Genomic DNA, 71,933 nt, shown 5'->3' on the forward strand with positions numbered 1-71,933 from the left:
CTGACTTTAGGAGGTGTATCGTCCAGCGCTGCCGGAGCAAGCTGAATGTCTATTTCGTCCTCTCGCTCTTGATCAGAGAGCTCTTCATTGATGACCTCCAAGGTCGCGATTCGATCATAAGCCTCTTTTTCCACCAAGTATGATGACAGCTGTTCGTATAGCGAGTGGAAGGATTCTACCCCCTCCTCTGAGAGGTCGTAATCCATTAATCATTTAAGGATCTGGGCATAGCGTGGCCAGGCCTCTCTAGGCCTTCTTTTGCGAGCGTAAGCCCCCACTGTGCCAATTCAGAGGCCGTCACCCCTGTGGGGCGGCCTTTATCATCGATGCCACTAACCTGCAATGGAGTAATAAGTTCCAAATAGTACCTGGCATCTACGTAGTTCGCGGAGATCGGGAATGGTCGAGGGTCCGCTTTGATCACCTCAGCTGTGTCTGTCTCTCTGTTCCACATAACCAACTCCTGATGAAGTGTTGATGGTACGCAGTAACTCCTGTGGATCCAGTCTCTGCCCAAAATAGCACTGTAGGCCGTATAGTAGTCTGTTACAAAGAAAGCATACACCCCCTCTGTGAGCCCCGGAAAAATTTATCGAACTTAAGTGAAATAGTTCGATAATTTACTCATCGATTTCGATAAAAGTTAAAGTGCTCGAGGAAATTTTCAGAAAATTTCATAAAGTGAAATCCTCAATGTGAGAGTTGGAAAATAAAGTACACGACACGACGAGTTCGTGTGATTTTTCAGGGAATTTTTCGGACATGGAAACTATTTGTTATGAATTTCTAAAGTTGGAAAGTTATAGAAATTCATTTTAAGTAAAAAGGAAAATCAACGGTGCAATCGTGGCCATCCGTTAGCCACCGCTTGATCACAGCCATCGAAGTTTAACTGAGGGAGTTTATAAATGGGTCTGGGCTCAGAGGAATGAACTAGAAGTCTCGAGAGAGGACCACAGTCCTCCGACCCGGAAACGACCGCAAGGGAACCTGATTGGAACTCTCACGTCCGGCCACCCCACGACGGCGCGCGAGCTCCATTCCCTTCATCTCTGCGTCGCCTACCTCACCGTAGCCTCTGATCGTCCATGCACTGAACGGAGAAGAAGAATCGACGATGGGAAGCTTTGTGTCTCCTCCGGCGAGTTCTGCAATTTTCGGCTACTCCGGCCACCGTCTCAGCTGCTGGTGATCCGGCGTTGTTCTTCGACGCCGGCGGCTTCTCTGGTTTCTCTTGGTTCGCTCTCCACCTCAGTTCATCGTCAGTCGGGTTTCGGTTTCGAGATCAAAACAAGAAGCTGTGAATTGGTGGGCATCAATTTGACAGTGTATTCATAGCCGGGTTTCGGGAAGGAGTTGAAGTAGAAGCTTGGGTTTTCCACCTGCAATTCGTGCTACCCATGGTAAATCGAGGTTCTGCACTTTTGGCACGTTTGGCATATTGGATGAACTGTAGTGTTTTGCCTAGTCTAATCGAGTTGTATAGTTCTGGGTGTTTGGAGTTTATGTTTGAATGTGCTGTTGAATATGCTATTGATATTATAATTGTGGATTGAGTTTTGTTGTGAATCAGGAAATGGTTGTGAAGGGTGAAAATGGTCAAGTGTGAGTATGGGTGTCCTTAGTAATTTGGGCACACCTTGTGTGAAATGGTAGCGTAAAGAAAGAAAAATAACAGATTGGGTGTCCATAGTAGTTTGGGTACCCTTAGATGGAAATTGGAAAGTATTGGGTGGTCCATAGTAAATTCTGTGTAATTACTATGCGACAAGATACGAAATGGAAGTAAAAGACCAAGTGTAGCGTGATTGAGATAAAATGTTGATGAAATTGGAAACATGTTCTATGCTTGTACTTATGTTAAATGGATAGAAAGTGAAAGAAATTAATATATATAAGTATATATATATTGGGTGGCCTTAGTAATCGGGTGCACTCAATATATGTTTGATCGATAACGTAACTTCAAGTCAATGTTCGATAATTTAGGTAATTATCGAACCATTAACGATTGGTCAAACAATGGTCAAAGTTTGTCAATCCTGGTCAAACCAGGAAAGGTCGGTCAAACCATGAAAAGTTGGTTTGGACGATATATTAATCGTCGAGATTTCGTTTAATTGTTCAGAAGTTATTAACTATCGAAATGTCGGAATCTAGGACTCCAGTTACCCGAGGAACAGAAGGTTCGCAACTCTCGGAGTACGTGAGAGAAAGCATCGGAATCCAGGTAGGGATTCAGGACTCTCCTCGGTTAGTTGTTTTCTTATATATTGTTATTTAAGCGATGCATGTTAAGTGGTACGATTTGGTTAAGTTCAAATGCAATGCATACTAACCAATCCGTGAGAAAATGTGTGATGGCTTGAGAGCGAAAGGTGGCTCTGACTTCCTTGGGTTCGATCCCCAAAACCTCCGGAGGATTAGTTACGCCGGTCGTCCGGGTATTCCGATAGTAATAACGGGCCCGGTACGTGTGCGTAGCTAGGTAGCGGACGCTCTCGCTACGCTTACCTGGTGATGAAGTAAATTGAGGTAAGGTCGTGTAGTGGGTCTATGGGACCGGCCATCTGGTAAGATTCAGCGCGCGTATTCAATTTTGTATCATGCATCGATTTTCGAGTTAAAAAGCATTCTTACAAAGTTTGTCGTTCTTTTAAAATATTTGGTTTAAGTATGTTTCGAATACTGGAGCGCTCCCAATACTGGTCTATTGATTTTCAAACCTAGTCGAGTTAGAGTTCCTGTTGAGCAGCGAGGACGAAAGCTCACCCCTACAATAGTATGGATGCAGGTACTGTGCACTGGTGACGGGACAGTAGCGGATGGAGCTGGGTGTGCGGAACAAGTTCGGTAAATCTTTGTTTGGTTTCCAATCTGAATTATACTTCGAAATCTTCGTGTTCAGGACTTGTTGAAATCTAGTCTCGTGTCAAAATGAGTTGAATTCTTTTCATAGGGATTCGTACCTCACGTTAGCTTTTATCCAAGTTCTGGACGGATGAGATAGGTTTTAACAAATTCAAGTTTTTCACCTCAAAAGTATTTGTAGCTTCCGCTGTGTTTCTACAAAAAGTTTTTCAAATAAAATGCCTAGCGGTCTTTAGAATGTAAATCGAGCGTTCGGTTTATGTTTTAGAGATTCGCGGCACTGTGACGTGCTTAAGCTGGTGAGGTGCAGTTTGGGGCGTTATAGAAAGTGGTATCAGAGCAATGCTTCTGAGTTTTCGATTTCAATGATCTAAAAACCTTTGATACCCGAAAAAGTTTTGTTGGCTTGTGAAAAATTTTCAAATCCTGTTAAAAGATTGACTTGAGAAACACTTGTCGAGAACGTGTTTCCGAACCTTTGACTTGAAAAGTTGTTAGAATTTCTACCTAACGTTTGAAAAGGTTTGACTTCGGTCTTTAAGATCTAGTTTCGAAAAAACGTTCGAGAAAGTTTTCGGAAAGAGGATTTCGAAAATCAGTTCACGAGCGGTTTCAAAGGTGTATCGGGAAAGAGATTTCAGAAAAAGGGAAGTCTTGGCGGAAAACATTGTTTAACTTTATTGTGGTTTTTACATTTGAGGTTTTGAACAAAACCTTACACTGATTTAAACCGTGTTTCGAGGTTCGTCTAGAGTCGTGTTTTTCCGTTACGTGGGAGATTTTAGAAGTTCCTTTACCATGGAATTCCGGTTCTCTCCCTAGTTGTGAAAGGGTTGTTGCTCGTGTGTGTTCATATAATTACAACTATTCACACGGTTTAGGGCCCGACTGGCCACCGGATCCCCCTAGTGTATACCGAGGTTGAAAGTTGTTAATTATTGAATACAACTTGCGACAAGTAAATTACTCTAGAGTTATTCCCCAAAACTTCAACTTGTGGTTAGTCGGAACTATTGTTTGTTTTCCCTTTGGATCCCTTAATCCGAAAGTCGTTATCCTTTCTTCGAAAGGTTGACTTATGTTCCGACTTGTCCTTGAAATTGAACTTGTGTTTGCTCGGTTTTCTATTCCTTTTGCATGTGGGTATATTGTGGAATTCATTTACCGACTCGGTTGTTTGCCATCGCTTTGTTCAGTGAATGCGGTTCGTTAAAACTGTGCTCATTGCTATTACTGTTGGGCTTGGTAATTATTTCTTCTTTGGGTATTTTGTCGAGTCTCGTTTATTTGGTTACTTCCACAGACTCGATTGTGGTGAATTGTCCTAAATTCTTTCAAGTCCAACTGTTATGTGTTTATACATTGTGCTGAATTGATTGATGGATTCACTCTCAAACCATGTGTACCCATTTATTGTGTTATTAAGTGAATCCTGTTCATTGAAATGTTGCCAGTGTTTGCTTCTGTTTTCTAAATTTGATCAAGCCCAATTATTGTGTATGCTATTATTTGTTCTTTGAATTTGAACAAGTATTGCCACCCAAAGCTCCTCCACAGTGCACAAACTGCGGCAAAGTTGAGAGCCCAGTATGAGGTAAAAATAAAAGGAGCAAGGTATGTGAACGACAAACTTGAGTATATAGGAAGGTGATTGATGTTGGAAATTGTTGAAATGTGAAATATGGTTGGTTGTTTAATTGAGTCGTGGAAATGTTGGTTTCAGATTGAAATGATTGCAGCATGGGACTATAAGTCCGATTTTGTTGAATGAAATTGTGGTATTGAGAGTTGTTTTTCATTTCAGCTTGACAATGTCGTCTGATGAAGAAGAGCCATGGGAAGTAGAGGAAGTGAATGATGATGAAGATCCAGAAGAAGTGAGTTCATTGACGGGTCCAGAAACTGGATCCACAGCTAGTGGTCACAAGGAGTTACATTCTTGGTTTCAACTCCAAGATTCGGGAACATATGCTTCACTAGTATAATGATGATTGTCAGTATACTTCACTATTAGATATAGCTGAAGCGGTCGAAAGGGTGATAGGTATCGTTGACACAATTGAACATTACAAAGCTCATCGCCTACTGATTCCCGACGCGTTTAAGGAGAAATTGCTCACATGTGATTTAATGAAGGGTATATATTTCGAGGAGTGTAGACTTCGAAATATAGTTCCGGTTTGGACACAACTCGATTATCGCCCTTTGACTCGCTGGAGAGAAAGGAAGTCTACTCACTTTAATTGTGAGAGCTCGTATTGAACGATTTTCATTCTGTCTTTGTGTTACCCTGTAGGATTATGGGATTGTAACCTAAATAATTCGCACTCTTTTATCTTTGCGATGGAATGTTTGTGTGTTGTGTCTATTTGAGGCTTCGTCACTCGTCAGGAAGTCGATAAGGAACCAAAGAGCAAAGCATCCTACAAGGGAGAGCTAGCACGTCTTCGGATTCTAACCGCTTCCAATGATGCGCGTTACCGGTAAGGATCTTTTGAGGACTGCAAGTATCTCTTCCTTACTAATAGATACGTTGATTTTCTTTTCTTTCGTTTGGTTGGTGTTGTCCTACCATTTCCCTACATTATTAAAATTCTGGTTGTGGTTGCAAAGCATGCTCCTTAAACCTTGAAATTCCTTCATTTGAATTGTTACCAAGATTTAAAAGATCTTGAGTTCTGAGAAAGTTTTTCAGGTTGCCAAAGTACTCTGGTTAAAATGACCAGGCAATTGTTCCAACAAGTTTCACCCAAGGGTGAGAACTTTTAACCCTCCAAAACAGTTTCAAAACGAAAATTTTAAACCCCCAGTTCTGCTGATTCTCCGTGGCTGTGACTTTGGGATCAGTTTTGAAGGGCTTCCAAAACTTCGAAATTTTTGAAATTTTAACCTAACAATGTTCAGCCTTTTGGTTAGTGATCTGGAAAATTTTACCTCCTTTCGACTGAAATTGAAGTCGTGGTGATTTTTCCAAATCTGCCTTGCAAGGAAGGAAATTTGAAAACTTTTGCTGCAACTGTTTGGGCAAAATTTTCAGTTCTTGTCTCTTCTTTTTCCGAGAGTTTACATTTGGTGTTGAAAGGCTATTTGACGTTCCCTAGAGTTTAATTTCCTTCCATCAGGAAGTTTCCAAAACAAAGTTTTGGTATTACTTTGGTTGCTTATTTTTAAAAGTCAAGTTCAACGTAAATTGTAGTAAGGGAGGATACTCTCTACACTACGGGACTTCTAGCAATCAAAATTCAAGGAAGAGATGTGTGCAGAACGAAAGGTGGGAAGTTTGCCTTGTCATCGCTAGAAACGCGACTTGCGACTTCGGCGTCATGGCTTGTCATGGTCTGAACGACATGTGACCTGGGGAAGTGTTTTGACACCAGGTACGTTATGAGTGTTGTTCGTGGTTGCTTAACCATCAGTTTCTCTGATTTTGGCGAAACTTTCAAGGTCGACATTGTGCTATACGTGAAAGCGTGTGGATCTTCAGTCTTCAAGAGGTAAACCTTTAACGGTGATCCTCGAATTTCGTCGGATCGTGACAGAAGCGCTGGTTGAAGCTCATTGGTAAGACTGATGGACGGTTCAACAAACTGGTGTCCAAAAACTCGTTGGCACGTAGTTGTTGCGAGAAGAGCAACATGATTCTATGTTGTTAACACGGCACATATCGGCCGCGTGGTTGGAAAGGAATATTTCGTTTTCGAGTTCGTGAAGTGGATGCACTAGCTAAGACGGTGTCATAAACAAATACGTAACAAACTCGAGTGCACTATGAGAAATTTATAAAGTGTCGTCGCGTGGCAATTCATGGAATAACTTTTAGAAATTAGCTGTCAGGTTCCGCCGTGCTTTTCTTTTATAGCTTGATTAGAAAGGCGGATGCGCAGCCCACTTCGCATGCGTTTGTCCTTCTAAGGACAGTGACCTCTTCCACGGTGAATTGCGAATTTCATGTTAGTGACGACGACGTCTACTTGTTGTTCATAGTTGATGGAAGTTCCTTGAGGGGAACATACTTATACCTACGGGTAATTGCATAGGTCTCCGGTTAAGTTCAAATTCCCGAATAACGGTGTGGTTGTAGTAAGCAGGAATTTGATGGAGACGTAAATCGTCTACGAGTTGCCAGCTGTGGCAGTATTGAATAATGGTAATAAGGGTTGGTAGTTACCCAGTTTTATTTGGTACGGACATAAATTGTCTGTGGAAATGCCAGGTATGGCAATGTTTGGAGGAGAGTGATAAAACGGTAAATTACTCATTCTGGTTGTTATAAAAAAATCTTGTGGGTACAGAAGAATAAAGTGAAATGGAGCGAAGTGTATCCTGTTGGTGATAAATAAGGAACACTTGGTAAAGAGAAATGCTAGCTCCTATGTTAATATGTATGACTAGTAATAGTCCAGTTGTACCACAAGAACTAAGAATGAGAAATTGTTATGGGTACTGGAGTCCGACATGAAAAATGAAGTATGGTTGACCGTTTGACCAATCCTGAAATTTCGAGGATGAAATTTATTTAAGGGGGGTGGAACTGTGAGCCCCGGAAAAATTTATCGAACTTAAGTGAAATAGTTCGATAATTTACTCATCGATTTCGATAAAAGTTAAAGTGCTCGAGGAAATTTTCAGAAAATTTCATAAAGTGAAATCCTCAATGTGAGAGTTGGAAAATAAAGTACACGACACGACGAGTTCGTGTGATTTTTCAGGGAATTTTTCGGACATGGAAACTATTTGTTATGAATTTCTAAAGTTGGAAAGTTATAGAAATTCATTTTAAGTAAAAAGGAAAATCAACGGTGCAATCGTGGCCATCCGTTAGCCACCGCTTGATCACAGCCATCGAAGTTTAACTGAGGGAGTTTATAAATGGGTCTGGGCTCAGAGGAATGAACTAGAAGTCTCGAGAGAGGACCACAGTCCTCCGACCCGGAAACGACCGCAAGGGAACCTGATTGGAACTCTCACGTCCGGCCACCCCACGACGGCGCGCGAGCTCCATTCCCTTCATCTCTGCGTCGCCTACCTCACCGTAGCCTCTGATCGTCCATGCACTGAACGGAGAAGAAGAATCGACGATGGGAAGCTTTGTGTCTCCTCCGGCGAGTTCTGCAATTTTCGGCTACTCCGGCCACCGTCTCAGCTGCTGGTGATCCGGCGTTGTTCTTCGACGCCGGCGGCTTCTCTGGTTTCTCTTGGTTCGCTCTCCACCTCAGTTCATCGTCAGTCGGGTTTCGGTTTCGAGATCAAAACAAGAAGCTGTGAATTGGTGGGCATCAATTTGACAGTGTATTCATAGCCGGGTTTCGGGAAGGAGTTGAAGTAGAAGCTTGGGTTTTCCACCTGCAATTCGTGCTACCCAAGGTAAATCGAGGTTCTGCACTTTTGGCACGTTTGGCATATTGGATGAACTGTAGTGTTTTGCCTAGTCTAATCGAGTTGTATAGTTCTGGGTGTTTGGAGTTTATGTTTGAATGTGCTGTTGAATATGCTATTGATATTATAATTGTGGATTGAGTTTTGTTGTGAATCAGGAAATGGTTGTGAAGGGTGAAAATGGTCAAGTGTGAGTATGGGTGTCCTTAGTAATTTGGGCACACCTTGTGTGAAATGGTAGCGTAAAGAAAGAAAAATAACAGATTGGGTGTCCATAGTAGTTTGGGTACCCTTAGATGGAAATTGGAAAGTATTGGGTGGTCCATAGTAAATTCTGTGTAATTACTATGCGACAAGATACGAAATGGAAGTAAAAGACCAAGTGTAGCGTGATTGAGATAAAATGTTGATGAAATTGGAAACATGTTCTATGCTTGTACTTATGTTAAATGGATAGAAAGTGAAAGAAATTAATATATATAAGTATATATATATTGGGTGGCCTTAGTAATCGGGTGCACTCAATATATGTTTGATCGATAACGTAACTTCAAGTCAATGTTCGATAATTTAGGTAATTATCGAACCATTAACGATTGGTCAAACAATGGTCAAAGTTTGTCAATCCTGGTCAAACCAGGAAAGGTCGGTCAAACCTTGGTCAACTCCTGGTCAAACCATGAAAAGTTGGTTTGGACGATATATTAATCGTCGAGATTTCGTTTAATTGTTCAGAAGTTATTAACTATCGAAATGTCGGAATCTAGGACTCCAGTTACCCGAGGAACAGAAGGTTCGCAACTCTCGGAGTACGTGAGAGAAAGCATCGGAATCCAGGTAGGGATTCAGGACTCTCCTCGGTTAGTTGTTTTCTTATATATTGTTATTTAAGCGATGCATGTTAAGTGGTACGATTTGGTTAAGTTCAAATGCAATGCATACTAACCAATCCGTGAGAAAATGTGTGATGGCTTGAGAGCGAAAGGTGGCTCTGACTTCCTTGGGTTCGATCCCCAAAACCTCCGGAGGATTAGTTACGCCGGTCGTCCGGGTATTCCGATAGTAATAACGGGCCCGGTACGTGTGCGTAGCTAGGTAGCGGACGCTCTCGCTACGCTTACCTGGTGATGAAGTAAATTGAGGTAAGGTCGTGTAGTGGGTCTATGGGACCGGCCATCTGGTAAGATTCAGCGCGCGTATTCAATTTTGTATCATGCATCGATTTTCGAGTTAAAAAGCATTCTTACAAAGTTTGTCGTTCTTTTAAAATATTTGGTTTAAGTATGTTTCGAATACTGGAGCGCTCCCAATACTGGTCTATTGATTTTCAAACCTAGTCGAGTTAGAGTTCCTGTTGAGCAGCGAGGACGAAAGCTCACCCCTACAATAGTATGGATGCAGGTACTGTGCACTGGTGACGGGACAGTAGCGGATGGAGCTGGGTGTGCGGAACAAGTTCGGTAAATCTTTGTTTGGTTTCCAATCTGAATTATACTTCGAAATCTTCGTGTTCAGGACTTGTTGAAATCTAGTCTCGTGTCAAAATGAGTTGAATTCTTTTCATAGGGATTCGTACCTCACGTTAGCTTTTATCCAAGTTCTGGACGGATGAGATAGGTTTTAACAAATTCAAGTTTTTCACCTCAAAAGTATTTGTAGCTTCCGCTGTGTTTCTACAAAAAGTTTTTCAAATAAAATGCCTAGCGGTCTTTAGAATGTAAATCGAGCGTTCGGTTTATGTTTTAGAGATTCGCGGCACTGTGACGTGCTTAAGCTGGTGAGGTGCAGTTTGGGGCGTTACACCCTCTGCGGGGCCAACCTTAATGCGTAAGAACAGCAATCCTAAGGTCTTCGTTACAGTTCCCGCGAAATTCTTGAGCGTAAGGGATGTAGACTGGATCTTCTCCCTCTTGATTCCGAGCAAGTGCATGGTCCTGGGGTGACGACATTAACAGCGGCTCCAGTATCAATCATGATTTTACTAACTTTGGTACCGCCAACCTCTGCTGTGATATATAGTGGTCTCATGTGTTGGACCATAGATGGCGTTGGCTTGGAGAAGTTCATGAATGGCCCTTTGTTTGGAGTCTCCTCTGTTTCATGAGGGACAGCCTCTTCCACAGGTGTCGCGGCCGCTGATGTGACCTGCAATGGCTGCGCATTCTCTTCTTCGGCCTCCACACAGTCCTGAGCAGCGACTGGTAATGCATATCTCGCGGGGAGCACATAAACCATATTGCAAGAGACGTCGGTCATATCTGTCTCCTCCATGTCATCTTCCAAGTTAAGCTTAGGTTCCTCGACAGGGGTATCGGCCTGGAACTGCTTAGCCAAACAATCTACCAGCGATCCTTCTGTGAGGCCCCTTACCTCGCATTGCACAAGCTCTTGTACCATGGAAGCTTGTTTAGGAGTTTCCGGTTCCATGCGCGCATCTGAGGCAGCGACGACTATACTTTGGACTTTCTTGGGTCTCCACTGTAAGGCGTCAGTAGTCCTGTCCTTGCCCCCCCAGTCTCTTAAAGACTGAAGTTTGGCTTCTGGTTCTTCGCGAAATAGCCTGCGCCTGACATGCGGTTGCCGAGTCGGCGAGCTTTCCTTTCGCACAATCAGAGATGTCCGCTCCTCAGTAATCCTGCAAAACACACTGGGCTTAGATGCCCTTGTCAGCGAATCCGCCTGCTTGTTAAAGCTGCGGGGAGGTCTTAATGGTTTAGCAGCTAACGCCTCCATTTCTCTTTGATACTGTTCAGGTGACTTGACTAGTTGTGAAGGCTTAATCAGACCCTGGTCCAGAGCCTCTAACGCTCGCTTAGCTTCCCCAAACCAGTGTTGCAGTTTCCTCTTTTTGGAAGTGCTTATTTCCACAGCCTTTCCCTTTTCTCTGGTGTACCACCTCCCTTCTTAGATGGTGGCGGTCGGCGCCGGTGGGATATAAGGCTTGGTCAGCACGTCCTTGCCCCTATTCGCGATCTTCTCTTCATGCTTCTGCTCAACTGCGGCCGCTCTCAGTTTCCTGAACAAATTGGAGTCCTTTGGGGATGGTGGTGACTCTATTTTCTCTCTTTCTCTCGGGCTAGAAGGCTGATAGTTCCGCGATGACGAAGCCCACTTGACTGGAGGTAGGGAGCCAAAGAGAAATGTCTGCTCGACCTCTTTATGCGATACTTGAATGCCGCATTCTTCTTTGCATCACGAGCATAGGACCACGGGCGAGGCTTGACTGATTGATTTAGCTTTATCCTTTGCGGGTGTTTCGTCCGCGGTGGACTTCTCACCTTGCTCCTTTGAACTCAAATCCAGAGTCGGTCTCCTTTGCTTCTGCTTGGTCCAGTTCACATCGACCATGTTGATCCCAGTGTCAGGGAAGGGATCTAGATCTACTAGCGCTGCTGCCGTGACTGGAGCTTCCACCTGCAAACTGCCATTATTAATCCATACCTGAATCTGGTCTTTGAGTTTCACACAATCCGCGGTGTTATGATTCCACAAATTATGGAACTTGCAATATTTCTTCCCCTTCAGCTGTTCTGGTCGAGGAAAAGGTCCAAAATCAGTCTTCACCATCTTCGCGGCGATCATTTCTTCGAGAATCTCGTGCGCCTTGTTGGCATCATATGTGTACGTCGCGAACTCAGGTTTGGTGAAAGCCACCGATTTGAGCTTAACAGGCTCCTTGGAAATTTTCAGCTGCTTCAAGGAGAGATTCTTTTTTCCTGTTAACTCGTAGGCAGCGACATCATTCTCCTCTTCCTCATCGTCATCCTGGACCACCTTTTCATTGTTGTGATGGTAGTAAGGGTCATAAGTAGCCGGCTGGTAGCTCAGGGCCGCTACGGTACGATGTTTTCCCTGCACGTACGTCCCCCTGGATGCATTCTTCCTTGCATCTGTTTCTCTAAGGAGATGCTCGAAGCTACCCACCTCTGTGATGAGTTCCCCCATCGACTGAATCATGCTGCCATGTTGCTTCTTTCGTTGACGTGGTTCCAAACCCTTGACCGCCAACTTGACTAACTCTTTCTCCGACAGAATAACGTTTAGCTTGGTTTTCTGGATTTGAAAGCGCTGAAGGTAGGCAACCGCTGATTCTGTAGGTTGCTGGGCCATTTGGGTGAGAGAAGCCAAGTCTACCTCAGGCTCGATAATTCCGAAAGTTTCTCGGAAGAGCAGTTCCATTTCAGGCCAATCCGCCACTGTTCCCGGTCGAAGCTTGGAAAACCATCTGAAAGCAGCTCCTGAAAGAGAAGTACCAAAGATCCTGCACTTGAGGATATCGTCATTCTGGTACTGGCCACACTGTACCCTAAACCTAGCCAGATGGGTCGCCGCATCCTCGGTGTCTTCCCCTGAAAAAGTAGAAAATATGATATTCTTATAGCCCCTGGGAAAAGGTGCGAGCATGATATGTGGTGGGAAAGGTCCCTCATAGACCCCATCTGGCTGGGCCCTAGGGTTAGCCAACCGGATCATCTCCTCTACCTCATCGCGTCTTACATATTCTGGGCCCGGAGGAGGAGGAGGTGTCACCACAGTCTGCCGAGTAGCCTGCACAGGTATTGTTTGGTTTACAGTTGTCGGCCCCTCTCCGACGTGTACAACGCGGGTAGTAGCCTACTGCAGGAGAGTCACTGTAGGCGTTTCCTTCGACAAGGCTGTTATCTTGATAGGGGTGCCGGTATGGTCGATCCCGTAATAACTCCCTAGCAGCTCTTGATACACATTTTCTGCCCCATCACTGTCGTATTGAACGAACGCAGCGGAGTTGGATGAAGTTCCTGCAGCTTTCGAGGCCTGATGTTTTTGTCTGGTAGCCTGTCCGCTCGACGAGGTAGATTTTTCCTTGCTGCCGCCAATAACCAGCGCTTGCTCTTTACTCTTCAGCGGTGTAATAGTAACAGTAGCTGAGGGAGAAGCAGCATTGCTGCTAGTCTTCTCACGCTGATTTGGCGGCACGTACTTGCCTGAACCGGATGGTTGGCCAATAGAGCTGAGGATAGAATTAGGATCCCCTAAGGCTTTGTTCAACACTTCTCTCGCTTGATTCAATTCTGCTCTCTGCATGGCCACCTCGGTCGCCAGGTTAGTACCATCCTTGCGAAGACCTGCCATGTCTGATGCAGTCTGCTTGGCTTGGTTCACGATAGCCTCCAAGATCTCTTTTTGACACTGATTCTGCTCGCTAGCGATACTCGCGGCATGTGCCCTCACTGCACTCTCTGATTGTGCGATCTGTTGTCTAGTATCTTCTGCATGTCGGGTAATTCGCTGATCTAGACCGCGTATGAGCTTATCTGTCTTTGCGATCTCTCTTTCGAAATCGGCGGCTATCTTCTTGCGATGGTTTTCGATATTCTCCATGATGATTGTGAACCTTACCTCAGAGGTTGCTCCCTCTGGAATAGGCTTCGGAATAAAAGCCTCTCTTTCTCCACTCCCCACTGTAGTGGTGACAGTGGTGGGGATAACAGGCTCGCTGCCCTGATCAGTATTGACGCTCTGACCCTCAGTAATGTTCGGGCGGCTCTCTTCTAGTCCAGTTGACATGTTGGGGAGATTGGGACTGACGAGAGAACCTTTGAGTCACTTGTTCTTCAGAAAGACCACGACAGTCCGCACGAGAATGCGGCCTGTAACTGGAGGTCTTATGCTTGGAGCAGCTAGCGTAAACCTTTTGGTAAGGGTTTTCGCTAGACTTCCCAATGGCTACGTTCACGAAGAGACACTACTGCAGGTCCCATTGGGCGTGCCAAAATGTTTGGCTCCAAAACCAGTTGGTATGCAAACTGTCTCTTTTGAGCGTGTGATTGCGCAGGTGTGCCAGCACCGTGGGGTGCAGTCGTCGCGGTAGTCCCTTGACCTGACTTCTTCTTCAAGCGTTGTGAACGAGGAGAGCACCAACCTCGTCACAGGGTTCTTCTCTAGCCTTTCGGGAAAGGACTTTTGCCTTACTGATAAGGACTTTGGGTGTGATCTCTTCGGTCACCAAATCGATACTCAACGTTGTACGTTGAGCAGAGCAATCACTGGGAAGTTCTGAGAAAGCACGGGGTTTGCTAAACCGTATCTTTAGCTTCGCTGGGTTGCGAGGGCGTTACCCTTGCTTCGCTGGTAATATCTGTGGCAGTAGCACTGACAGACGGCTCGGAGAGACTAGGACTGAAAGTACGGTCGCCAGGTTTGAAGGTTTGCTCCGGGGAGGCTTTGTAATCGCTGGGATTGATTGATTCGAGAAAGAGCCCTTTAACTTTGCCGCTTAACCCTGTATTTATACACCTAGGGTTTCGACTGCTCCTTGCCTTAGAAGGATTATTAATTGAAGTTTCCTATTCAATCTCTGCTACTCGATCCCAATAAGGTTTCATTTTTCTTACGGACCACAGAATGGGCGAAGCCATATCCCAAACCCAAGTAAGCTTATTTTTGGGCCACAGGTATTGGCCCGCTGGCTCGAACCCACCAAAGAATCTTGCCAAAAATACTTTTGGGCTCAAACACCACCTCTACATGGCGTTAACTCGTGCCGGAGCCAGGACCTTTAGGAATTCCGAGGAACTAAGAAAAGGGGAGGATATATCACCCGCATTGATCGGGGCAATCCAAGGGTCTAGGATCTCTCTCGTCGTCTTCTCAGAGAACTATGCGGGTTCGATTTGGTGTCTTGACGAGCTGCTGCACATCATGGAGTGTAAAAGAACACACGTGGGCAAATGGTACACCCAATATTCTATCATGTTACACCTTCAGATGTCAGGCATCAGAAGGGTAGTTTTGGCAACGCATTTGAGAAACATGAAGCTCTAAATAGACGAACACAAGATGAGATATCTGGCTGGAGATCTGCTCTTCGACAAGCTGCAAATTTGTCTGGCTGGGAGGTCAAGACCGATCAGTATGTAATGTAGAATTACTTCTTTTCATCTTTTGGTTCATCTCTTTAGTCAATTTAGTTCGTGTATTTTCGATGTTAGGTAATCAGTTTCCAGCAAGTTGAATTTTAGTCAAGGCTCATGCTAATTTTGAGACTCAAAAATTTACTCAACATTTCTTATAAACGACACATAAACATGTAGAATTGGAAATGCCTTCCATGGCGCCAGGAAGTTAAAATGCTTTCGTTCGTTTGTTTAACACGTTTTAAGTCTTATATCAAATAAATCAGATAGTTTCTTAACATGTAAATTCAGAATGGAAAGGTTGTAAGCAAACTGGTGTGCTAACTGTCTACAATTCTACATTAGGGGATGTACACTGCTTTACCTTTATTCTAATCTTGTTTTCATTGGCAATCTATATGTTTGAGCCCAAAAGTATTTTTGGCAAGATCCTTTAATGGATTTAGCATAGCAGGCCGATACCTGCGGCCTAAAAATAAGCCTGCTTGGGTTTGGGTTACAGCTTCGCCCATTCCGTAATCCATAAGGAAAACGAAACCTTATTGGAGTCAAGTAGCAGAGGTTGAATAGGAAACTTCAATCAATAATCCTTCTATAGCAAGGAACAGTCAAAGCCCTAGGTATAAATACTAGGGTTCAAGGACAGAACAAAGACCTTTTCTCAAATCAACTAATCCCAGCGATTACAAAGCCTCCCCGGAGCAAACCTTCAACCTAGTTGAACCCCAGTGACCGCCCGCCAGTCCTAGTCTCCTCGCGAGCCGACTGTCAGCATCACCAGATCATCGGCGACCGTGCTTCTAGTCCTAGTCTCCTAGCGAGCCGACTGCTAGTACTACTGCCACCGATACAACCAGTGAAGCAAGGGTAACGCCCTCGCAACCCAGCGAAGCTAAAGTCACGCTTTAGCAAAACCCGTGCTTTCTCCAAACTTCCCAGTGATTGCTCTGCTTAGTCTACAATACTAAGTATCGATTCGGTGATGCGAAGAGATCACACCCAAAGTCCTTATCCGTAGGGCAAGAAGTCCTTTCTCGGAAGGCTAGAGAAGAACCCTGTGACGAGGTTGGTGCTCTCCTCGTCCACAGCGCTTGAAGAAGAAGTCAGGTCAAGGGACTACCCCGACGACTGCACCCCACGGTGCTGGCACGCCTGCGCACACACGCTCAAAAGAGACAGTTTGCAAGCCAACTGGTTTCCGCGTCAAACACTATAATCACTATGACTAATCTATTAGTTCAATTTGATTTTTCATGTTAGCTTATCTTTTGCATCTCATCAACAGGCCTGAAGCAGATTTTATCAAACGTATTGCTCATGAGATCAGTACACTGCTGAACAACACCTACTTACATGTGGCTGTATACCCCGTTGGAATAGATTCTCGCATTGAAGATATCAGTAATTCTTTATGTGAAGGAGTAGATGATGATGTTCGAATGATTGGAATTTGGGGTATGGGTGGAAGTGGGAAAACTTCAGTTGCGAAAGCTATCTATAACAAATTTTATAGTAGCTTTGAAAGTAGAAGTTTCATTGGAAGTGTTAGGGAAACTGCAAAGGAGTCAAACGGTAAGATTACTTTACAAGAAAGACTTCTTTATGATATCTTAAAACCAACCAAGGTGGAGGTAGGTGATGCTCTTAGAGGGATCATTGTGATACAAGAAAGACTTGGAAGCAAAAAGATCTGGACCAATTAACTGCATTAGCTATAAGGCGTGATTCATTTGGTCCAGGAAGCATAATTATTATAACAACAAGAGATCGACATTTGCTAGAGCTACTTGAAGTGGATACAATACATCCGACAAGAGAAATGAATGAAGCAGAAGCTCTTGAGCTCTTGAGTTGGCATGCCTTTCACAATCCATGTCATGATTCAGGATTTTTGAAACTCACAAGGAGAGTGGTTACTTACTGTGGAGGTTTACCACTGGCTCTTGAAGTTTTAGGGTCTTTTCTCTTTAAAGGGAGCATAAGCCATTGGGAAAGCACATTGAAGAAGTTGGAAAAGTTTCCTGATGACAAAATTCATAAAATCCTCAAAATAAGCTTTGATGCACTTGATGAGAACCAGAAGGACATATTCCTCCACATATCTTGTTTCTTCATTAGAATGGACAAGTGCCATGTCATACAAATACTTGATGGCTGCGATCTTTTTGCAGATAACGGAATCACTGTCCTCATTCAACGTTGCCTAGTAACTGTTAGTGAAAAAAACAAGCTCATGATGCTTGACTTGCTTCGAGACAAGGGCAGAGAAGTTGTCCGGGCAGAATCCCTTAAAGACCCTGAAGAACGTAGTAGACTGTGGTGTCAGGAAGATGTAATAAATGTATTGACAGAAAAATCTGTAAGTACTTTCCAACCAATACTTGTCTTAATTTGCATCCTACATCATTATGATGGTCGTATGAGTATAAATGCATTCATGTCTTCCTATGCGCATTAGCGCATATATCAGTTTTCACATCCAAAGAAGCTTTGTCTTACTCAGTGCCTTCTCTTAGCAGGGAACTAAAAAGATTGAAGGACTCGCCCTAAATTTGCAAAGATCTGACAAAAAGAGGTTCAAAACAATAGCATTTAGAAAGATGAAGACACTGAAATTGCTCCAACTTAACTATGTACAGCTTGATGGAGACTACAAATATATTTCCAAACAGTTAACATGGCTCTGCTGGCGTGGATTCCCTGAAGTCATCATACAGAAAGAATTTCTTAATAATCGAAACCTGGTGTCTATCGACCTGCGATACAGCAATCTTGTAAAACTTTGGGATCATCCCAGGGTATGCTATAGCTCAACCAAACTCTTCAACATTCTCATTCTGGTATAATTAACATAACGTTCTACTTTTATTCTTTTTGAATTTTGATTTTTGTTTTCTTTTGTTCTTGTCTAATAGTTGCTTGAGAAGTTGAAGATTCTTAATCTGAGTGATTCGCATTATCTGACGCAATCACCAGACTTTTCAAATCTCCCAAATCTTGAGTATTTGATCGTCAAAGACTGTGTTAGTTTGCCAGAGATCGACAAATCTATTGGAAGTCTTCAAAAACTTGTCTTGGTAAATCTTAAAGACTGCATAATGCTTCAGGATCTTCCAGAGAGTTTCTATGAGTTGAAATCTATCGAAACTCTTGTTCTTTCTGGCTGTTCAGGATTTAAGAATTTGGGTGAGCACATTGGGGAGATGATATCACTGACAACTCTTGTTGTAAGTGGCACAGCCCTAAGTGCAATACCTGAAAGTATCTCTCAGCTCCCAAAGCTTGAGAAACTCAACGTCAGCAATTGTAGACAGCTTCAATTGTTGCCTAAAAGGCTGCCATCAAGTCTTCGATCCCTGTTTGCACTAGGTTGGAGTCTATCAATTGAGTTGACATTTAATTGTGTCAAGAGAACAGATGAGCGTACAGAGTGGGAACAAGTTGATCGAATAGTACGTATCTTGCCCCATGTGGTATGGGGATAGACTGCACTGGAGACGATGACATTTGTATGCCTGGATATGAACTTTTGCGTCTGTCAGAGAGAGTGATCAAGTCTTTTTTCAAGTCCCTCAACTTATTTGTAGCAATTTAAAAGCTTTGACCGTGTGGGTCTTTTTGGTTAAACCAAGATGTCCCCCCTAAATAGGGGTCGGACCCTATTTAGGGGGGAAGCTCTCCCAATACTGGCTGCTCCATTCACAAGGCTCGAACTCGAGATCTTGCTTAAGGGGAACAAGCTCCTTACCACTTGAACCACCAAGCATTGGTGACCGTGTGGGTCTTTTGTTATCCTTGTTTCGCCGAGAACATGTCGGCAAGTCGTAAGTCCATTTTTGTTACAACTTGCAACTCATAGCAAGTTCATTCGTTTTGTTGTCCGGACAGCTTATCCCCATGAATTAACTTCACACGAAGTTATTTGGCAGGGAAATTTATCAAATAATGAGCTCAGTTTGGAAGTTAGCGACTTTGTTGAGGTTCAATAATTGTAACTGGATCTGGTTTCAGGGTGAAGAAAACAGGGGTCAATCATTCAATCTAGTGTGGGATCCTAAATTTGGCAATGAAAATACTATCCACTGTGAGCCTATTCCATATGATCATTTACTCAGTAATGCTAAATTGCTAAAGATGCAGGATCAAACCGTGACTCATCTCTACTACTATAAAGCCAGGCGTTGTCTTTGGTGTCAAAGGCTTCACCAATTTTTTGAAGTCCCCAAATTGTCCACCACAGATACAAAGTTCAGTAAAACAAAAGATATCAAAGAGGGTTATTACTGTAAAATACCACGAAAATGTAGGAAAATATAAATACGGAAAGCACTAGACTCTTGCGGCAGAGAGAAGAAATGAAAAAAAAAGAAAAAAAGAAAAAAACAAACTGCACGCACAACCTCGAAGAACTGCTGTACGCACGATCTTGGAATGAACGAAGCATTTGGAGATCGTGGGGCGTGATCGGAGCAAAGATGGCTTCAACTGCCTGATACAGTTTATACAAAAGGGAAACGTAGCCCGAATAGAAGAAAAGAGGAAAATAAAAAATCAAAATCCTTATTCGAAAATTCGGGTATAAGATTTTCGAAAAGATGATTATGTATTGGTCTTTTCATTTCCAGTTTGGTTTTCTCTGAATTTTGCAGGTATCTTGAAGAGAGATTAATTCTTTTGTTCCAGGTAACTTTTGCTCTTCATTTTCTTCTCCTTTTCCATCGAATTGTGTTTACCAATTGCACAATTAAATTTTCCTCTTCGTGTCATCACCATTATGATTCTGATCATGATTGAACAAAGCAGACTCATGCCCTTAGGAAACATACAAAGTCCTTTCTCTCCTTCATGATTGATATAACTTTTATTTATCTTTTGAACTTATTGGTTTGTTTCATCAAAATCGGTTGGGTTTGTTTTGTCTTATGTTCTGGGCTTCTGGCTATAGAATACTCATATCAAAATTAGTTGGTCTGTGTTGCAGATTGTGTCTTGCAACTTGCAAGGTATGCTAATGAATTTTCAGGTAACGCAATAGTTGCTAGGGGGAGAGGGAGGGGAGAGATTGGCTGGCTATATGCTAATTGCAACAATTTTTAGAATATTTAGTTTTGATGTGAATGTAAAGTGATAGGGGCTTATTTAATATTCAAATTCTGGAAGCTGTACCCTGTAGAAATTTTTGTTTTTGTATTTCCACCTTTTGATTGTTAATTATGTTACCACAACTGATAATTCATTCTGGGATGAGTTTAACCAAACCATGAGTTGTATCCAAATTCATTTTAGTTACAATGAGTCATGCTTATACTCTAAATATCTTTTCAGAGATTTTGGATAGTGAGATTGCAAGGATACTTAGTAAGCTTTTTTCTTTTTTCTTTTTACTTATATGCTTGCTCATGTTGTTTCTTTTTTTTGATGAAATTAAGTCAACCATAATGAGTAATAGTTATCTTTTCAGAGATTTTGGATAGTGAGATTGCAAGGATACTTAGTAAGCTTTTTTCTTTTTACTTATATGCTTGCTCATGTTGTTTCTTTTTTTTTTGATGAAATTAAGTCAACCATAATGAGTAATAGTTATCTTTGTAAATAGTAAATTAAAGGCCTATCAGATTGTTTTTTTTTCTTATTCAGCATTACGTATGTTATGCTTTCTGACCGGTTTACTTGCTTTGGGTTTTTGGTTTTGTTCTAATTCTGTTCAATCCCTAATCAAGTAATCATGTCTTGCTTCTATTTTCAACGAAAGTTGTGTATTGATGGCCTCTGTAAGACCACAAAGCTTCAATGTTAGCCCATACTAAACAATAGGCTGTTTGATACATCTTTGGTCCTGCATAATCATTTGGCTTTCAAAGTCCACGAGCTCTATGGAGTATTGAAAGCTATAACTTGGTTTAATTACAAAGGCTGTATAATATATTGGAGATTTTGTAATGCATACTGCAACTTTGATGTTTTAATTTGTTCTCTTTGATGTAGTTGACAATGGTTGATGATTACTTTTCTTAAGTTTATGGGAAATTTTTTTTCATGTGCCCATGTAAATTTCGGTACCTATAATAATGCCTTTTCGACTTCGGAATTTTGGTTCGGTCTTGAATGTTTCATTTGGTTTTGGGTTTAGCTTTCATAGTTTTTTGTTCATCATATAAGGACCTCATATATATAATTAATATTTTGTAATACATAAAAGAGGAAGGCTGGCCGATAAATTTGGTTCCAGGCATGTTAATTCAGTTTTGTTTTGTTTCCTTTGTTCTTCTCATTTCAACTAATCGGTTTCCCAATTGTTTTTTGGCTTCTTTCAAGTAGCCGGTTGGTAACCAATCAATTCTTTTATCAATCTATGCAGTTTGCTCTATTGTTCATCTTTTTGAACTTTTGTGCCTGTTTGATGTTTATTTCTCATAATTTACTTCTTTGACAGTAGAGGTATAAGTTTTTATGCCTGATTCATGTATCAAATTATTTCATCCCTATTTTGTAGATTTTCTAGCTATGTTTTCTTAATGTGATTGTTGCTACGGGAAGTATTTATATTCTTCTTATGTGCTGCAATGCAGGCCAACTTTAATGACAAGTATGAAGTGAGAGAGGGTTGCGGCATTATGGGTTCCCAACTCCAGGACACTACTAAGGCCAAGAAGAAACTGCTCAAGGAATAAGTGAATTTTGGTTCTTCATGTACTTTTGTTATGTTTATATATGGTTTAGGTTATCCTCTTAACTGTTCAAGCTTATTCAAATGAACAGCAGAGTTGTTGCTACCCTTTTGTAAATGCAGCTTCTGGTACAAATCTTATCAACATGTAGCTGACCTTGAATCTTATGCAACTGTCTTTATGTTTTATGATTTATTATTTTAATTTTGTTTTCATCTATTATTAGTTTTATTTTTTATTTTTCAAGGACGTGCCCTAACACTATACTTAATTACTTATCCGTGGAATGTCAAACATGAGCCCCATTTCATACATTGACAAATAAAAGCCATACATTGACAAATAAAAGCATGATCATTAATTGGCTCACCCCGAGCCAAGGTTTTCAATCATATAATTTATGGATTAAGGCCGTTCACCTACTCAGTAACTGAGTAAGAAAATTATGCGTAATAATCTTTAAATCTACAAATTATGAAAGCATGAAAATTATGCGTAATAATCTTTAAATCTACAAATTATGAAAGCATAATAATAAGCAAAGATGACACTAACCACACGCGCGAGCGCGGCCCTTTCGCACGCGCATGGCGCGTGCAGAAAGGCTAGTCTGATGAATACCAACCTTTTAAATTCGTAGTGAAGTGAACAATTGATACGTCTAAAGTGGGCAATTGCTGAGAGCCTGAGAATGGAGAAGCCCAAGGCTCTAGTCATATATTCTTTTACTTTCAAGGCCCCGGCCCGGACCGTTGTATATTATTTTCGGGCCGGGCTTTGTAAAACAGCCAATTTTTTTTAAAGCCCAGACGGTCAGGGTCGGGTTTCGGGTTTTCGGACTAAATGCCCAGCCAAATCCCAAGAACCAACATTCCTGAATCGAGTCGACTTGCTCGGTTAGTTGACTCAACTGTGTTAACTACTCTATACGGGTCGAGCCAAGCAATTCTCAATCTCAGAAAACAGACCGGTAGTGTTGGTGAGGCGGTTCAGAAACATGAAGCTAGACGACATATATGTAAGTGCAGATAGGTTATGCAGATGGAGGGCTGCTCTTTGAAGATGCTGCAAATTTGTCTGGCTGGAATGTCTGGACAGCTCAGTAATACTTCTTTTCATTTTACTTTTTTTTAGTTATTCTCTTCCTCGTCCTCGTTTGTCTCATTTTTGGCAATTAGTCCTAATTTTTTTTTCTTTATCCAATTTTGTCAATATCTTTTGAAACCCAAGAAGTCCACCAATCTTATGTTAAATGACACACATAATTGGAAATGCCTTCCATGGGATAAGTAAAATGCTTTGAATTTTTTTTTTTTTTTCCAAATACATTCTAATTGTATATCAAATTCGATACTTCTTAATTTATTAAAAGAAAAATTTTGAACTGAGAGGTTAATTGGGGATTTAGAGATCTTCACCCCTCTATTCAAAATCTTGTTCTCACAGGCAATCTAATACGATGAATAAGATGATAATTCAATTTGATATTGTAGTTTCATATTGAATCTCACTTCTGCTTCTTGATTTAACTTACAGGAGTGAAGCACAGCATATCATACACATTGTTGATGACATCAGTAGAAGGCTGAAGAACACCTACTTACAAGTAGCCGTCTACCCAGTTGGAATAGTTTCTTGTGTTGAAGATATCAGTAATTCTTTATGTGTTGGAGTAGATGATGATGTGCGCATGGTTGGAATTTGGGGTATGGGTGGAAGTGGGAAAACATCAGTTGCAAAAGCTGTCTATAACAAATTTTATCATACCTTTGAAAGTAAAAGTTTCCTTGGAACTGTTAGGGAAACTGCAAAGGAGTCAAATGGTATGATAACTTTGCAAGAGAGACTTCTTTCTGATATCTTAAACCAACCAAGATTGAGGTAGATAATGTTCCTAGGGGGATCAATGTGAATAAACAAAGGCTTGGAAGCAAAAAGGTACCTGACATTGTTGATGATGTAGATGATGAAGACCAACTAACTGCATTAGCTATAAGGCATGATTCATTTGGTTGGGGAAGTAGAATTATTAGAACGACAAGAGATCTACATTTGTAAGAGCTACTTAAAGTGGATACAGTACATCTGACTCGAGAAATGAAGGAAGAAGAAGCTCTTCAGCTCTTTAGTTGGCATGCGTTTCGAAATCCTTGTCCTCATTTAGGATTTTTGGAACTCACAAGGAGAGTGGTTACTTACCGTGGAGGTTTACCACTGGCTCTTGAAGTTTAAAGGTCTTTTCTCTTTAAAGGGAGGATAAGACATTGGGAAAGCACATTGATAAGATACTCAAAACAAGCTTTGATGCACTTGATGAGAACCAGAGGGACATATTCCTCCATATATCTTATTTCTTCGTTGGAATGGACAAGAAATATGTCACACAAATGCTGCATGGCTGTGATCATTTTCCAGAAATAGGAATCAGTGTCCTCCTTCAACGTTGCCTTGTAACTGTTAGTGAAAAAAACAAGCTCATGATGCAGGATTTGCTTCGAGACATGGGCAGAGAAGTTGTTCGTGTAGAATCCCCTAAAGACCCAGAAGAACGTAGTAGATTGTGGCATCAGGGAGATGTCATAGGTGTATTGACAGAAGGATCTGTAAGTATTTCCCAACCAAGACAAGTATTTGCATCCTCCATCATTATTGTGGTCGTAAATTAGCTTTCATATGCAAATAAGCTTTTTCTGACTTGGTGCCTTCTCTTTGCAGTGAACTAAGAGGATTGAAGGACTCACTCTAAATTAGCAAAGATCTGACAAAAAGAGTTTCAGTACAAGTGCATTTAGAAACATGAAGAGACTGAAATTGCTCCCGCTCAACCATGTAGAACTCACTGGAGACTACAGCTATCTTTCCAAAGAGTTAAGATGGCTCTGCTGCCGGGGACTCTCTCTATCAAGTATCAACTATACGTAATGAATTTCTTAATGAACAAAACCTGGTTTCTATCTACCTGTGGTACAGCAATCTCGTACAAATTTGGGAGCATTCCAGGGTATATTAAGCTCAACCAAAGTCAAACTTCTTTTCCTTTTGGTTTATTACATGACATAACTCTGCTTTTATTCTGTTTGGATTTTGATATTTGTTTTCCTTTGGTTTTGTCTAACAGTTGTTTAGGAAGTTGAAGATTCTTAATGTCAGTCATTCACATTACCTAACACAATCACTAGACTTGTCAAAACTCCCGAATCTTATGTATTTAAAGCAATGTTTTAAAACGCTGAAGGCGTACCCGAGGCGTTTTCGTGAGAGCCTTGCAGCCTTGAGGCATAAGGCGCATAAGGCGTAAGCCTTACGTATAAATAACATATATTCATGTAATTTCTACTCTTATACATACCACATTATGATTCAACCAAAAGAACATTACTAATTGTCATTCGCTCACAATAAATGAAGTACTAGAAGCATATAATCAGGAATCTGGAGTAGACTCTTCATATATAATGATACCATCACTAAACATTGAAGAATATTAACTTATTTCCCAGTGGATTCTCCTAATTTTAATTACTAGATAACACATGCATACCACGAATTGCTGAGTGCTGACAGTAATAAAATTCAAATGAAGGCTTCAATGAGGACAGTGGTTCACCTTATCTCAATATTCTTTGGTCCTCAGAAGCTCTGGAAGGACGGGCTGAGCAAAGAGTCCAAGAGAGAAGGAAGCAAGTTCCTGTCCGATAGGATTAGCCTTTTCTGCTGGACCACCAAGTCCAGCAGCTTATCAAGATGATTAATCCGAATTGCACGGTTTCCTACCATTCAACAACTCAGTATTTCAGTATCAAAACAAAATCAGAAACAGGCAGAAAACATTTCTAAGCAGAGCAGAGCAGAGCAATACCATTTTTCTTGCTCGAAGTGTCAAACATGAGATGTAAAGGTCTGTAAACCTCAATACAATTCATGGCAACATTTCTTATCTCCTGAAAGAAGGCAATTGAATTGTGAATAAATCCCTACCAATGTCTAAACTCTAAACAGTTTGAAACCTCTAAAACCAAAACAAAGAACACACAATAACGATATACTCAACCAGTTGGCCATGAAGTCATCTAAAGTTCTAAACACTTCTTCTATTAAGGCTTATCCCACAAAGACAGGTCAGACAAGCATACAAGATATTATGGCACAAACTGACAAGTTCATGCAACGCAATCTGTTGACAGCCTTTAATATTACTGCATAACAGAAGTAGGAAGAACAAATTTGGTTTAGGATTTACCTTGGTTTAACAAGATATACAACTGTGAAGGCCATCGCCAGAAAGATGCACAACCCGCCAACAGTGAGATAAGCAATACCAAGAAAGTCAGAGTTTTCAATGATGCACAAGAGAAATAGTGGATGTAATTGACACCAGACTACAAATAAAAATATCAAGAACAAATCATTAAGGGGTCATTGATGTAATTAATTTAAGGACCAATACCTTGTAATGTTTTGGATGCCTCATATCAAGCACAGACTTGACCTGTCAGAGAGGATTTCGATACATTGCACGCATCCACTCTGCAGGGAACGACATTGCCAATATGCAGTCGGTGATGTAAGACATGTCAAGGCTAAGAATTGATTGAACCATGATCATACCTTAGAACTCCTTTTCTTCAAATTGAACTACAACCCTCCAACTCTCTTCAAATCTTGCTCCAATTATGCAAATAGCCTCCTTTAGAACCAAATTCTTCAGAAAACTTATGGGCTCTTCATGATTTTATCCACTTTTCAAGTAAGGGATTGGGATTGAGAGTGAAGAGTCGGGGAGGACTGAGGAGGCTGTTTGAGTGATTTGGGGATTGGGTCGTGTACAAAACACGACCTAAATGAATCAAAACTCTCAAAATCACCAAAACGACGTCGTTTTGGTCTGTAAAAAAAAAAAAAAAAATTTCTCAGGCGTTCGCTCCTGACGCCTTAAGGCGCGTCTTCGCCGCCTTCTGCGCCTTCTTCAACGCCTTGGCTGCCTCTGCGCCTCAGCTGCAAAACAGAGGCTTTTTCCAGCATGCCTCCCGCCTTTCGAGCCTTAAGGCGCGCGTCACGCGCGCCTTTTAATTCATTGATTTAAAGACTGTAAATAGTAGTCTGCGATTCATGAGTCTATTGGAGATCTTAAATGACTTTCCTTGGTAAATCTTAAAGACTGCAAAATGCTGAAGTTGAAATTAGTTGACTCTTGTTCTTTCTGACTGTTCAAAGTTTGGGATTTTGGTTGAGGACGTAGGGGAGATGACGTCATTGACAACTCTTCTTGTAAGTTGCACAGCAATAAGTCAAGTACCATCCTATCTAGGAAGATTGAAAAACCTCAACTATGCATCTGAACAAGACCTGATTCTTGTGAAGCGCCTTTTCCCAGACGTGCCTAGATACCAATTTTCCTGGCCTACCACAATGCTGCACCTCTTTAAATATTGGAAGCAATAGTGTTCATAGCCTTCCAGAACGACCATGTTTCAACATTTGTAAAAACCTACCTGTAAGCAGAGACTTATTACCTCCCTGCACTGCACTGGAAGTAATTCCAAATTTTTCTAAAGCCTCGAGACAAAGCATCCAACAGGTTCTCTCTCTTTCTCTCTCTGACACACACTGACATAAAGAAGATGGTATTTCTCATACTATCCTGCTTGATATGGCATTATGGTGTAGGTAGGCCTGGCATTTAAACCCGAAACCCACAAACCCGCACTATACCCGCACGCTAAAAACCCGCACAAACCCGTCCGTTTATTAATCCGGGCTAAAAAAAGCCCGCACTCAAAAAACCCGCAAATTAACGGGTTTTGCGAGCTAAACCCATTGGAACCCGTTAACTAAAAATCCTTCCCAAAAACCCATTTCCCATTACCCATACGGGTCCCTTTTTTTCTTTTTTTTTTTTTTTTTTTTCAACCAAGGCATTTTTATAATTTTTCTTATTCCCCATGAGGATCCGACAGTTGGATCTTCATATAATTGTGAAAAGACTATTCAAAAGGAGATCCGTGAGGATTCGACCGTTGGATCGTCGTATAATTTTGTGAGGATGATTCTAAAGGCGATCTGGGACGATCCAACCGTTGGATCTTCATATAATTGTGCAAAGATGATTCAAAAGGAGATCCATGAGGATCCGACCGTTGGATCATCATATAATTTTGTGAGGATGATTCTAAGGGCGATCCGGGACGATCCAACCGTTGGATCTTCGTACAATTTTGAGAGGATGAATCTAAGGGCGATCCGTGAGGATCTGACCGTTGGATCATAGTATAAATCGGTAAAGATGATCATCTAGGAGATCCGTAAGGATCTGACCGTTGGATCGTCGTATAATTTTGAGAGGATGAACCTAAGGGCGATCCGTGAGGATCTGACCGTTGGATCATCGAATAAATTGGTAAAGATGATCATCTAGGTGATCCGTGAGGATCTAACCGTTGGATCGTCGTATAATTTTGAGAGGATGAAACTAAGGGCAATCCGTGAGGATCTGACTGTTGGATCATCGTATAAATCGGTAAAGATGATCCTCTAGGTGATCCGACCTTTGGATCATCATATAAATCGGTAAAGATAATCCTCTTGGTGATCTGTGAGGGTCTGACCGTTGTATTGTCGTATAATTGTGATTTGTGAATTATTTTTTGTCAAAAAAGAAAAGGAAAAAAAATCTAAAAAGATAGAAAATAAAAAATTTCAAAATAGAAAACTAAAAAAGTTCATATAGAGAAAATGGCAAATGAGGGGGATATATATAAGTCTTAATTGGTTTTCATTGCTTTGATAAAAAGTAAAAAAAAAATATTAAAAAAAAATTTACGAGTTTTAACAGGTTCCAACGGAAAACCCGCAAACCCGCCGGGTTTGGCCCGTGAAACCCGTTAAGCTAACGGGTTCTTACCGGGTCGGCCCGTTAAAAACCCGACCCGTTAAGAACCCGCACCGTACCCGCACGTTTCCAGGCCTAGGTGTAGGAATGGCCTGCAAGTGGAGATGATGGCATTTGTTTGCCTGCAAATGATTTTCCAAGTGCCTCAAATTATTGGTTGCAATTTAAAACATGTCGGAGAAACTGACCATGTCTTTTTCCAAGTGCCTTAAATTATTGGTTGCAATTTAAAAGCTTTGACTGTGCGTGTCGTTTGTTCCCTCTGTTTCAGCAAGGACACGTCTTCAATTCGCCGTTTTTCTATCTCGTCTTGTACAGTGTGTTCACATTATATCTTAAATTTGTTTTTTCTTCCGTTTCCTTGTTTATTGGAGGCACTTTCTTTAAATCCTTCTGTTTTGTTTTTTTTTTTTTGAAAGGATTTGATGTTATTAGATATCAAAGCCATAAGAAACAGGCCAGAGTCTAACAGAACTTACATAAGAAAGTCCGGGACAAACCGGATAATCTATCTAAGCCACTCTAAACTCATTAAAATTTGAAGGGACGCTCGCTGAACAGCAAAGCCTAAAACTAAGCAAGAGTAGTCTCGCTCTCCAAGGAAGAAATATTCATCTAGTCTAATCTGCCAGTCACGCAATTGTGGTACAAATATCAACTAGAAACGTCTTAGAAAAGCTTATAGAAATTACCCCTACTTCAAAAGGCTTGAGTCCAGAATGTCTAGAAGCTTGGAGGACTTAAGAAAACGCAAGTCCCTTCCCCATAGGGTTGGAACTAGCACCATCTGTAGCCTCCTCAGTAGCCAATAACCTCGGCATCAGGTTGCTCCTTGAGCTCTTCTTGAGAATCTGTAGCATATTGGTTTCATTTTCAGATTTGGGCCACAGAGGCCCATTCCTTGCCTTCAGCCCAGTCCCTGCCTTTGGCCCATTTCTTGGCCTAGGCCCAGTCTTTGCCCCAGAAGCCGGCCCAGTCCAACTCGGAGTCAACCCTAGGTCAAGACTAGGGCTTCCCTCCATTTTTTCCGGATCGTCTTCTTCCTTGCGACGTACCACCGCCCTGATCTCCAGTACAATGACCGGCTCAGTCATCACCGGCCCTCCTGTTGCCTCCAAGAAGCGCGGCATAGCCCCAGAGCCAGAAGCCACCGAACTCTCCAGCAGCCCCGACGTGAGCCCAATCTCAGTTCGCTGACTCCGCCATACCAACGCAGATCCTAGTCGCCCAGAAATCTGCCGGCGTCGATACCAACGCCGTGGCTTCGACTCGATCCGGCCATCCACATTCGTAAAACCACCCTCAGTCGAGTCTTGACTCAACCGGAGCCTTCGAAAAGCTTGGTCAAGGTTCCAGCGCCGTTGCAGAAAAGGCCACAGCCTCTTCAAGCCCACACCGCCGTCCACCCGCCTCTGTCTGGTCTGAAGAACATGACGCTCCCCGCCGCCGCCGCAAAACCTAGGTTTCGCCTGCTCGGGTCGCTCCGTAAGTTTCGGAGGCCCTCTCATTCAAACAATTAAATCCTTCTGTTTTGTTGCTGTCATAGAGAACTGGTAAACCTTATCTTTTTAATTCCAGATGTCAAATTCCATACTTTAAGGCTATCTAAGCAAGCCAACAGGGTTGTCGCAGTCCATCTTTATGACCGGTTTTTCCAAAACGTGAATTGTATTTATATGAATGAAGTAGACAACAAAGAACATTCGTCTTTTCACTCCTATACAGTCGGTAGCACGAGCCCTTGACCATCTAATTTAACTAATTCCTACACAGTCGGTAGAACTTTCATTTTTTCACTCCCAACAAATGGCTTTTCACTATGAATGTGTGGAAAAAGACGGCGCAAGTCCTGTCCAATTATTAATCCAGGCAAACAAAGGGGGCCTGAATGTGTGGAAAAAGATGTACTGATATATGTTGTTCAGTCGAGGCCACAAATCTAGCCGTAGCAACCCCATCTGGTGTTGCATTTGTTATGTGCATGTTCTTGTCAGAATGTTCGACAAAAAGAAAAAGCTAGTCAACTGGAGTGCTATATGGGTCATATTGACAAGAAGAAAAAGCTAGTCAACTGGAGTGCTGCATGAGTTTATTCATGCATGGCTGTTACCCGGAAAAGAAAGATTCCACCTCACTCTCTAGATGATGGAGTGAGCATTCGATTTTATTCATTTTCTTATTTGAGTTGCAAATAGTGAAGGTAGAACGTGTTTTCTTGAGCTTCAGCTAGAAGGCGCGAAAGCAAATCAGAAATGGCTTCATCCTACGACGTGTTCTTGAGCTTCAGAGGTGTAGACACACGAAACAACTTCACGAGCCACCTCTACAGCAAATTAGTTTCATCTAGAATCTTTACCTTCTTCGACGACAACGAACTAAGGAGAGGGGAAGATATATCACAGTCATTCATTACGGCAATCGAAGGGTCTAGGATCTCTCTCATAGTCTTTTCAGCGAATTATGCGAGTTCAAAATGGTGTCTTGATGAGCTGGTGAAGATCATGGAGTGTAGAAAAACATTGGGGCAAACTGTTTTTCCAATATTCTATCGTGTTGAGCCTTCAGATGTCAGGCATCAGACGGGTAGTTTTGCGGAGGCATTTGTAAAACATAAAGCTGCAAATAGACATGCAGAGAATGTACCCAGGTGGAGAGCTGCTCTTCATGAAGCTGCAAATTTGTCTGGCTTCCATCTTAGTAGTACTACTGATAGGTAACCACGCACTTACCTATTCTCTTTTTTTTATTTTTTTTATTTTTTTAACTGCACGCTAGTTGTTAAGTTTAATGCCTTTTTTTTGGTCCATCTTGTTTAGCATCTGTACTCTGTAGAGCTTCACCCTTTATTCAAATCTTATTTCCTCTGGCAATCTGTAGTCACTATCAATAAGATATTAACTCAATTCAGCATTGTAGTTGCGCACTGAGTCTTAGTTCTATTTCTGAATTTAATCGACAGGCGTGAGGCAGAGTTTATCCATGACATTGTTGACCTGGTTAATAGACTGCAGACCGACACATACTTACATGTAGCCAACTACCCTGTTGCAATACAGTCTCGTGTCGAAGAGATTAGTAGATCATTACGTGTTGGAGTAGATAATGATGTTCACATGGTTGGAATTTGGGGTATGGGTGGAATGGGCAAAACAACTGTTGCAAAAGCCATATATAACAAATTTTATCGTAGTTTTGAAAGTACATGTTTTCTCGCAAATGTTGGAGAAACTGCGAAGCAGTCAAATGGTAAGATTACTTTGCAAGGAAGACTTCTTTCAGATATCTTAAGACCAACCAAGATAGAAGTAGGTGATGCTGCTAGAGGGATCATTGTGATAAAAGAAAGACTCAGAAATAAAAAGGTACTTGTCATTTTTGATGATGTAGATGATGTGGAGCAATTAAATGCATTAGCCATAAGACGTGATTCGTTTGGTCCAGGAAGTAGAGTTATTATAACTACAAGAGATCGACATTTGCTAGAGCAACTTAAAGTAACAATACATCTGACTCGAGAAATGAATAAAGAAGAAGCTCTTGAGCTCTTTAGTTGGCATGCATTTCAAAATAATTGTCCTGATGCCGAATTGTTGGAGCTCTCAAGAAGTGTGGCTACCTACTGTGGAGGTTTACCACTGGCTCTTGAAGTTTTAGGGTCTTTTCTCTTTGGAAGGAAGGACATAAGAGATTGGAAAAGCACATTGAAGAAATTGGAAAAAATTCCTCATGGAAAAATTCAGAGAAAGCTCAGAATAAGCTTTGATGCAATTGATGAGAACCAGAAGAACTTATTCCTCGATGTATCTTGTTTCTTCATTGGAATGGACAAGAACTATGTCATAAAAATACTCGAGGGGTGTGGTCTTTCTCCTGCAATAGATATCAGTGTCCTCATTCAGCGTTGCCTTGTAGGTGTTAGTGAAAAAAACAAACTCACAATGCACAATTTGCTTCGCGACATGGGCAGAGAAGTTGTTCGTGAAGAATACCCCGAAGACGTTGAAAACTGTAGTAGATTGTGGCGTCAGGAAGATGTACTAGATATATTGACAGAAGAGTCTGTAAGTACTTCACACTCAAGACAAGCATATGCATCTTTTATCTAATAATTAGGGATAAGTTGCAAATTTCATTTATGCAAAACCATATAGCGCTCCACCACATTTCAGTGCTCCATATCATTATTATTGTACAGAATCCAGTCGGCATTCATGACTCTTCGACATGAGCATAAATCAGTCTTCACATGCAAACAAAATTTTTCTTACTTATTGCCTATTGTTAACAGGGAACTAAAAAGATTAAAGGGCTTGCTCTAAATCTGCAAAGATCTCAGAAAAAGAGTTTCAGAACAAAAGCATTTACAAAGATGAAGAAACTGAAATTGCTCCAACTTAACTATGTAGAGCTGACTGGAGACTATGACCATCTTTCCAAAAATTTGAGATGGCTCTGCTGGCATGGATTCTCTCTAAAGTTCATAGGAAACGATTTTCTTAATCAAGGAAACCTGGTTTCTATGGACCTGCAGTACAGCAATCTCGTACAAGTTTGGGAGCATCCCAGGGTACGTACATTAAGCTGAAACAAACTTTTGAACTGTTTCTTTCTTATCTTTTTGGATTTTGATTTTCTTTTTGTATTGGTCTTGTTCAACAGGTGCTCGAGAAGTTGAAGGTTCTTAATCTCAGTCATTCACATTACCTAAAACAATCACCAGACTTTTCAAAACTCCCAAATCTTGAGTATTTGATCATGAAAGGCTGTAAGAGTTTGTCAGAGATGCACCAGTCTATTGGAGATGTTAAAAGACTTGCTTTGGTAAACCTTAAAGGCTGCAGAATGCTTAAGGACCTTCCAAAAAATTTCTATAAGTTGAGAGGTATTGAAACTCTTGTTCTTTCTGGCTGTTCAAGATTTGAGAATTTTGTCGAGGACATAGGGGAGATGACATCACTGAAAACTCTTGTTGTAAGTGGCACAGCCATAAGTCGAGTACCACCCTATATAGGAAGATTGAAAAACCTGAACTACTCATCTGTACAAGGCCTGGTTCGCCTGAAACAAAGGTTCCCGGAAGTGCCAAAAACTTATTTTTCTCATGACTATACCTCTTTGACGTATTGCAATTTGGAAAGCAGTAATGTTCATAACCTTCCAGAACGCGGTGATCTTTCCCATCTTGAGCGTCCATGTTTCTATAATTGCACAAATTTTCCTGCAGGTGGAGATTTACCAAGTAAGTCGAAGGACTTGGAATCAGATCACTGCACCGCACTTCCAATAATTCCTAATTCAAACCCTTCTAAAGCATCGAGGCAGAGCATCCTACAGGTTCTCTCTCTCTCTCTCTCTCTCTCTCTCTCTCTAACAAAAAGACATGGTGTACAGATTGATATGATATGTGCTTGATATGGTATAGGGATTGACTGTAACGGGAGATGGTGGCATTTGTTTGCCGGGAAATGATTTTCCAAAGCAGTTCACATATGTCAGAGAAAGTGACCAAGTCTTTTTCCAAGTGCCTCAAACTAACTTACAAGCTTTCACTGTGTGCATAGTTTGTTCTTCTTGTTTTGACGAGGACATGTCTCCAAGTGGTATATCCATTTTTGTTACAAATTATACCAAGCTCATTAGCTTTGTTGTTGAGCCAACTCATCTCACCGAAATAACTTCTCATGATGTTATTTGGCGAGTAAATTTATTAAACAATGAGTTCAATTTGGAACGTGATGACTTTGTGGAGGTTGAAGTTGCAATTGGATCCGGTTTCAGAGTGAAAAAAACTGGGGTCAGTCTTGTATGGGATCCCAAACTTATCAATGAAAATACGATTGAGTGTGAGCCTATCCCGCACCAATATTTTCCAAGTGATGCTGATAATCAGGCAGGACCAAGCCATGAGCCATCTGATGGGGAACGACCTTTGAAAAGATTGAAGTTTGTGATGCAAGAGTAGCCCATGAATCTGCATATACACCTGCTCATGAGAAGCCCAAGCAGAGAAGCAAAACCCAAGTCATCTCAAAGACTTCCTCATCAAGTGAAGGCGGATATGTTTCAGGCAATTATATCTTTCTTTCTTTTATTTTGAAGATTGTATTCTTTAGTTTATTCTTCTTATTTGTTGCTGCCTATTACTATTAGCTTTCTTATCCTATTGGAGCACTACCTTGTAAACTGATCAGTACTTTGAGTATTATAACATACAGCAGCAAGCTTTTTGCTGCATAGTTTGTTCTCATCTTTGTTTCTTGTCTTTTTAATATATTAAGAAACTTTCAAACATTTTCCCTCTGGTTAGTGTTTGAGACACTAAACATAATCTCAGTCACTCGCATGACCTGATACAATTACTAGACTTTTCAAATTTCCCAAATCTTGAGTATTTGATCCTGAAAGACCGCAGGAGTTTGTCAGAGATTCCCTGGTCTGTTGGATTTCTTATGGGACTTACATTGCTAAATCTCAGAGACTGCATTATGCTCAAGGATCTTCCAAAGAGATTCTATCAACTGAGAACAGTTAAAACTCTTGTTCCTTCTGGCTGTTCAAGATTTGCTGATTTGCATGAGGATATAGGGAAGATGATATCACTGACAACTCTCATCTTACGTGGCATGCACATCCGTGACTGAAATACCATCCTCTGTACAAAGATTGGAAAACCTGGACTAATCATCTCGACAAAGCTTGAAATAACATGTCTGAGATGAGACCGCAGGACGTAGCCATGACTAATCTGATGACGGCTGAACTTGAAAAAGAAAGATGAAATGGTTATAAAACTCGGAGTGGGAGAAGCTTGCGGTAATATCTATTGCCAATGAAGACCTCACCTTTAATGCACCAAGGTGTCTCTCCTTGAGCATGAATGCTGACGTTTTATGGTTCATCATTTAGTGGGACAAAAGAAAAGGCCTTCTAGTTTAGGATTTGCTTTTCTCTCCCAGTCTTTCAACCTCTGCAAACATATTGTTTAATTATCTTTCATTTTCTTGTCATTTTCGTCCTCTATTGGAGTGCCTTTCTCGGACTCTTCGTTCTTATATGCTACATATCAAAGGATTGGTATTTAGTACACTCACCAATTGTTTGTATCCCGTTCTTAGTAAAGTGGTAACTCTAACCTGTGAATGAATCATGATTGAGTTAGCAAATCTGTTTGCCACAATCTAATACAAAATCCTTATAGCAGTCTTCTTAGGAGCAATATTAAGTGGCTAATGTACACTTGTCACCATTTATTCGTTCATTTTTCACCTTCAATTGTGGGACTTTCATTCAAATTGCAATGTAACAGGTTTGATGCATCGGTGTGACAATCAATCGGTTCTCAGAATTCTGAATTGGATTTGTTGATCATAAGTGTTTGATGGATGGCGAGTGTTGCGTTCAGATAGGTTGGAATTGAAGATCGGAGAGAGACCTGGGAGAATTCACAGAAAGAGAAATTGCAAATGCGCTTGTGAGTGGAGTGAAGTGGAACTTGGACGGTCAAAGCACAATTGTGACCGTTGGCGCCATACAGCGGTGGCTCTGGTTCGTTTACCCAGTCAAAAGCTCGACTCCGAAATTTGAATTACGAAGCAAAAGTCAAACAGTCAACGGAGCCTGGATAGCCGATTGGAAATGGAAATGGGTCAGGTTTTAAAAAGGCCCAATCACTTTCCTGGTGAAAAACAATGAACAAGATTAATGCTCCATGGTTGTGTTGGGAAAATTAATAGAATGGAAATAATAACTCCAACCACATAAGGATAATATGTAAAGAAATAAAAAAAAGTAATGGAAAGAGAACACCGGATATAACGTGGTTCGGCAAGGTGCCTACGTCCACGGGGCAGCAACAACAAGAACTTCCACTATGGTAAGATGGGTACAAGAGATACACAACTTTAAGAACACTATTTAAAGGAAACTCTCTCTCACTTGTTTTGCTACCTAACAACTACAACACTCTCAACTTGAAGTGGACACTCTTCACTCTCTACTTGGATGAAGATGAGATTGGATTGATGATTAGAATGAGCAAATGACCTCTCCTTATATAGGCTAGGAGGAATCCTCTAGATGTCTTCATTAATGCTCTATTCAACTCTTCCAATGAATACTCCTTCATGAATCTTCCATATTCATGAATCCTTCAAGAAACTTGCATAGGAATGTGTAGAGACAATAACTAACTCTATGGGAGAACCCAAAAGTCACATGGTCTAGAATATTCAGCAATCTCCCCCTCTAGACCATGGGTACCATGACTTCTCAATGGAAGTCCATCCCAGCAGCCTTAATGCAAAACTCCAGCTGCTGCTTGGGAACAACTTTAGTCAACATATCTAAAATATTCTTGTTGGTGTGAATTTTTCTCAACTGGAAAAACTTCTTTGACACTGCATCTCGATCCAATGATAACAATGATCAATGTGCTTAGTGCGGGGGTGATACACTGAATTTTTGCTCAAGTGAATAGCACTCTGACTATCACAATGCACCACATAATTTTCTTGCTTCGCACCCAACTCTTGAACGAACCTTTGCAGCCATAACATTTCCTTGCCTGCTTCATTTGCTGCTATGTACTCAGATTATGTGGTGGATAAGGAAACACACTTCTGTAACTTGGACTGCCATGACACAGCTCCCCTAGAAAATGTAAATAAGTATCCAGAAGTGGACTTTCTATTATCAAGGTCTCCTGCCAAATCTTCATTTGTGAAACCTTCCAAGATCCGTCCTAATCCACCAAAACACAAACACAACTTTGAGGTGCCCCTCAAATATTTAAGTATCCACTTAACAGCTTCCCAATGCTCTCTGCCAGGGTTAGAAAGATATCTACTAACAACACCAACTGCATGTGCAATATCTGGGCGAGTACATACCATGGCATACATAAGACTACCAACAGCTGATGAATAAGGGATACCTGTCATCTTGTCCTTCTCTACTTGTGTAGTTGGGCATAATGATCTGCTTAACTTGAAATGATTGCCTAGAGGTGAGCTTACTGGCTTAGCTTCTTTCATGTTGAACCTTTCAAGCACCCGTTCAACATACCTCTCCTGTGACAGCCATAATTTCTTCGTTTGCCTGTCACGAGTAATCTCCATGCCCAAAATCTGCTTAGCTAGCCCTAAGTCTTTCATATCAAATGACGTTGATAAATCTGCTTTCAACTTGCGAATCATAGAAACGTCTTGGCCCACTATCAACATATCATCAACATAGAGCAACAAAATTATGAAGTTACCTCCAGTAAACTATTGAATATACACACATGGATCTGCATCAGTTCTCTTGTACCCATGACCCATTTTAGGTGAGTCAAATTTCTTGTACCATTGCCTTGGCGCTTACTTAAGCCCGTATAAACTTTTCTTCAACTTGCAAACCATGTTCTCCTTTCCCTCAACTTCGAAACCTTTTGGTTGCTCCATGAATATTTCTTCTTGCAAATCACCATGAAGAAATGCCGTTTTCACATCTAACTGGTCCATCTCAAGATCTATGTTACCTGCCATGCCCAAAATAACTCTAATAGAAGTCATCTTGACAACTGATGAGAAGATCTCATCAAAATCTACTCCTTCCTTCTGCCCAAAACCTTTCACAACCAAGCGAGCCTTGAACTTTTTCAACTGTTCATTCTCATCTCTCTTCAACTTAAACACCCATTTATTTTGAGTGCTTTTTTGCCTTTAGGAAGCTCCACCAACTCATAGGTGCCATTCTTCAATAAGGACTCCATCTCAGACTTCATTGCCAACTTCCACTTATCACTGTCTGCATGAGTCTTTGCCTCCTCAAAGCATTAAGGCTCTCCATCATTTGTCAACAGAATGTATCTGGAATATGGATCATCTCCATCACTAGTGACCAAAATATACTGTGAAGAAGGATACTTGGTACTTGGCTTTGGCATTTTGTTGGATCTTCGAACTGGTACTTGGGCATTTTCTGGCTGCTCCCCCTGATCATGATCCTCCTGATCATTATCTTCAGGTTCTGGTGCTTCTGCTTCTGCCATATCAGAAACATTTTCATTTACTATATCTTGAGCTTTGTCACTAGGTTCTTCTTGAAGCGGTGATGAATCGTAGATGAGGTGGTCTGCATGTTCTACTTCATTTTTGTCAAAATCTGCAATGGTTTGACCTTCATGGAACACCACATCTCTGCTTCTAAATAACTTCTTGGTCTTTGGATTCCACAACCGATAGCCCATCTCTTCATTGCCATACCCAAGAAAGATGCATCGCATGGCCTTGTCATCTAGCTTTGACCTTTGCTCCTTTGGCACATGTGCAAATGCTTTGCACCCAAACACCCTCAAGTGGGAATATGAAGGGCTTTTACCAGTCCACACGTCTTCGGGAGTCTCCAAGCCCAACGGTACACATGGTGTTCGGTTGATAAGGTAACATGCGGTTGTCACTGCTTCACCCCAAAAATCCTTTGCTAGGCTGGCCGTCTTCAGCATGCTTCTCACTTTTTCTAGAATGGTGCGGTTCATCCTCTCTGCTACACCATTATGTTGTGGGCTGCCAGGAATTGTCTTCTTGTGTTTGATGCCATGCTTCGAATAATAATCTCTGAACACGTTCGAAGTGTACTCTCTGCCATTGTCATTACGGATACTTTTGAGGTTTCTTCCTGTCTCCCTCTCCACCATGGCATGGAACTCCTTAAAAGTTTGAAACACCTGGTCTTTTGATTTCAAAAAATAAATCCAAACCTTTCGTGAAGCATCATCAATATAAGTGACAAAATATTTATTATGACCTAGTGATTCAACTTCCATGGGGCCACATACATCTGACTGTACTAGGTCTAATATATTTTCTTTCCTTGTAAATGTTCTTGTGAAACTAACTTTATATTGCTTACTAAATAAACAATAATCATAAGAGTCAAGTGAGGTACCTTTGGCAAAGGGAATTAGAGACTTCTTTGCCAAAACTTGCAATCCCTTCTCACTTATGTGGCCTAGCCGCTTGTGCCATAAACTCGGAGAAGAATCGTCTACAACATTCAATTCTCCTTTGCATATCTTGCCATATGTCTTGTAGAGGGTACAACACATCTTCCCTCTAGCAACTACTAGTGATCCCTTGGTAAGCCTCCATTTTTGATCACCTCCATGATGATGAAACCCTTCTCGATCAAGCACACCGGTTGACATCAAATTGAGACGTTGACCCGGAACATGTCTAACATCTTTTAACATAAGCTTGTTGCCCAAATCGGTCTCAAAATAAATATCTCCAATTCCTGAAATCTTGGAGTAGCCATCGTTGCCCATCTTCACAATCCCAAAGTCACCACCTTTGTATGTAGTGAAGTACTCCAAGTGTTGAGTAGCATGGAAAGAGGCTCCGGAATCAACAACCCATGCAACACCGGGACAATCATCAACATGTAGACATTCACCTTCAAGACAAAGGAACTCACATTCATCATGAGACACGGAAGTGCAGTGTTTTTTGTGTCATCCTTCGATTGATAAGTATTTCCATCTCGACCCTCCTTTGGATCTTTCTTCAACCTGTTGCAATTCTTCTTCATGTGGCCAAAAATACCACAATGATGACACTTTCCATTGAATCTTGTCCTCGATCTGTTTACACTCCTTCCATGGCCTTTGGGACCTCTACTTTTGCTCCTTCCTCTATTCTCCTCCACAAAGACTTGGGTATTGTCAGAGCTTGAAGATTTTCTTCTAGTTTCTTCATTCAACATGTTACTCTTAACATTATCCATAGACAATACACCATTTGAAGCTGAATTACTTACAGTTACAACGAAGGTTTCCCAATTGTCCGGCAACGATCCCAATAGCAATAAGGCTTGCAACTAGTCATCAATCTTCATGTCCATCGTGGCCAGTTGATTGATTGTACTTTGGAAGTTGTTGAGGTGCTCGGTTACTCTAACACCATCTTTGTACTTCATGTTTACAAGCTTCTTGATTAGAAATGCTTTCTTGGCAGCGGTCTTCTTCTCAAACAAGGACTCCAACTTCAATTCATGTGCGTTGGTTTCATTGGACACATGGTGGAATACACTATCATCCACTCATTCGCGGATATGACCAATGGCTTTGCGGTTCATCTTCGTCCAATTCGCATCCGAGATCTCTTCCGGCTTGGCCTCCTCTCCTTCGATTGGCTCATGTACATCTTTGCAATAGAGAATATCCTCCATTCTCGACATCCATGTAATTCAATTAGAGTGGTTGAGTCGGATCATGGTCCTCCTTGAACCTTCCATTCTAACGCCCCCCACGAACCAAGGGCTCTGATACCATTGTTGGAAAAATTAATAGAATGGAAATAATAACTCCAACCACATAAGGATAATATGCAAAGAAATAAAAAAAAGTAATGGAAAGAGAACACCGGATATAACATGGTTCGGCAAGGTGCCTACGTCCACGGGGCAGCAACAACAAAAACTTCCACTATGATAAGATGGGTACAAGAGATACACAACTTCAAGAACACTACTTGAAGGAAACTCTCTCTCTCTCACTTGTTTTGCTACCTAACAATTACAACACTCTCAACTTGAAGTGGACACTCTTCACTCTCTACTTGGATGAGGATGAGATTGGATTGATGATTAGAATGAGCAAATGACCTCTCCTTATATAGGCTAAGGAGGAACACTCTAGATGTCTTCATTAATGCTCCATCCTGTTGTAAATAATTATGGCTAATATCATGTAAATAGATGGAGAGTCATAGATGTCTTTCACTATAGATTAGTGATTGATAGGATTGTGAATAGGAGTAATTGACGTTGCTATTAAACGTTGCCTATTTGTATACATCATGTACTCCTATATAAACCCCCTTATGGTGAGATGAATGGATACAATTTGATTCTCTGTGTCCAAACTCTCTCTCTCTCTCACAAAAATTTTTCTATTTTACAACACGTTATCAGCACGAAGTTCTAACCCAAGCCCTAGCCAGAGAAAAAAAAAATCCCCCCTGCTGCAGCCTATTTGCACGCCCCGAAACCTCTTGATCGGGACCTCAGATCAAAATCTTTCCTTCATCAAAGTTGTTCATCTCTGCCTCTTCTATCTGATCTCCAAATTTCAGCCCTATTGGAGTCGTTTTGAGACCTGTACACCATTCGAAATAGGAGCTGTTCAGAAGTAAATCTGCTCTGTGTTCACGACTAGCTCTAAGATTTGGATCGAATAGCTTTGAGATTCGGGATTTCCAACCAAAAGAGGCGAATAGCTCTTGGATTGGCTGAGAAGACAACCTTCTCAGTTCTGCACATATAAACTGAAGATTCATCCGCTCTTCATCAAGTAATGTTTTCCAAAATCTAATTTTATTGATTGAACATGAAAAATCCTCCATGATGTTCTGATTGTTTTATTTGGAATATATATACCTATTCATGTTTTGGATTGTTTGATTGGAAAAGAAAAAAAAATTAGGATACTTTGGCTGTAGCTATTTCTAGCACTTGGTCCAGTAGCACCAATTCACTACCAGAGAGCATCAATCAATCATGCAAAAATAAATTCTGCTATTTCTAGGATTCGAATCCAGCCACAGTGTGTTGTCCACTATGCCATTATGGCCAATTGGTAATTATCACCACCATTTAATATTAATATTGCTGGAAGCAGATTCAACTCCATTTAATTGGTGATTGATCAATTGATTAAATTCATGTTTTGATTTTGATTGATCTTTATCTAAAGCAATTACCATAGTAATTTATGCTCATTACCACAATTATTTAATAATTTATTCTTTATTATTTCATTTTAATAACGTATTTTGCATTTATTACTATAATGATTTTGTGGGGTTTCTTGCTTATCTATTTGCTCATATTAATTATATGAATATTTTAGTGGCTTAAAAAATTCCTTGCACTAGAATATATATGAATAGAATGCAGGTACTTAATGAACCAGAAGTTCACACATAAATATTGAACCAGAAGTTCACACGTATTGAACCCATAGTTTCGATAACATTGAAAGGTTATGAATCTTTCCAAGTAGGCGTACCCAATTCGATGCGATGTCTAGGCAAGATACAATGAGGCTGTGTACTTAAGTGAGCCTCGCTCCACCCAAACCTCATACTCTTACCTGGTCGTATTTAATTGGAATGACCAAAAGGGTTGAGTAATAACTTTTTCCTTGGCAGACCAGTTTGAGCCCAACAAGCCCACTCTCCCTGCGCAGGACCTAGCAGCCCAGCAGGCCTCACATACTCTTTGACTAGTGCATGAAAGCCTAGGTCACGAGCTTGCAAACTAAGCCCAGTAGGCTTCACTATCAAGCCCACTCCTTTGGTCCATCAGAATCAAATAAATGGAAAAATGATTTGATATTGTAAATAGATTCACCATATTTAATGTGTAATTAATTGCCAGAAGCATTTATTCACATAATTGTGTGATAATTAATCTGTTATATTACTAGCATGCAATTAATATCTCAATTGATTTGTGATTTCCATTTAGCCAATTTGTGAGATATTATTACAATTTGCTCTATTCAATATCATTTTGTTACTTGCCAAATTTTTGCATTAGAATATATGTGTAGAAAATGCAGGTATCTGATGAACCAGTAGTTCATACATAAATCGAACTTGTAGTTTCGATAATGCCATTTAAGAAACTTGGAAGTTTCCTTCATAAATTCCCCACACATGATAAAACCAGTAGATTTTTACATGTCTAATCCGATTTTTCATACCATGTTATAGAACTTGAAGTTCTCATTACTTGCTTATGGATGATATTACCCAAAGCACTAATATTATTTGTTCCTTTCCTGTAAGAAATGTCAAATCTCAACACGTTTGACTTTGTTGCTTTGGAGGTCTCCAAAAGAAACTATCTAAAATGAACTCAAGGTGTGAAAATTCATCTGACTGCAAAGAAGATGAGATCAACAATCAATGCTAACAATGTCGTCATTGAGGCTTTTAATATGAGTGCCATAATTTTCAAAAAGGAAACATATGGAGTAAACACTCCAAGTTGAGTATCCGATGAAGAGGATATATAGACTCTTTGGGCAGCTCTGGAAGAGCACTTTCACCATCAGATGACCATTTCTTGCTTGAAGCAAGACATGATTGGCAGAACGAAATTAACCCATATGATCGTCTGCCACTTTGCCAAAGTCCAAGAGGCCACGTCATTAGGCTCCACGTGGTAGGAACCATGATGCCATAACTCAGCAAGCCCAAGTTGAAAGGAACACTGGTCCGGCCTGTCGCCACCAGAATCAGCATGATCTTTGTTATCAATGTGGAGGAATTGACTGCTGGTCCTGCACCTGTTGTGCGACAACCGAAGCAGTAGATGAGTATTATGCCGGTCGCGGAACTCGAAATACCAACTTTATTGAAGGGTAATTTTCTATCGATTCCACACTAGAGATCATGGATTTTCAGGCAGTTACTGAACATACCGAGGATTAGAACTCGAAGACATGAGTATAATTGGTCCCTTGTGTCATATCTATTTCATCTTAATGAATGAAACATCTTCGGATTATTTTTGGTGATTTATGTTTTCAATCATTTTGGATTATGAAATTGTGGTTATGTTCGAATGTATTTAATTCAATAAACTTATTTATACATGTGATCTATTGAATTAAATAAATGAATAGACATATTCTATGGGGAAGTTTGTTGTCTGGTTAAAAGTGCTATTACACACACCATACTCCCAGATCGGAGATGTTTTTCAAACTTATTGTCTATTCATACCTCTGTGACAACCGTATCAGGGCAATCCAACCCAATAGAGGGCTATGGCAAAGCCTACTTTATGTTGTCCAATGGTACTGAACTTACCATTGATGAGACCTTATATTCTCCACGTTCCAGAAAAACGTTATTGAGTATTAAGGATATTCGAACCAACAGTTACCACATTGAAATCACTGAGCAAAATGCGTGGAATATCTTTGCATAATCTCCTAGTGTGTGGCCAGAAGCGTACATTTGAGAAATTGAAATATGTTAGCTAGAAGCTAACTAATTCAAGCAACTACTTGCTATGGCATGACCTTTTGGGACACCCAGGTCAAAATATGATGCACTACTGTATCCTCAACTCATCGTAGGTGCATCCCCTTCTGAATAAGGGCCCTGCAAATAATGACACTATGCCATACTTGTTAAGAATACTAGACCATCATATGCAAAGACTAGTACATACACCACCATTTTTCTGCAAAGAATGCAAGGAAAATTTGTGGACATATCCAACCACTATGTGGACCAGTTAAATATTAATGGTTTTGGTTGATGTATCGACAAAGTGATCACATGTTACACTACTGTCCATAAGAAAATACTGCTTTTGCTAAACTCTCGCCCAGATCATGAAATTGAGGGCTCACCACTCGGATTATCTCATAAAGTCCATAAGACTTGATAATACCGGAGAGTTTACATCGAAATCTTTCGATGATTATTGCATATCCTTTGGGATTGATGCTGAATATTTAGTTCCCTATATTCACACCCAAGATGGTCTCACAGATAGAATCTTGGTAATGCTCACCAAGCTTCTAATTTCTGCATGGAGCTATGCAATCTTGCATGCAGCTATGTTGGTCTCGTTGAGGTCCACTGCTATCAACCTTACTCCGCATTACAGCTGGTGACTGGGTACGAACCTGATGTTTCGCACTTATGCGCATTTGGGTATGCAGTCCTCGTGCCAATTGTGCCGTCACAACATACAAAATTGGGTCCTCAACAAAGGATGGGCATACGTGTCGATTATGAATCCCATCCATTATGTGCTCTTTCGAGCCCTTGACAGTCGATCTATTTACCGCTAGATTTGCAGATTATCACTTTGATGAGACAGTCTTCTTGCCCTTAGGGGGAAATAAGAACGTTATTGTTCCTGATGAATGACGTGAATTGACGTGGAATGTCCCCACTATGTCTCATCTTGATCCCCAAACAGCACAATGTGATAATGAAGTGCGGAGAATTCTAGATCTACAGAGTATAGCCCAAAATATACCAGACGCTTTCTCTGATCTAGCTAAAGTGACGAGATCATATATACCAGCTGCAAATGTACCTGCAAGGATAGACGTCCCTGTAGGATGTGTCGTCCTAGATGGACGAGGTACGACCATGGCGGCTAACTAGTCATATGCCCCTGCCCTGAAGTGAGGTAGACCATTAGGTTCGAAGGATTCTTATCCCTAGAAACTTGGCACAAACGAATCCTCTTGACATCGCAATCTCAAACCGATTCATCTCACGAGATAAATCCGGATTATGGGTATGTCCTAGAAGAGACTATGTTGGGGGATTTTCCAACATTTGAACCCACTCCCGAGAATAGAGAAATCTCGGTAAATTTAGTGAGATTTGGAATTGGAAGGTGATCATCATCGATGATGTGTTTGTATTTGCGGTGGCCACCGAAACTATAACAAGCAATGAAATTGAACCTCGCTTTGTTGATCAATATCAATGAAGAGACGACTGGCTAAAAAGGGAAATAAGCAATCCAGGTCGAATTAGATTCCTTGACAAAGAGAAAGGTGTTTGGAACTGTTGTTCTCACACCTCCCCATGTTAAACCCGTAGAATTTAAATGGGTATGTGTAAGGAATCGTAATGAGAAAAACGAGATTGTGATACACAAGGCTCGTCTAGTGGTGCAAGGATTTTCTCAAATGCCCTGTGATTGATTACGAGGAGACGTATTCTCCCGTAATGGACGTCATAACGTTCCACTACCTTTCCAGTTTGGTAGTTTCCGAAAAACTGAATATGCAGCTTATGAATGTGTTCGTAACTTATCTCTATGGGGATCACGATACAGAGATATACATGAAAGTTCCTGAAGGACTTATGATACCCATTGCAAATAGTTCTAGACCACGGAACACGCTCTCCATGAGTTTTGAGGCGTTCACTTTATGGATTGAAACAATCTAGACGGAGGTGGTATAACCGTCTATGTGAATATTTGATCGGGATGGGATATGTGAATAATAAACTATGCCCATGCGTGTTTATTAAGGAAACAAGTTCCGGGTTTGCAATTGTAGCGGTCTATGTCAAAGACATGAATTTGATTGATATTCCTGAAGAGATCAAGGAAACCGCAAAGCACCTGAAGTCGGAATTTGAGATGAAAGGCCTTGGGAGAACAAATTATTGTCTCGAACTGGAGCTCGAGCACAGTGCAGATGAAAAATTTAGTCCATCAACCAAATTACAATCCAGAAGATGTTAAGACGCTTTAATGAGGATAAAAGCAAGCACACCTATGGTCGTCTGAAGTCTAGAAAGAACCGTATCATCTTGCAGATGATAACGAAGAGATATTGGTGCCAGAAGTCTCATATCTAAGTGCAATAGGCGCATTATTGTACTTGGCTTAATGCCCTAGATAGGACATCTCATTCGATGTGAACTTGTTAGCTAGATATAGCTCTGCGCCAACACGCTGCCACTGGAATGGCAAAAAAGACATTTTTTGCTACCTTAGAGGTACGGCGGATATGGGCTTATTCTATCCCTATGCATCAAGGAATGGATCAAACCCCCTTGATCCTCAGAATGATACTCGCCTTGTTGGATATGCTTATATAGACTAGGGCTGGGTTCGGTTCGGTACCGGAGCTGCAGGCCCAAAACCAGCTACAGTACCAGACTAGTTTGGTACACGAAATCTTCTCCCATTACCGGCCACAGAAGTCGGTATACCAACATATCGGTATACCGAGAGGCTTGGTTGGTATCGGTTGGTTGGGCCTCCAACCGAGTTTCTAACAAGAAGAATCACCGAATCTAAAACCCATAAATCGATCTTGAAGAACCACCAAATCCAAAACCCAGAAATTGAGCTTGAAGAATCACCAAGTTTCGAGGTTGAAGAATCACCGAGCTTGAACCCAGAGTCATGGGAGAGCCAGAGAGCTGGAGGAGTGGAAGTCCAGTTTAACCAGAGGTACTGAAATCCCATCATGGCCGGAGAGAGGTTGAGAATCAAGGGCCCGTGCAGGAGAAAGAGAGAGAGAGAGAGAGAGAGAGAGAGAGAGAGAGAGAGAGAGAGAGAGAGAGAGAGAGAGAGAGAGAGAGAGAGACGGCGTTTCTTTGAAGAGTTTGAGAGACTCAGAGAATAGAGAAGAAGAAGAGAGAGTCCAGAAAGAAGAAAGAAGAAAGAAGAAAAAGGAGAGAAGAAGAAGAAAGAGTCCAGCAACAAGAAGAAGAATAAAAACTAGAAGAAAGAAGTGAGCATCCGGAAAGAAGAAGAGAAGAATAAAAAAGATTTTTTCTATTAGAACCTCCAAATTTGCTCACTTGACCTCTATGCTTTTTGCACCTCTTATCAAATTTTCAAATACTAAATTTACTCACTACACCTCACTAAAGTTCCTTAAATAACCCCACTCATATAATTTGCAAACAAACTATTATCTTTAAAATAAAATAAAACTTAGTCATTTCAATGATTAATTACTCTATAATCTTAATTACATGTCTATTCCTTAATCAGACAACATAAATCTCTTATCCAATAAAAAAATTAAAAATAAAATAACATGAACTATTGTGTGATTTTTTTTTTACTTTTTTTTTCTTTTAGATGTGCAAAAAAAAAAAGTAATCATTTTTTTTCTCTATTTTCTGCAACTCATGATTAATTATTAAAATTTTTTTTTTGTTTTTCTATAAATGCTAGCTCTTTTTTTTTTTTTTTTTTTTTTTTACAAATATAATAGATAGACTTAGATTTAGGTTATAATATGATTTAGCTTGCTCCCTCACAATATGTGTTCAACATGTATATAATATATTTTTATGTCACATGATCTTAATCATAGTTTTAGTTCTTATAAATATATATGAATGCTTTAATGAGTATGTAGTGAAATTGGAAAATGAAAATACATAAGGAAAATAATAAAGAATGCAATCTGATTATTATTGAATTGAAAAGTCAGAGAAATAAAAACAATATTTTTTTGATATAATTATTGTCCTTAATAGTCATTTTATAGTAGGTTATATATGTAATTTAATAATTCGATTATGAATGAAGTCAAGTGAGCAGATTTGGAGGTCTCAATAGAAACACTCAATAAAAAACTAGAAGAAAGAGGAAAGAGAAGAGAGAAGAAGAATAAAAAAGTAGAAGAGAGAGGAGAGAGAAGAGAGAAGAAGAAGTGAGTGTCAGAAAGCAGAAGAGAGAAGAATAAAAAACTAAAAGAAATAAGAAAGAGAAAAGAGGGTCTAGAAAGAACAAGAGAGAAGAATAAACAATTAAAAAAAATATGAGTAATTAACTAATTATACATAGTTCAGTACGGTACGGTATACCATGTATATGCAAAAATTGAAACCATTACCGTATCGTGTATGTGGAGTCGGTACGGTTGTACCGTACCAAGAGTTCGGTTACCGACAGTGTCGGTTACCAACTTCTTTGGTTCGGCTCGAATTCGGTTGGTTGGTTTGTCTCGGTTGAAAATGCCAGCCCTAATATAGACTATCTATTAGACCTGCACAAGGCACGTTCCCAAACTGATTATGTTTTTACCATTGGGAATACTGCAATTTCTTGGAGGTCTATGAAATAGACACTTGTTGCTACCTCTTCAAATCATGCTAAGATACTACTAGCTCTTCAAGAAGCAATATGTGAATGTACAGGGCTAAGAGCCGTTACAAAGCATGTTCGAAGCACATGTGGACTGCATTCCACCACTGATGAACCAACAATTATCTACTAGGATCATGCTACTTACATAGAGCAGATAAAGACAAGTTTCATCAAAGGAGATAACACCAAACATATTGTACCGAAGTTCTCCTTCAATCAGCAACAACAAGAGCGTCAGAAGATTGAAGTTAAGCAGATTTGATCTGAAGACAATCATGTAGACCTCTTCACCAAGTCACTACCAAAGTATACATTCCAAAAGCATGTTCAAGATATTGGTCTACGTAAACTATTTGAATTACCTAACTTGTCATTTTCAAGGGGAGTCGAAATCAGGAGGAGTATCCTGAAGCATACCCACTTGACCACGTGTACTCTTTTTGTCCTTCGTCCAGGATTATTTTGTCCCACTGGGTTTTGTTACCTAGCAAGGATTTAACGAGACACATCTTTAGCATGGTCACCCCGATTATAGTACATCATGAAGATGCTTTGATTTGACATATATGCATTTGCTCATCTTTTCCCTTCGACCACGGGTTTCTCCCATTGGGTTTACCGGGCAAGGTTTTGGTGTAGCAACTCTAATGCATTCCTCTCGTAGACATACTATCTACTTATGATGCTGATAAGAAGACTTCACCTATCTCTATTGTGATACGACTACTCCACATTCACGCGTGTTGTGCTCTTTTACTCCTTTGACCAAGGTTGTTTTTCTCTCACAGGATTTTTATTACTTGGCAAGGTTTTTGACGAGGCAACTTAGAAGCGCTCAGCCTAGGCAACACTATTGACATGAAATATCCAAGGGGGAGTGTTGTAAATAATTATGGCTAATATCATGTAAATAGATGGAGAGTCATAGATGCCTTTCACTATAGATTAGTGATTGATAGGATTGTGAATAGGAGTAATTGACGTTGCTATTAAACGTTGCATATTTGTATACATCATGTACTCCTATATAAACCCCTTCATGGTGAGATGAATGGATACAATCTGATTCTCTGTGTCCAAACTCTCTCTCTCTCACAAAAATTTTTCTGTTTTACAACACATTCAACTCTTCCAATGAATACTCCTTCATGAATCTTCCATATTCATGAATCCTTCAAGAAACTTGCATAGGAATGTGTAGAGACAATAACTATCTCTATGGGAGAACCCAAAAGTCACATGGTCTAGAATATTCAACAGGTTGGTCTCATCTCTAATATTACAAGGTTCTTGAATCCGCTCGGTACCACCACGGCGGATGGTGGAGATGATGACGTGAAGAAGTTAGAGACAGTGGTGCGGCCAATGAAGTGGACACCGACGAGGCCGGAATGGACGGTATGGCTTGTTCAATTTTTGATGAGTTTTGAAATTTGGATATGTATATGGCTCCATTTTAAGGGGGATTCATCAATATATACATGTTTTATTGCTTAAATTTATGAAATTCAGTTAAAAATGCTTGAGATTGGGAGTCTGAAGAAACAATCGAGCTGTTCGGTTGGGATCACATGAAAAAATATGGGGCAGTTCATTACATATAATCTATCCCTCGTTTGCCTCACGAACCTGATTGATATGTCACATTATGTGACCTTCGTTAGCCTCTAATTTAAATCCAATGCTCAACAGACTTTCAGTCCAAGAATGGATTGATTTGGGCTTACTCTCCTTTTGTATAATTTCACATTGTGCATGAATACTATTGTTTGCTTGTTGTGTTCTGTTGAGATTCTGAAGAGTTTCATGCAGGAAAGGAAGGATGGAATCGTAAGATTTGGGTTTCCATTTGATCCAGAAAATATTTATATACTGGGATGGATATGGGTGCTGTTTTAACTTTTTAACTTATTTACTTTCTGTGTGTTTGCTAGGAATATTGAATTAGACAAAGAGTTTGGAATTTTGTTTTTTGATGTGTTTGATTTGTAGAAAAGTAGAAAACCAGATGGGAGTGGATTACTAATTTGAAGTAAGGTAAATAGTTATTTATGGCTTGTCTGTGTTGGAACTTGGACGAAGGATCTTCGTTTTATGTTTCTTGGGAAAATTGCTTCAGAAAATATGATGTAGTTCTGTCACTAATTTAGTGCCTCCTGTTAACAGGGAATTGAAGAGACTGAAGGACTTGCTCTAAATTTGCAAAGATCTGACAACATGAATTTCAATACAGAAGCATTTAGAAACATGAAGAGACTGAAATTGCTCCAACTCAAGTATGTACAACTCACGGGGAACTGCGACAGGTTTCCCAAAAAGTTAAGCTGGCTCTGCTGGCGAGGATTCTTTCCACAGGTTATACGAAATGAGTTTCTTAATGAAACATACCTGGTTTCTATTGACCTGCGGTACAGCAATCTTGTACGAGTTTGGGAGGATTCCAGGGTATATCAGGAAACTTTCAATCATTTTCCTCTGGTTTAATACATTCGATCACGTTCTCCTTCCCTTCTTTTGAGATTTTGATTTTTTCTTTTTCTTCTTTTGGTGTTGTCTAACAGCGGCTTGGGAATTTGGAGATACTTAATCTCAGTCATTCACATTATCTAACACAATCACCAGGCTTTTCACAACTCCCATATCTACGGTATTTGATCCTTTTTTTTTTTTTTTTTTTTTTTTTTTTTTTTTTTTTGAATAAGGGATTAGGCGATATTAGCTCCTCGGAGGCAAACGATGTAGGGAACAAGTCCCACCCTCAATCCCGAAGGAGAGGGGTTTGCCACACTCTGGGAACCCACCGCCCGTCCCCTATTATTATTTCATTAATAACATAAAAAAGAAAATACAACCTAAAGAAGGGGGGGACATAAACCTTACCCCAAAAGCTAGAAAGAAAGTCAAAAGGAAGTGAAAAGATTGAAGCAGAATCTCAAATTTACCCAACTTCCAACTATTAAATTTACGGTATTTGATCCTTAAAGACTGTAAGTTTGCCAGAGATTGACAAGTCCATTGGACTTCTTTATAGACTTACCTTGCTAAACCTTAAAGGCTGCACAATGCTTAAGGACCTTCCGGAGGACTTTTATAAGTTGATTCTTTTAAAGACTCTTGTTCTTTCTGGCTGTTCGAGATTTGAGAAATTGAGCGAGATTATAGGAAATATGAGTCTTCTGAGAACACTTGTTATAAGTGGCGTGAAGTACCATACTCTGTAGATAAGTTGTGGGACTTGGACTTTTCATCTCAACAAGGCCTGAGTCGACTAAAACGATCTTTACAGGAAGAGACATCACAACCTAGCGAGGATGAGATATCAGGACCTAGCCAATCCAAGTATGAATTCTGATAGGAGAATAAGCAGAGAAAGAAAGCTGAAAGTTAAGTGTTGAAGGAAGCTGATGTGGTGATGGACCTCAGATTGTCAACTTCAGAACTTTTCTCTGAATCTTGGTGATATGTTGCTGTCTTAGGAGTAGCCAGTACCCTTCTTTTAGAGAACGCTCAGTTCTAGTTCCCAACTAGTGCATCAGCCCACGTGATGCTGCTGGTTTCTTTTATTTTAAATGTGTTGAAGTGTCATTATTTTGGAAAGATCTTTATGCAAAAACATGAATCCCGTGATGTAATGGCATCATATGTTTTCAAACTCACAATTTGTTTTTAACAGTGCAGAAGACCAAAATATACAGAAAGGGCATTTCATAGGATTCTTTTTCCTCACAAACACCCACCGAATTATACAGAGAGGTTGAATATGATCAAATAACAAAACGTTTACTCTGAAGCTTGAGCACTATACAAAACATTTACCTCTCCAAAGCCTGAGCACTCTACAAAACATTTAACAAAGAACGGAAGACTAAGCACAGAGCTCTTTCTATTGGAATTCAGAGGTAGCAGTAAGACTAATAACCATCTACGCATTTTGTTATTCTCTCAAGCATTTTTTCATACACCTTCTAGGCATTGTCAAATGCCAGCAGTAGAAAGATTGTAGTACTCACCTTCCTCTTGAGGCATATTAGACTCAGCAAGTCCTAGCAGCTTGAAGCAACTCAATGCAACGATGAAGCAAACAAAGTGTATACCAGATAACATGCAAAGTCCTATATCCTGCTTCTGCAAAAGCTGTCAATGAGCTTGGTAAGTGAAGGGATCAATCAGTATGACTACAAACACTCTACGGAGTACAAAAATAGTGAAAATTAGATGCATTTTTGTAATGAACATAATAAATTAGGACTGAAATACAGGTAGATATAGTCCTTTAGGCAACCAATGTCAGTTCATCTACCCACCCAAACAACTATAGCACGCTTTGTACGAAAAGGGTTGAGTGGTTGACTGGCAGTTTCGCCAAAATATATTTAACAACAACCGATCGAACAGGACCCATTCTGGACTTTTGTCTCAATTGTCAAATTTAATTGTCCTGTATGCATGTATCAGAAGCTTCATTTCACTACTAAGACTTTTGTAAGGTTTATGTAGGGATCCCCCATTCTGAAATGTATCAATTGCCAATAAAACAAACGGAGAAAGTTAGAAGAAGCCATAAGAGGTAGATATAGAAGAGGCTTTACCCTGTCCCAGCAAAGAAGGCTAAAGGAATCATGGGCACCCAATCATTGTAGTCATGCTGCAAAAATTAAACCAAATTACCAAACACTGAAACACGGTAGAAGAAAGACTGTAGAAATTTCAGAGAGGCTTGTACTTGGAATTAATCACATACCAAATAAATAAGGCATCCACAGCCATAATTGCATCACTTAAATACCCAGTCATCAATATTGGGATTCTATAATACCAAATAGAGACATGGCATAAGATAAAATAGAGAGAGAACCAAAAGAACATTCAAAACATTCAACACAAATTATCAGAGCTACAAACAGATGTAGTAAGTCAATAATATCAAACAGAGGAAAAAATACAGACCTGCGAAAACATTAAGGAATAATATCAGGGTGAAATTCCTTAACTACATCTTCTTCTTGTTCTTCTTCATCTTCGTTTTTTTTTTTTTTAATAACCCTTAAGTACTACATCTTTGTTCATGTGAACAGTACCGGAGATAGGCTTTTAGAATGGAGTAGCTACTTTTACAACCTGGAAACCTGTTTTTACTTGAATACCATCTCTGGAGAACTTCTCTTCAGCAAATGTTTGTCACTCTTGTATCAAACCTGTAAGACCAAACCAAGCACATAATAGTTAACTTGACCAATGCCATCAATTACAGAAATGTATATGCCTTATTCACATGTCCAAAAATATGAGAGCTTGCTTCGATTACAGTAATGGATACATCATCTTTAACAGAAGGGTACAACTTGGCTTTATCCGCAACTACAAAGTCATAAGCTCTACAGAAAACTCCACACCTGCTGGACAGCCACCAACAACTACGAAATGCAAAATTTGAAGAACCACGACACTCAAACTGCTTGATAAATCATGAAGAAATTAACAAAAAAAAAAAAAAAAAAAGATTACTTATGGAGAGGATTTGTTTGCGATCGAAATCTCTCTTCTTCTTCTACCCACATCACTCTGCTCTCTTCGTTCTCTCTCTCTGTTAATCAAAAAACCAAAAGGATTGTATGTTGGATATGAAAACTCAAGATCTATAACTACAAACTGGAGAATGACTTCATGTCTTCATTATTGGAAGAGATGGCATATATAGCCTTTACAACGATGAAAGCAAAACAGCAGCCCACGCACCGCACAACTCTGATGCGTGGTACACGATTACAAGGAAAAAGTCAGAAACCCTAACTAACCCCTAACAACTAGGGTTTATTTAATAGCATTAAAGATAAACCTATCTTATCACTTTAGTTCAAACTAAGACAACAATAATGCAAACCCTAACAAATCCTCCCCTAAACTGAATTGCGGTGAGCAATCAGTTTAACTTGGAATCTCACAGACCCCAAGCAATTCACGTAGCTTCACAAAGGTCTCAAGTTTGAGTGGCTTAGTCATGACATCTGCCACTTGATCTTGAGAGCCACAATGCACCAACCTTACCTTGCCATCCCTTGTAAGTTCACGTAAATAATGAAAACGAACCTCAATATGTTTGCTACGGCCATGCAGAACTGGATTCTTAGAGAGCTTGATGGTAGAGCTGTTATCACATAGGATGGTGATGCAGTTGCCTTGAGAATGACCAAGTTTGTCTAACATTCTGCTTAACCAAATACCTTGAGTAGCACATGAAACTGCAGCTATGTATTCTGCCTCTGTAGTTGACAAGGTAACAACCGGCTGCTTCTTGGAAGTCCAGGACACTGCTCCTCCACTCAGTGAGAACACATAGCCGGAGGTGCTTTTCCGGTCATCCACATCTCCTGCATAATCACTATCCGTATAGGCTAGCAAATTACCAGGGATGTTTTTATTCACATCTCCTGCATACTTACTGTCCGTATAGGCTAGCAAATTCTCATCACCTCTCCTTTTGTAACAAACTCCCAAGTTAACTGTGCCTTGCACATACCGAAGCACTCTCTTCACAGCTTGCAAGTGCATTTCAGTTGGTCTAGCCATGAATCTGCTAGCAAGGCTAACCACATACATCAGATCCGGCCTTGTTACTGTCAAATACATCAAGCTTCCCACCATTTGTTTGTACATGGTCGCATCAACTTTGTTACCTGTCTCATCCTTTGACAATTTCACCCCAGGAACCATCGGATTATGCACACTATTGCTTTTCTCCATCCCAAATCTCTCTAACACTTCTCTTGCAAACTTCCTTTGACTAATGTAAATGCCCTCAGAACATTGCATCACTTCAACTCCGAGAAAGTAACTCATTTTGCCAAGATCAGTCATATCGAATTCTTGTTTCATGGAAGTCTTGAATTTGACAAACATATCTTCACAGTTACCAGTGAAAATTAAATCATCAACATATAGACTCACAATTAAGAACTTACTTCCTTCTCCAGCCTTGATGAACAGAGTGTGCTCGAAGTCACATTTTTCAAATCCCTCCTTGGCAAAGTAATTCTCGATCTTGCTGTACCATGCCCTTGGAGCTTGCTTGAGTCCATATAATGCTTTCTTGAGCTTGTACACTTTCTCTTCTTCTCCTTTCTGTTCAAATCCTTGAGGCTGCTCGATGTAGACATCTTCGTTTAGTTCCCCATGCAGGAATGCACTTTTCACATCTAGTTGAAAGATAGTCCAATTCTTTTGTGCTGCCAATGCCACAATCAATCTAATGGTGTCCCATCTTGCCACTGGTGCGTAGACCTCAGTGTAGTCAATGCCAAACTGTTGTGCATACCCCTTTGCAACTAAGCGAGCCTTGCATTTGTCAACCTTGCCATGCTCATTGTACTTTGTTTTGAAGACCCACTTGACTCCAATCTTCTTCACACCCTTAGGTAGATTTGTCAGCTTCCAAGTATCGTTTCTTTCTATTGCTTCAATTTCGGCTCTCATTGCTTCTCTCCACCTTGAATGCACAACTGCTTCCTCAAAACTACTCGGATCATCACTTGGAGTGAACACAGCTAGGTTATGAAGCTCTTGTTCCTCCTCGGACAGGCCTTCACCACTGACATAGTCTTGCATCCATATAGGCTGTCTTCTATTTCTTCCTTCATCTACAATTTTTGGACTTTGTGGACTGCCTTGAGAAGAGCTAGGAATGGAGCCATCATTACTGCTTGAACTCGAGCCACTGGACTGATTTGGAACAACACCATCATCTTGAGCCACAACACAATCAGTCCCTTCTTCACTTTGAGCTTGCTCATCCTCTTCATTGTCACCCCATACCAAGACGTCTTGTTTTTCTTCCTCAACACTCCTCCCCCAATCCCAGCTTGCATGCTCTTCGAAAATCACATCCCTACTTACAATAATCTTCTTTGAGGTGGGATTGTATAATCGATAACCCTTAGTTTCTTCACTTATACCTAAAAACACACACCTACAGCTCTTATCATCAAGTTTGGTCCTCTTGGCATCAGGGATATGTGCATGTGCAATACAGCCAAAGACTCTGAAGTAGTCAACGTTTGGTTTAACCCCACTCCAAGCTTCTTCTAGAGTTACATCTTGCACAACTAGAGTTGGACTTCTGTTGAGTACATGAGTGATCCACTTTACAACTTCTGGCCAATAACTTTTGGGAACTCTCTTCTCAGATAGTACACTTCGAACAAGATTCATGATCGTCCTATTCCTTCGTTCAGCCACCCCATTTTGTTGGGGAGAATAGGTTGCGGTGAGCTGCCTCTTGATCCCACTGGATTTGCAGAACTCATTAAACTCAATGGATGTGAATTCTCCTCCCCTATCAGTTCTCAAACAAAGAATAGACAAGCCTATCTCTTTCTCTACTAAGTTCTTGTATTGTTTGAACATAGTAAAGGTTTCCGATTTCTCCTTCAAGAAATATACCCACATCTTTCTAGTGCAATCATCAATGAAGCTTAAAACATACCTCTTGTTGCTATTTGATTGTGGCGTAATTGGTCCACAGAGATCTGCATGAATTAATTGCAATCGTTGTGACGCTCTCCACATGCTTTTCTTTGGGAAGGAGTCTCTGCATTGCTTTCCCACCAAGCAATCAGAACACACTCTTGTAGGAGCCACGACTTGTGGAAGCCCTTTGACCATTTTCTTGTAGTGCAAGGTCCTGAGTCCCTTGTAACTCAAATGGCCATATCGACGGTGCCATAGGTGTGCCAAGTCTTCTGTGCTTGTTTGCAGGCACGTTGGGGAATCTGAGAGCACAACTGCAGCAAGGATGATAAACATTCGATTCGCAGACATGGGAGTTTGCATAATTAACCCATTTCTTTCATGATACACTCTACACTCCCCATGCTGTATGAGAATTGTCAAGCCTTTTTCTTGTAATTGTCCTATACTCAACAAATTGTTCCTCAACTCAGGAATATAATACACATCACTTATTACCTGAGTCATGCCATGAACCTCTAGCTTAATGTTTCCCTTCCCTGTCACTGCCATTCTGGTGTTGTTGCCAAGCTTTACAGAATGCTTGAAGGTTTCATCGAGATTGGAGAACCATTTTCTGTTGCCACACATATGGTTACTGCATCCACTGTCCAGGAACCACACGTCTTCTCGCTTTGAATTGTTCATCTCCACATAGGCCATTAGCAAGAGCTCCTCCTCCTCTTCAAGTTCAGCATAGTTTGCTGTCTTTTCCCAGTTAGGACACTCGTATTGAAAGTGCCCTAACTTATGACATTTATAGCATTCCACTAGGGCTTTATTAAATCCCTGCCTGCCTCGACCTCGTCCCCTTCCTCTGAACATTCCACGACCTCTACCTCTTGCACCAGAGGTGTCTTCATGTGTCACTTTCAAAGCTTGCTCATCACCAACATCATGTGCATGCATGCATTGCTCATGCACCAAGAGGCTGCTTTGAAGCTCATTAATAGTCATGGTTGTGAGATCGTTGGATTCCTCGATCGAGCACACCACAGAGTCATACTTGCGAGTCATGGACCGCAAGATCTTTTCCACAATCACCAAATCTCCCATTCTCTCCCCATGTCCCTTCATTTTGTTTGCCATTGTAAGTGTACGAGCAAAATACTCGTTTACTTTCTCACCCTCTCTCATGCCAAGAACTTCAAACTCCCTTCTGAGTGTTTGTAACTGAGCTCTCTTAACCTTCGTTGAGCCTTGAAATTTCTGTCTCATCGAGTCCCAAATTCCTTTTGCGGTCTCCTTGTTCAAGATGGTTTCCATGATGGTTCTGTCGATGGCCTGAAACAAGTAATTTTTGACCTTCAAATCTTTTAATTTTGCATCTTCTCTTAACTTTCGTTGAGCTTCTGTCTCCTCTCCTCCTTCTGCTGCAGCTGCTGGAATACCAATCTCCACCATGTGCCAATACTCCTTCGAACGAAGGAAGTTCTCCATGAGCATGGCCCAATGGTCATAATGACCATCGAACCGAGGTATTGCTGGCTGCACAAAGTTGGTTTCTGCCATGCTAGCTCTTCTCTCCTTTCTCTAACTCACTCACCTTGTCTTACAAGAAACTGCGGTTTCTTACGTTTCCAGGTCAGGCCCCTCTATGGGGCTCTGATACCAGATTTGTTGGATATGAAAACTCAAGATCTATAACTACAAACTGGAGAATGACTTCATGTCTTCATTATTGGAAGAGATGGCATATATAGCCTTTACAACGATGAAAGCAAAACAGCAGCCCACGCACCGCACAACTCTGATGCGTGGTACACGATTACAAGGAAAAAGTCAGAAACCCTAACTAACCCCTAACAACTAGGGTTTATTTAACAGCATTAAAGATAAACCTATCTTATCACTTTAGTTCAAACTAAGACAACAATAATGCAAACCCTAACATTGTAGAATTGAAATTATTGAATGTATGTAGAAGAAAGTAGTTAGGTTTGAACGTCTCTGATCAGCATGATGGAGAATTAATATTGGAAGAAGACCGAAGAATGTAGTAGCAACATAATGCTGAATATGGGCTGGCCGCTGGCATGGAGTGCCTCTCGCCAATCGGATCATGATATATGATCAGTCCATATCATATAAATGATTTTTCTTATTAATTTAACGTGTCGTTAAGTCTCAAAGAGAGGTGAAAAATTATTGTGTAGTTTCAGATTATAGTACACGACACTAATACGAGTAGCCTATATAAAACGAACTTGATACTGATTAATTATTTTAAGATAGTACTTGTTTTTACCGGAAAATTCTTCCATGCTCAGAGCATGAAGTGCTCGGGCACATCACCACACTTTCTAACCGTCATATGTTTTGTCATAATCCTGACCACTCATTTATGTAAACCGGCTGACCTGCCAGAATGTTTTCTCCTAACAAGAAATCACCATGGTAACTCTTCCATTTGGCACCCAGTTTGGAGAAAATTGGAGCTGAGAATCGCATAGCTCATCTTCAATCGCAAATTGCACAAGATGCTGAAAAAGCTTCAATGAATAAGAAGCCTAAACCCCACGACTTGAAGAATTGGATTTGTTCCGATTCCGTCAACAAATCCATGATCCTCAGTTCCTCACAGTCCATCATCTCCCGGTCGTCGTTGTTCAGCGTCAGCGGACTCGGCCAAGAACTCAAGGGTGAAGCCAGATCGTGTTTGTGTAGTCTTAGTACCTAAATTGCGATTGAATTTGATGGGTGAACAGATGCACAATTGTGCAATAGATGGGCAATTGACTTTAGATTTCACAGGTTCTAGAGGAGGTAGAAGAAGATTAAATTTTTGCTGATACTCAGACAAACGAAGTTAAATTAAACTGAAGGCAACAAAGATAGTACAGTGTTGCTATGTTGACGCAGTGGCTCAAGGCGCTAATATTAGGAAATGGCAGCTCAGGTTCGAGCCACCCTCATTTCCTTTTGCGTTTTTATTTTTTTGTTCTTTTTTCTTTTTCAGAATATATAATAAATTGAATTTGTTACCTAAAATTTTGTTAAAAAATGAAATGAAAAGAAAAAATTTAAAATAAACAAGCACTAGCCTACAGTGTGTAGGAAGGTTGGTTTTTCTTTTCTCAAAGTGTGTGTGTGGGGGGTGGGGAGGTTGTTAAGGCTATGTTTGGTATGGCTGTGTTTTTCAGAGAAGCTGGCTTCTGCTTATTTCTAAGAATAAGTGGCTGAAAAGCAAAGCAGCTGAGTGTTTGGTAAACTGGCTTTTTATAAGTGTTGTCAATGGCAAAAGCAGTGGCAAAGTGTTTGGTAAATCAAAACTGGTTTGTGCTTTTTGTTTGTGGAATGACCAATTTAGACATGAAAGATTATTTTGCCTTAATTGTTTGGTAATACAATGGTATTCAAATAAGCTCTTGTTATAATTTTTTATGTTTATTATATCCTTATAAATTTTTGTTAACTTTCAATTTTTATAAATCATGGTGACCATATGATTAATATTGGATAATTTTTAAAATAACATGTACAAATATATTAGTAACAGCTTAGATTTTTCAATGCGGGTGTCTATCTCATTTCTCCAACATCATGAACCTAAAATTGATGACTCAAAAGATACCAACGAGCAAGTTTTTCTTTTTGAAAATTGACGATACTTTTATTAATGAGAATAACCAAATAAGAGTACATCTCTGACTTATATAAAAGCTAAATACTAGAAACAAGAACTTCAAAAACATAGAGAAGGTAATAGAACACCCCATGATGATCATCATGTACTACATGTCAACTTCTAGTGACCTAGAAGTCACAGTCTATCAAGAGTAGTTGACCTTCCTACAATTCTTTCAGATCTCTCCCCTTGAACCTGTAATTGGTGAAAGATTCCCCATCTTAATCATGGACTTGGCAAATTGCTCGAGGAAAAGCTCGTTGTTCACTGCATATTGTTGAACCAATTGCTTGGCTACTTCACTCTTTGTAACAAGAACTTGGTCAGAGTTAAGCAGGCCCTTGTTAGCCAATAAGTTCTTGAAGTAGCTGTTGTCAAACTTTGTTGGGCTCACAAAGTCCAGGAAGAACAGGTTTTGGTCTCCACCAGATCTTGGGCAATTGTTCCTCAAACTGGCAGCATTTGGAAGATGGTTCATGATCTCAGCTAATGTTTTTGAAATATGCCAACCAATGGCAATAAACTAGTCCTGCTTTTCACTCTTTTCCCATCTATATTTTGTTACTAACATGATATCTATTGATATTTATTGTGCTGCAAACATCAACTTGAAGAAGCAGATCAGCAGTACAAGAACAATCAACTATACTTAAGAAGTATATATGATGCAGTGATGAATATGACCTCAAATGATCTAAGTTTGATACTAGCAGCTCATGCATATAACATGTACTCCGTATCTGCAAAGTTTTATGCAGTTTCATAGTTAAATACTTAAATGCGTGGGCATGCACACAAGATGGTTGCATAAGGATAGGAACTGAAATGAACTGTAGCTAAGAAATCTATATCTAAACTCAAAGTTTGAAATAAGTCATAACATTTATTAAATAAAAAATGATAGCCAAGTATAGCTAACAAGCAAGCAGCTATAAAACGTAATAAATTAACTTCAGAAGTGATTCAATCAGACTGAAAAACACTTGCTCATGGAACAATGCCATCATCTGTTTATGACCTTCTGTTAAAACCTCAGGATCTGCTTCCTAACAAATAAAATGTGTTCAAAGTTTCAAACCCAGAAAATGAAGCTTTTTGCATACTGTATAACATCCACTAAATCATCTGAGACAATTGAACTTGGGAATGAAATCGACAATAATGGCAAATCTGCTAAAAGAAGCAAACATGCTATGATGGATTCTATGAGTATCATCATATAGACTAACATGGAACCACTTAATCTGTCAAAATTTTAGTCTTCATCTGGTAGTTTAATTGATCCCTCATATAGGGATCAAGACAACACAACTATATAGATCGTTTTAATTGTACCACAAAATCTGTCAAAATTTTAGTCTTTATTGTATGGTAGTTTAATTGATCTACAACGTACTACTTGATCCCCCATATAGGGATTCGTACAACACAACTATCAGACAAGCATTAAATCTTTACCAATACGATCTGCATATGAGAATGCAGTATATATGCAATGAAAAATCATAGTTTGCAACATGGCTAGCTATATGCATAGCCCACAATAGGCAGTAAAAGATGAAAAACGGGGTAATCATCTAGATACCCACCAAACCAATAGTTCCCTTATTTCTTTGATTTGCTATTTCAACATGCACTACCAGAATTATGCCATCAGACATCACCACTATTAAATCGGTCGGAATTGCACGCGATGTAAAAAATACATCCTAACATCGGTTTATGAAATATCGATTTCTATTGTGATTATAAACATCGGTCGTTAAATTAACCGATGTGTAAAGTCTCGTTCAAAAATTTTGAAAAAACGCGGAGGGACTAACTTAAAAAGTTTGAGAGGCGCGGGGACCAAATTTTCATTCCCCCCAACACTTGGTATTTTTCAGACAAACCCTACTCTCTCTCTCTCTCTGTCTCCGAATCTCACATTCTCTCTCTAAAATCCTCTCCATCTCTCTCTAAAACTGACGGAGATGAAGTCTATGTAGCTGCGCCACAATTTCTTACGGGAGACGATGGAGCCGCCCCAGTCAACAAACCCCAGTCCGGCAAGCCTCCGTGAAAGCATAAAGCCTCCAAGGAGAACAAGTCTCCGCCTTTAGATCTCCTCTATACGGCCTTGGATTCGAAGCTTCTGCATTCAGATCTCCTCTATACGGCCTTAAATAAGCTTCGTGCTGGAATCAAGGTTCGTTTCTACTCCTTCAATTATTTAGGTTTGATTTGTCTTCCCATGTGGTGATCTAGTTCCTTATTTTTGGATGTCAGCATTTTCTAAGCTAATGGGTGTTGCTACAAGTTTGTGCTATCAAAGCCCCTGGTTTCGGGGAAAATAGGAAATCCAATCTGCAGGATCTTGCAGTTCTCACAGGTGGCACTATAAGTTTCTTTTCCTTGCTTGGTTTTCTATTTCATAATTGTGTATTACTTTCCTGACCCCATCAATCATATTTTTCTAGAACCATAGTTGACTACTTTTACTTTGTTTCTTAGGTTATTACTGAAGAGCTGGGTTTGAACCTCGAGAAAGTGGATCTGGATATGCTTGGAACTTGCAAAAAGGTGAGCATAGGTATACAAATTTTTCTATGCTTTGGCAGTCTTAACCATGGCATGCAATTCTATGATGTGGAGAATTAAACCTTGGGTGTAAATATCTACATGTAGAACTGTTACTGATCAAAGGAATTCCCCTTCAATCGTGATATTTTGCTAGTTATGGGTTGCCTTCATTCTCCTATTGATTGGATAAGTGTTTTAGGTCACAATTTCAAAAGATGACACTGTAATTCTTGACGGTGCTGGTGACAAGAAGGAAATTGAGGAAAGATGTGAACAGGTTTGTCTCGTTGTGAATTATAAAAGCTAAGATATAGTTTTCCTTTTTGTTGATACTTGCAGTCACCTGTCCTTTTGTATTCTTCAAACAGATTCGGTCAGTAATTGAAGCAAGCACTTCTGATTATGACAAAGGAGAAGTTGCAGGAGAGACTGGCAAAACTTTCTGGTGGTGTTGCTATGTTCAAGGTCCGCTTATCTCTAATATGTTCTCACTTACATTCTATGTCTAGTAAGTCCCCACCTCATTTTAACCTTGAACTCAAAAATGTGATAAAAAAAATTGTACAGCAAGTTTATTTTCTTCACCTTTTGTTTATTACACATTCTTGGTTAAGTGGAATTGTGGATAACAATTGGGGTTGAATTTGCCTCTTCTACAGATTGGAGGAGCTAGTGAAGCTAAAGTTAGTGAGAAGAAGGATAGGGTTACTGATGCCTTGACTACCACAAAGGCAGCCGTTGAAGAGGGTATAGTACCAGGTAATTTATTCCTGTTATTTGTGCTCATTTGTTTATCAACTCATCATTATACACTTCAGATAAGGTTTGAAGTATTGCTTTATTGGACAAGGCACTTTCTATTTTTCTATCTATTTGTCCTGATATATCTGACTGAACAATCTTACTACTTTCTTCCCTTTGCAGGTGGTGGTGTTGCACTCCTTTATGCAGCTAAAGAGTTTGACAAACTTCCAACTACTAACTTTGATCAGAAGATTGGAGTTCAGATTATTCAGAATGCTTTGAAGGTTTGTATATTTTGCTCGTCTCATGATGGGTTTGTGAACTTGGCTAGGCTGGCAGCAATGTGGGTCTTCTTCTTCGAGGTCTAAAACGAGAAGATATACAGCGAGGACAGGTGTGTGGTTTTATTTGCGCTAGGAAATTTACCTGTTCTCAATATGTACTTTAGATATGTTACATTATAGTGAGTTATTATTGTTTTGATTCATCCTTCAATATTGATTTCAGCTTAGCTTTGTTTTCTTTAAAATTGGACATTCCAAGACTTTCTCCAAATAAGTTTCATCCAAAACAAAATAAGTTTGCACCCCTAGCTCATTCCCAAAGAAAAGTCAGTTAGTTGGAATTTTGCAAAAAAAAAAAAATTGCCCTACAGCATAGCCCTCTTTGGTATTTCTTTTTTCCCAACTTATTAGCCTCCAAATATTCTGAAATTTTGATATGTTTCGTTTCTGTTAGTTAACAAAGGATCTGGAAAGTTTAGCCTCATTTCGATGTGTAGTGAATTTTCGGTGATTTTTCCAATGTGGTCTGCATTTGGAAAAGTTTCAGCACTCTAAATGTCTCCTCTGATTTTCTGTTGAGATTCGAACTTCCACTTGAATTATTTAACTTCTGATTTTTGTGTATATTGAATTGAACTATACATCCCAATGCTCATTTCAATACTGATTTCTTGTCATTTGGACTTGCAATGAATTTTTGGCAAATTTTCTAAGTTGACTTTGCTGCTGCAATATTTTTCTAAAACCTAACAGTTCAGTCTATCTGCATAACCCCATTGATGCAGTCATTGATTCTCTTATCCTTTGAATTAACTTCCTCAACTCTCAATTCAACTTGTCTCTTTTTAGACTCAAGCTCATTGGCCTGCTGCTGCAATTACGCTTTGAAATTTTTGTGCTGCGAAAAGCAAAACATAAAAGCCTCTATAGGATCAAACTTTTGGAGAATTGAACAACTAAAGCCTTTGATCGTATTTGTTTCTGTTTATCCTGCGTGTTAAATCTGGTGTGCATGTTGAGTTTTGTTATATTATTTGGTTCTTTCTATGTGTTACTCTTGTTTTCCTTTCTTTAGGAATATGATAGACTAAATTGAGGTCAAATCCATGTCAAAGAATCATTATGTATGAGTGTGGTTGTTATAGTTACCCTCAGATAACTTGAATGTGACAATTACACGTGCAGGACAAGGACATACATAGTTGTGCACCACCAAAAAAAGAAAAAAGAATAAAAAGGGAGATGCTTGTTTCTACAAAATAATAATAGATAAACGAACTAAGGAGCTGACTTCGAACTCTGCAGCAAGTAGCTTGCTATAGATCATTTCAGTTTTATAAAATATTCAACGTAAGTTTTGATCATTATGTTTTCTGCTTGTGGCGATATGGTATGGTATGGTAATTAGTTTTATAGAATTACTAAGGCAAACTTACTATGATTTAGTAGATAAGGACCTATATGAAGTGTGAGTTGTTCAAGATATTGATTTAGTAGGATCAGTTTCATTTTGCCACTGTAGGATGTGCCAATTAAAGTCAGTTTGATTAAATAATGATGTGATTTAATTTAAGACTTACATTGTTATATATTGTAGTGGGCGGTAAAGGCTCGGAAAGGATATACCTGATAACAACTTGACGAGGTGCGCATTGAAGTGTCTGACTACTTACAAACTTTGCTGTAGATTTTGACTAGTTTTGATTTTGAGTAAGGCTAGCTTTCATTTAACCTTTTTGTAGTAGATGAAGTATTAGTAATTGGTAGGCTAGCCTTATAGTAGGTTAATTGGGGTTTTATTTTGCCTATTTTGTAAACTGTCAAGGATAATGATTTTGGACAGAATACCCCAATGCTCAAATAACTCTTGTCAACTGTGGATTCTACATTTTATAGTAGCAGCTACATATTTTGTAGACATCAATCCTCTCATTCCAACCTGATGTCTATATATAAAGTTTAAATAAGTTGTAACAATAAAAACTGATGTCTACTAAGAGAAATACATCAGTTCTACAAACGAAATCGATGTCCCATTAACCATTGGAAATCGAATTACTATGTTGAAATCGATGTGCTACAAACTAGTGCACATCGTATTTTAGATAGAGATCGATGTCTAGCATAAGTATTGCTATCAATGAAGACAAGAAAACCGATGTTAAGAAAATCTACAGACATCGTTTCTTTTAATGATTCGATATATTACAAGGTATTAGATATCGTTACTTTACCATAACTGATATGTTATAAGATGATTGACATCGTTTTTTTCCTAGAATCTGATGTTAATGTATGTAATTATATCGGATCATACAAAATTAAATTGTGTATACTTAATCTGAAATCGTGGGATATGAGATAAATTACGCTTCAAAATCATGAACAACAAGAAACGTTCAAGGGAACTGATGTGTGAAACAGTATCAGTCATCGTTTTTAAATGAATAACGATGTTAAAATGTATAGTTGTGTTGTTGGATCTATATTTCTTTAAGCATTACAGGCAATAAGATGAAGGTTTAACAATATATAAACATACAAGTTTGTTATCATTTAAATGTATTTACATCGATTTATAATGTGGAACCAATGTGTATAATGATACTAGACATCGGCTAAAAACCGATGTCTGGATTTTTCAGACCTTTCTCATCACCCACTAAGACATCGGTCGGGATTCTTTTTCTCATCGGTTTTTGGCCGATGTCTGAGGGCATAATTCTAGTAGTGATGCTTACCCTCAAGCATCAGTTTGAGATATCTCCCAACATTATTATAATTAAAACACCCACCAAAATTTCATCATCAAAACATGCCAACATATGATAGCATGACACACAAACAAGCTTGGTTTGAACTAAATCAAAAATGCGTACCTTGCCAAGCTGATCATAGGCAACATATTTGGAATTCCAGTTCAATACTGCATATACAACATTTGAAGTAGTTAATAAATGTCATCACCAAAATTGAACCACACACAGAGTTCATGAGTCTAAATTCCAATAGATGTCCACCCATTCATAATATCCTCCACTTCTCTCAGCAGCTTCAATTGAGATCACATCTCCAATTCCCATATATCCTCCACTTCTGGGAGAGTCGGGCATGTTTGAATTGAGTGAACAAAGAGAGGAAGAGGAAAAAGAAATTGAAGCTACTGGAAGAAAACTACTCGATTTGTTTCCCATTTTCCCAAATCAACCTAATCCCACGTTGATTCATTATCCAAGCATAATTTATCTAAACGAACTATACTCAAGCATAATTGATCTCATATATGTCAAACCCACAACAATATTATCTCAAACATTCATCAAATTCAAAGAAATTAAAACTGAAATAGATACAAGACTAACCCTGAATCAAATTGCCAAGAAGCCAGCCATCAAGGATTGAGGCATCGATTTCGAACACGGATGAGATATTAGATGAAGGCAGTCAGAGAGAGAGATCAAACCACAGTCATGCAGACGGTATTTCAGAAATGAAGAGAGGTGAACACAGAAGAGAAAAATTTTATGGCATTGTGTAATTACCGAAACGAAGAAATTGATATTTCTGAAAGTTCATTAAACTACAGTAACACCGCTACAGTGACAAAAGCCATCTCCTGCTTCTAAAAGCAAGGCACTGGCGGCTTTGGCTTTTCCATTTAAAAAGCTCTGGCTTCTGGAAAAAGTTGAAGAGAAGCTACTTTACCAAACACGAAAGGTCGAGGCGCTTATAAGCAGGGGAGCTAAAAAGGGCCCCCCCCCAAACGTAGCCTAAAAATAGTGGGAAGGTTCAGAAACCCACCACTTTTCTGCTACATTTGTATTATTTTTATATTTTTTATATTTTTTGTTTCATAAAATGACTTTATTCTCTTTATAGAGTAATTTTGATTCAAAGTATTTTAATATATAAAGGGTAAACTGGTAATATGTGAAGGGGTGGATGAAAACGAAATTGGAAATTGCTAAATTTGTAGGTATGCAAAGAATCTGAACAATTCAAAAAATTGAAATTAAATTTGACATTACCCATTGTTATAAACTAGAGAATATGACAGAGACAGAATAGAGAAACAAAATGTAGGAGGAGGTAGAAGTGTGTGTTTCATTCTCATTAGACCCCTTTATATAGGAGTAATGTTTACATCATAAGGACATAACTAATGAGTATTTACAGTGGACAACCACATTTATATATTTATAACACTCCCCCTTGGATGTCCACCACTAAATGATATGGTGTTGGACGCGCTTAATGTTGTCTCATCAAAAACCTTGCCAGGTAACAAAAACCCAGTGGGACAAAAACAACCCTGGTCGAAGGAGAAAAAGAGTACAACACGCATATGTCCTAGGTAGCATAATTTTGAATGCTCCCTCTGATGAGAATCTCCCCCTGATTGTTGCAAGCTTCAGTCATGTATGTAATAAAATACATGCACCATGTATATTAGATATCGTGTGTCGATCACATACGTGAGACCATGTGTGCTTTGCATAAAGGGGACTTATCATGAATTGCAATTCCTGCAAAAGTTAGGGCATTACCAATAAAACTATGATATTCTTAATGAATCTTACCTGAGTAGAACCAATTTCATATGCTCAAATTATAGATAAAGATATTAGTTAAAGAATAACAATATAAAGGAACAACAACTGACACATTTACCTTTATCCGAGCATTGAAATTCAAGTATGACATACTTAGCCATAAATATCAATTTATGTAATTGATAATTTCATATAGGCTCAATATGAGCTCTAGATAAATTCATAACTTCGCGAAAGTTAGAATATGTTGCAATATAATGAGTATGATTTGAATTCGATTTTCTTAGTCTTGTCATAGTACTCATTGAGGCAATAAGTCACTTTGACCCTAATTGAATGAGTATGTATGAGCTTTAGACTTTTGATTCCACGAGTGAGCTTTAAGCTCATTCATTCATGGACTTGCCTTTGACAATATGAATCGGTCAAGGATTTGATTAAGCAATATGCTTATAATGACACATAGGATTTGGGGATTTGCTTTTAGCAATTTTCCTTTAAGATCTTCATATTATCCAAGACAACATACCATAAGTCTCTCGTCAATATAACACTGTACTTATAGAAAAGTTGTCGCTTGGAGAAGAATGATAAGCATATGTCTCTATAAAGAGACTTGTGTCATAGTGATTTTAATTCACTGGAATGAATACCCTCTTGTATTTTAGGGGTTATAAAGTCCAAATATATCATTACGTTTACAATATTCAAATTCATTGGAATTGCCTCTTTTCAATTTGGCCAATAGTATAATTTGTCGATACAATGAAACATAGTAGTATATAACCCTTGATGATATTTAGTAGCTACAACAGATGAGATATCATCAATGATCATCAATTAGAGATCTATCACACATTCAGAATATATGCATGCATTAGCTGTAATAAGCTTATTCATATCCGGTACCCATGCCTCTTTTAGGGCATTTGTTGTCTCTCAAGGACAAATTAATTAAAGAATGTGGATCTTTGTATAACCTCATAACAAGTGTTATAGGGCTTGTATAATCTTCCCTTATAGGGAGATTAAAACATTGGACTTGGTGGATCTAACCCACATAATGCACGCAGTTACAATAGTGTTTCCTCCCCCTAATGGCCGGAAAACCATCTAGTTTGACCATTCGCAAAATATGTGTGCAAAAAATTTGGATTGGAAATCCATTGGTGGGTGGCGAGCCCAAACCAATTTTTAGGTCAAAAACTTGTCTTTAATAAGTGTCACTTTCTCAATTTCTCATAATTGATTGAGATTTTTTCTTAAGATAATAGTAAGAAATGGTGGATAAATATCACACACCAATTCATATCGTTTTTCATAATATTTCTCCCCCTAATGACGGGAGAATTGTCTTATTAAAGTGACAACTCGCAAATATGTGATAAATTATAATATCCTCGTTAGGAAAGTTTGCAATTATTGTTGTATTAAACAACAATGTAGAGTATGTATGTAGATGAGTCTACATGACATAGTAATGACACATTAGTCACGCCAAAATTAAATTTATTTGGCTCAATGAAATTTTTAATTCATGATATAGTATACAGTAGTATACTCAAAGTTGATTAATACAACATAAAGTCGGTGGAAATTTCATCACCAATATATGCAGTGGTAATTCCATATATGTAACATAATATGAGTTCAGTTGGAGTCGGCCATCAATCAAGATCTGCAGTTCTTGAGATGATTGTTACCTTAGCTTTTGGAAGCATCATTTGTGAAAAATTATCAACAATTGCAATGGATCATGTCCATAGTTGCATTATATGCATGCAAGACAACTATGTTTGTCATTATATTTATCATGAACATTCATGGTTCAAAATGAATTTATTAATGAACACGTGGTTCATATTATTGTTTGACACTAAAAACAAATGTCAAAATTATATCCTCAAATTTCGAGTCTGGGACAGTAGTCCATATGGGTATAAGCATATACTCCAATAATAATAGATTTAGGGACCATAGCCCTCATACTCAAAATATTTGGTTTGAGTCTTCACAATTAGAAGCATGTTCTAAAAGTGGAGTGAACAGAGGTTCACATGTACTCATAAAGAGAAGGGACAAAGGTCCTGACATATTTGGAGATCAAGAAACAAGATGTTTCGATCTATTTGATTGTATAACAATCAGTGGAGGAATTTTAAGTCCTCATGTAATTGAAACAAGAAACATGAGTGACAATTTTATATCAAATTATCAAATAAGATAATAAGAAGAAATTAAATTGAAGTTGTCAAACTCATGAAAATACATACCTCGATTCTGTTGAAAATATAATTGATAT

The 71,933-nt window shown here is 39.7% G+C and overlaps 4 protein-coding genes, 1 long non-coding RNA gene and 3 pseudogenes across 5 annotated transcripts; 7 read left to right on the forward strand and 1 right to left on the reverse strand.

Moving 5' to 3' along the window:
- Positions 1 to 14,754: 14,754 nt before the first annotated feature.
- Positions 14,755 to 15,152, forward strand: LOC112178271 (disease resistance protein RPV1-like). The gene is made up of 2 exons (XM_024316437.1): positions 14,755 to 14,893; positions 14,995 to 15,152. Exons 1-2 carry the CDS (start codon positions 14,755 to 14,757, stop codon positions 15,150 to 15,152), a joined length of 297 nt encoding a protein of 98 aa, XP_024172205.1.
- A 1,272-nt stretch (positions 15,153 to 16,424) lies between these two features.
- Positions 16,425 to 18,662, forward strand: LOC112178689 (annotated as a pseudogene).
- A 4,857-nt stretch (positions 18,663 to 23,519) lies between these two features.
- Positions 23,520 to 24,043, forward strand: LOC112178693 (annotated as a pseudogene).
- A 1,250-nt stretch (positions 24,044 to 25,293) lies between these two features.
- On the reverse strand, positions 25,294 to 26,754 carry LOC112178696. The gene is made up of 5 exons (XR_002927496.2): positions 26,420 to 26,754; positions 26,259 to 26,338; positions 26,052 to 26,073; positions 25,671 to 25,752; positions 25,294 to 25,581 (listed from the first exon to the last, which is right to left on the reverse strand). It is a non-coding gene; the product is annotated as an uncharacterized LOC112178696 (long non-coding RNA).
- Positions 26,755 to 30,952: 4,198 nt separating this feature from the next.
- Positions 30,953 to 31,417, forward strand: LOC121050684 (disease resistance protein RPV1-like). Its single transcript, XM_040511534.1, has one exon. The coding sequence runs from the start codon at positions 30,953 to 30,955 to the stop codon at positions 31,415 to 31,417; it is 465 nt and encodes a 154-aa protein (XP_040367468.1).
- A 414-nt stretch (positions 31,418 to 31,831) lies between these two features.
- LOC112179938 (disease resistance protein RUN1-like) lies at positions 31,832 to 34,662 on the forward strand. The gene is made up of 4 exons (XM_024318429.2): positions 31,832 to 32,761; positions 32,989 to 33,267; positions 33,360 to 34,034; positions 34,123 to 34,662. Exons 1-4 carry the CDS (start codon positions 31,832 to 31,834, stop codon positions 34,660 to 34,662), a joined length of 2,424 nt encoding a protein of 807 aa, XP_024174197.2.
- A 15,787-nt stretch (positions 34,663 to 50,449) lies between these two features.
- LOC121050372 (disease resistance-like protein DSC1) lies at positions 50,450 to 52,817 on the forward strand. The gene is made up of 4 exons (XM_040510075.1): positions 50,450 to 50,756; positions 51,525 to 51,803; positions 51,920 to 52,001; positions 52,322 to 52,817. Exons 1-4 carry the CDS (start codon positions 50,724 to 50,726, stop codon positions 52,363 to 52,365), a joined length of 438 nt encoding a protein of 145 aa, XP_040366009.1. The 5' UTR covers positions 50,450 to 50,723; the 3' UTR covers positions 52,366 to 52,817.
- A 10,686-nt stretch (positions 52,818 to 63,503) lies between these two features.
- Positions 63,504 to 66,809, forward strand: LOC112179244 (annotated as a pseudogene).
- The last annotated feature ends 5,124 nt before the right edge of the window (positions 66,810 to 71,933 follow it).

The sequence above is a fragment of the Rosa chinensis genome, chromosome 7 (assembly GCF_002994745.2).
Source record: "Rosa chinensis cultivar Old Blush chromosome 7, RchiOBHm-V2, whole genome shotgun sequence".
Lineage (NCBI taxonomy): Eukaryota > Viridiplantae > Streptophyta > Magnoliopsida > Rosales > Rosaceae > Rosa > Rosa chinensis.

What these genes read in the sequence shown, in the direction of transcription:
- LOC112178271 (XM_024316437.1), top strand. Translation starts at nt 14,755, where the DNA reads ATGGCGTTAACTCGTGCCGGAGCCAGGACCTTTAGGAATTCCGAGGAA. An exon ending in CTTCTCAGAGAACTATGCGG is followed by an intron (nt 14,894 to 14,994) that starts GTTCGATTTGGT and finishes TTACACCTTCAG; the next exon opens with ATGTCAGGCATCAGAAGGGT.
- LOC121050684 (XM_040511534.1), top strand. Translation starts at nt 30,953, where the DNA reads ATGGCTTCATCCTACGACGTGTTCTTGAGCTTCAGAGGTGTAGACACA.
- LOC112179938 (XM_024318429.2), top strand. Translation starts at nt 31,832, where the DNA reads ATGGGTGGAATGGGCAAAACAACTGTTGCAAAAGCCATATATAACAAA. An exon ending in AAGTTTGGGAGCATCCCAGG is followed by an intron (nt 33,268 to 33,359) that starts GTACGTACATTA and finishes CTTGTTCAACAG; the next exon opens with GTGCTCGAGAAGTTGAAGGT. An exon ending in CGAGGCAGAGCATCCTACAG is followed by an intron (nt 34,035 to 34,122) that starts GTTCTCTCTCTC and finishes GATATGGTATAG; the next exon opens with GGATTGACTGTAACGGGAGA.
- LOC121050372 (XM_040510075.1), top strand. Translation starts at nt 50,724, where the DNA reads ATGAAGTGGACACCGACGAGGCCGGAATGGACG. An exon ending in CGACGAGGCCGGAATGGACG is followed by an intron (nt 50,757 to 51,524) that starts GTATGGCTTGTT and finishes TCCTGTTAACAG; the next exon opens with GGAATTGAAGAGACTGAAGG. An exon ending in CTTTTCACAACTCCCATATC is followed by an intron (nt 52,002 to 52,321) that starts TACGGTATTTGA and finishes AACTATTAAATT; the next exon opens with TACGGTATTTGATCCTTAAA.